Below are 71,080 nucleotides of genomic sequence, written 5' to 3'. Positions count from 1 at the left end.
CAGCTGCATACACACACATAAACATATCAGATTTAAAAAGTTTGTTTTATTGCCAGTACAAAACTGCCAGTGTGCCGTTGTAAAATACTTTTTTTTTTTTTCCACGTCCTTTACTGATTTCTACCTGTACTGTTGCTGATAGTTGCACTTTTATTTAATTTAAAATTTAAATAAATTCACACATTTTTGTTTTAAAAAGAAAATAAATTGTGACATCAGTTGTATTTCCGAGAAAAGAAATCTGCCGAGCTCGGACATTTAACAGTGACTTTGTTTTACTGTTTTCCAGTCCGTGCTCTAAATTCAGCTCTTTTTTTTTTTCCCCCAGAGCATCAGACCTCAACACAGAAGTTAGATTAATAAACAGATAAGCCATGACATTAAAACCACTGACAGGTGAAGCAGAAAGTACAATAAAACAGCCCAGAAATAAATCCTCCCTCCACGAGGATTAAAATGTTCAGTTGTTATTCATTCTACGACTTATTTAAACGGTCCTCGTCGGAGACTGTAATTTGCGTTGTTGTTGAACTGTACCGGATTATTACTAAAGGGGTGTCCTGAATATTTTGTCCCCAGATGCAACTTTGTCCATCAATAAGTGCGGCTTTTTAGCAGAAAAAAAAAAAAAATGCTGCTGCTAATGTTATAACAAAAAAAAACATGTTTGAGGAGCAGCAGGCCGTGTGTGTTCAACCGCCACCTATTTGTTTTGTTATGCAAATTATTGTCCTTTACATGCTTCAAGGTCAGATTTTGCATGAAACCTAGAGACAGTAGATTTGTGAGGAAATTATGGAAAAGTTCTGATGCAAATTCTACAAAAAGAAAACTTAAATTTTCCATTTGTGTGGAAGGGCTAGATTTGTCCCACCGCTGGATTTAGTGATTAATATTTTTTTTTTTAGAAATAAACTCTCCCTGAATAAGCAAAAAAAAAAAAAAATAACATTTACGGAAAATGTGCAAAAAAATTGCATAAAAAACCCACTTTGATATTCCGTTATTTTAATGTCAATATGTAACACTTAATATGCAGATCTTGCGCTGTTTTAAAATTACATTAAAGTTAAATTTAAATAATACACTTAAAATCAAGCAACTAAAATGAGTGTGAATTCTGTGTGAATTAGAACAACTTCTTTTCTTTTAGCGTTTAAGATATCTGGAGGACTTTAACAGTCCCACGTAGCGCTCAGGTCTTCTGCTTGAGGACGGTGTTGTATAAACGCAAACCTCCATCTTAAAAGTAAAAAAAAAAAAAAAAAAACTCTCCTGTATTTAACAGGATTTTATATTTTCGGTTCTTTATTTTTTATTTTTTTACCCCCTGCAGCCCACCAACACTACGACCAGAGCCACCCGGCTCCTCTGAGCTACGACTCCTACAGCGGCGGCGCCGACGGAGACCGACCGCCCTCCAGAACACCTTCCACTTCAGTCCATTCCTCGCCGGGCCGCCACCACCAAGGTAGTTTCAACAATTCCCACAGAAACCAGGAGGGAAAAATCCCTCTTAAACCCGACAGACGGGTTCATATTGATCGGAGCCGAGACCCAAAACACTTTGTTTTTTTGTAGTTGAAAAGTCAACAAGAACACATTTTCCTGGTGAAGTGAAACATGCATTAGTTTGAGACGGTGTCATTTTATTTGTGTCTTGAATTTTGGTTCAAAAAGGGTCCAAACTTGTTTTGAAGACTCTTTCTTTTTTTTTTAACTTTGTGTTTTAAAGTATTATGATGGTTAAACATTAAGTCTCTGTTTTCTGTCTTTTCTGGTGCAACTTGTTCAGTGAGTCCAGTCCTACATACTGTGTGTGTGTGTGTGTGTGTCACATGCCCACAGCTGCACTGGAAATGTAGCACATGTTATCTGTTGCAAACACACACACACACACACACACACACACACACACACACACACACACACACACACACACACACACACACACACACACACACACACATTAATTGCGACCTGCGGATTTTGACCACTGTTACCTTTTACTGGCAGGTCAGGTCAATCGGACTCTTTCACCAGCAGCATTTGCATTTAAAAGTTATTTGGGTTGAAAAAAACAAACAAACAAACAACAACCAAAACAGTTTGCGTCCAGAAATGAGACATTTCTTCAGTTTTGTGTCATTAAATTTCTGCAGTAAAATGTGTCCAAATCAGTTTCACTTCTCGGTAATGTTGGTCTGAGGCGAACCGAAAACATGTTGCACAACATCAGGAGAAGACGACAAAACAAATTTTAATATGATGTCAGCAATGATGATTTTTACAAAATACTACGTTAATGTTAAAACCTGCCTTAGCAACATGCCTTGTTGTGACTTTCGCTCTCAGAAAATGTTCTCGGTCTATTTCTGTTTTGCTGGAGGTGTTTACGAGCAACGAAAACAAAGATCAACGAGCACTTTTCTCCGCGTGACCTCAAATGTGTCGACGGAAACCGGCGGCTCATCGTCTCTTTTGATAAATTAAACACACACACACACACACACACACGGTATCTTCTTCCTGATTGCTGCGACCCCCCTCCTCCACCCACCCACAACCCTCCACCCGTTTCCTGACAGTCACTCAAGTTCTTCTTATGTACCCCTCCCCTCCCCTCCCCCCTCCCCCTTCCAACAGGCATGCAGTACGGATATGTTGCTAATAGTGGAGCTAGCTCTGCCTCTGCCGCCACCTCGGGCCCCCCCGCGGCCCCCTCGTCATCCAGCTCTGATGATGATGATGAGGAGGAGGAGGATGAGGATGAGGAAGCAGGTCTGCTTTATAGCTTTTTACCTCCCTAATCCCTTTTGTTTTGTTTTTTGTTGCCACCGTCTCTCATCTCCCCCCATGAACACAACGTAGTTCTCCATAAACTGTGCCATGCCCACGTTACTTTCTGCATTTCTTCAGACTCCTTCCTCCCCCCCCCACATCCCCTCCATCTGTCACTGCTGCTGCTCCATCTGCAAAAACACCCTCTCCGAATCAGTCCCACCCACTCATCATCTGTGTCGTCTCCTTTTCTAATAGGCTAATCAGATTTCTTTCGTCCGGCCGTCCTCGCAAAGTTCACCCGTTGTGTGGCATACCCCCCACCCCTCACCCCCACCCCCTCTCACACTCATTCACTGTTAATGTTGTAAAGTCTGTGTGCATAAAATATTTTTCCTTCTCTCAGAAAAGGTGACCGGTAAGTAGATCAGAGTTTTGTTTTTTTAAGGCTTCTGTTGAGTTTATTTGTGTTATTTCATTTCTTTCATGTCAGGATTGTATTTTAATGCAGATGCAACTTTGTCCATCAATAAGTGAGGCTTCTAGCAGGTTATTCATTATTGGTTGACGAGGAAAAACACGTTTGAGAAGCAGCAGCAGGCCGTATGTTTTCAACCGCTACCGATTTGTGTTTGTCAGGCAAATTATTGGCCTTTACATGCTTCAAGGTCAGATTTACATGAACTTTGAATATACAAGGTTACACAGATTTGTGAGGAAAGTATGGACAATTTCTGATGCAAATTCTAAAAAGTAAACCAGATTGGGGCAGATTTGTCCCACCACTGGATTTAGTGATTAATCATTTTGATTAAAAAGTAGAAATAAACTCCGCCTGAATGAGTAAAAAAAATTAAATAATATTTACGGAAAATTTGCCAAAAAATTTATAAAAAACAACAACTTTGATATGCCACTATTTTAATGTCAATATGTAACACTAATATGCCGATCTTGCGCTGTTTTAAAATGAAAGTCCAATTTAAATAATACGAATAGACTTCAAATCAAGCAACTAAAATGAGTCTATGAATTCTGTGTGAATTAGAACAACTTCTTTTACGTTTCTTTTAACATTTAAGATATCTTGAGGACTTTTAACGGTCCCCACGCAGCGCTTAGGTGCTCTGCTCGATGACGATCCCGGAGGAGCCGTGTCATCAGCCAGAGGTTAACGTGTGTTTAAATATAGCCGTTCCCCCGCCGACAGGCGTGTTCGCTGACTCTCCCGTGAGGGAGCATCGTCAGCGCTGCAAGCGGTCATTAGCACATCTGATAATAACACGAGAAGCAGGTTTTAGCTTCATCCCTCGTGATGTCTCCACCTCCCCCCCCCCCCCCGGTAATATTAGTTGTTGATTTTCTAGAAGCCGTACCAATCCGTAAAGTAATAATTAAAATGATTATTTTATTAGTAATTAATTAAATGATCTTTTGGTCTTAAAAATATTAAAAATTATCCTCACAATCTATTAAATCCAAAACAAAATCCCAAACCCAAAACATATTTCATTTTACCGTCCACAAATAGTCACTTTAAAATAAACACCAGCCGGTGAATTAGTTGCGGGTTAATCTTCCTCATCAGCTAATTGATTAAAAGTCTTATCTGCAGTTCAATCGACTCACTGGAGTCGACCTGCGCTCGTTTCCTTTTCCCTTCGCTGTGTCTTGTTGTGTCTTCTGCTGAGCCAGCATTACCACCGGTGGCAAAAAAACAAAACCGAACGCCATAAGATGTACTCGGTTGTCATGGCGAGGCTGAGTTGTTTACTCAAATACATGTTGCATCACGTACATGCGGACTCCACTCCCCCCCCCCCCATCCACCCGTCCCCATTGTCACACTTACTGTACATAAATCAGAAAGGAGGAACCTGTCAGCTTTAATTATCAGTAATCTGAGGAGGGCTTCAGCTTCGAGGGAAAACAAAGTGAATTTATGGAGGTGTCAGGAGAATCTTGGAGGAGGAAGAGGAGGAGGAGGAAGGCTTAGCTGTCCTGGTGTCCTCCTCTTCCCGAGCTCATAATCCAGGAGTCTGCTGGTCCGATTTAGTCGGAGATAATTGGATCCCGTTCTGACCAATGAGCTCTCCGCCTGTCACGCCTCACTTGGCTTGTTGTTGATCTTTTTTTAGGTTGTTTTTTAGTTGTTTTTTTTTATGGCCCACTTGGATTAATGGGTTCATTTAAATATTCTGCCCATGTAATCCTTTTGGAAAGCCTATTCATTATTTGACATGCAAGGACACAAAAAAACCAACCCAAAAAGCATTTCATTTCCAAGACTTATGGCTTGTTTTTGTGTCTTGTTGAGATTTATTTTTGGACATTTGTTACTTTCATTTCATTTGATACTGAGGCAAAGAAAAAGTGAACTAGTCGGCAAAACATGCAACAAAAGGTTGCAGCTGAACTGCTGTTACATTAAATATATCAATGTATCATAGGACTCGTTGAATATTTGATAAAACTAATTTAATACTAATACTAATTTAAAAAAAACAAAAACAAGTACCACTTGATCCAAGGTGTTGTTTGTTGTCTTCAAGAAACTCGTGCAAATCCAGTTACCTTATTTAAACTGAACATGACCAGGAAGACTGAGGTTTTTTACAACAAACTAGGCCTCATGTCCGTCTCACTAGACCGAGCTGCCTTCCCGTTCATGAAACGGTTAAAAACCAGCTGTACCTTGACCTTGAGCAAATTATGTATAAATGGAGTCAAATATTAACCATGGGGGGACTTGAAATACCTTCTGAGGATGATTCTTCTATTCGTTAACTCTGCTGAATCTTGAATATTTCCTCCACTATATGTTGTAAATAAAACCGTTAAGTTTCCTTCTAAAGTCGACAAATTATTCAGAAAAAACTTGAATGAAAGTAAATTAGAGACTGAAGAACGGAGGAGCCGTGATCTTAAACCTCCACAGGTAAGAGTTCGAGATGATTATAATGACTTCCTGTCACATCGTCTTTGCTTTTCTCATATTTCCATCCTCCATATTTCCTGTCCTCGGGGCCCTGAATCTCCCCCACAAAGCAAAGTATGTGCGTTCGCTCGTCCTTTTCTTGGTTTTCTTTGCAGCATTCATGGCTCCGCCTCCTCCCCTGCTCCCTCTGAGGCCCGAGGGAGTCCCGGCACGGCACACTTTTCACGGCCAAACAAAAAGAGCTACTTTTGGTTCTCTTTCATGTTGTTGTTGTTGTTTTTTACCTTAACCCTCCTTCCTTCCTTATTAACTTCATCTACAGCTGCTGTCCTTCATTCTCTTTTATTCTCTTATTTTACTGTTCTACATTTCTTGAACTGTTTTTGTCCTCTTTCTTCTTCTCTTCCCATTGGTCATCTCTTTGCCTCTCAAGCAATCTTCAGCTTTTAACTTCAGATATTTGAATCCTGTTTGTTTTTTATTTCCTTTTTTTTTTTTCTCTCAGGCGGTGACACGTCCTCTTCCACCACCGGCAGTGCTTCTCCGGTGCCCAACAGCTATGATTCCCTCGAAGGAGGCAGCTATCCAGGTATAATCTTCATCACTGACAAAAAACACCAACTAAATCTGCACTATAACACCTTAATAAACTGTTATAATGTTCTTTGTGGTAACAGTTAAAAAAGAAGAAGAAGAAAAAAAAATGCATCGTAGACTTTATAAAATAGTCATGCAGCTTTCACAAAAAAAACAAAAAAACATGAATGTCCAGTTCAGACTGCAATGAAAGATATTGTGCAGTCTGAAACCGGCATGACGGAAATAAAAGCTGGAAAATCAAAACTTTAAAAAACATCACCGACTGATTTCTACTTTAAAAAGAAACATTCGAAGCAGTTTTAAGAATAAAAAAATAAGTGCATTTTGCTACTTTTAATTATAGACATGATCAGCAAGTATCAAATATATATTTTATGCATTGATAGGGTGATGTGAAATTGTAAATTGCCGGAACGCACTGTGATCTTTTCATCTTTCATAATCATATTAAAACCTGTGAAAACCTTTTCCCCCGAGTCTTAACCTCCATCACATGACTCTCTAATGCTGAACAATGTGTTGTGCCCAGATTCCATGCCACCTTCCAACGATATGACCAACCAGCCTCCGCCCTACGGTAGCTACGGTTACCCCCCCAGCATGCAGCCGGCCTATCGGCAGGGGCCGCCCGCCCTCGCCGACGCCTCCCCCCTCCCACGACCCGTACGGCCAGGCGAGCTACCAGCAGTACTCCCAGGTGAGGAGCGTCATGTTTTTAAATTCTAGTGATGGATTTTATTGTGAAAAACCAACCTGGATTCAACATTTAATCACTGCTACTGATAGAAAATGAATTTTTAATTATTTTTTTAAGTTGACGAGACCAAACTTCGAGAATATTTATAATATCTTTTGCATGTTTTTCTACTTTCTCGTATTTTGTAGACATACTGATTAATCGACAGAATAATCAGCAGATAACTGATTTGGTCGACTCTAATAGATTTATACTTTCCATGTGTAAAATCTCACTCTTACACACCAGGTGTTTTTGTTTTCCTGGAGTTTGTTGGTGTGTTTTTTATTTGTTTCAGTGATTTTTTTAAAAAAAAAATTTTTATAAAGCTGATACACAAACGTAAAAAAACAAAAACAAGTCTTAACTGTTTTGTTTTAATAGTGAATTTGAGCTGCTGTTTAAATCTTCCGTCCTCATCCAGACGTTTTTCTCTCCTCTCCTCGAACTCACTTTTCTTTTTCCGACCCCTCCCTTCTCCTTCAGCCGTTCCCCAACCTCTCCCAGCTGTCCGCGGCCCTCGGGGGTCTCAGCGGGGTGCCGGAGCTGGAGGTGGAGGCCCTGATGCCGATCAACCTGCTGCACGAGAGGAACCTGCTGCCCCCCAGACCTCTGGAGGCCCCCGAACCCAACCTCAGCCCCGACCTGAAGAAGGTCAACTGCAGCCCACAGTAAGTCAAGCGGTTATAACGCAGAATCTTATGAACTTTAAATTAGGAAATGAACGTATACAAATATAGAAACGTACAGTTATAGACGGGACGTAAAAGCCTTCGCGTGTCGTCTCATCGTCTCTCCGTCCTCGTGTTCTTCCCGTCAGGACGTTCAGGTGCACCCTGAGCAGCATCCCCCAGACGCAGGCTTTACTCAACAAGGCCCGACTCCCTCTGGGCCTCCTCCTCCACCCTTTCAGAGATCTACAGGTACGAAACTCACCTCAGTAAAACACGCAGACACAGAACTTAGTTTTTTCTAAGATGGATGTTGCCGTCTTGGAGATAAATTAGCTGCAAATATTCAGATTTCTTTATTTTTTTTTTTTTTTTGGACTAAACCGAAGCCGTTACTACTTTGTGACTAAATGAAGAATCTTTAACTTTGACCGTTACTTTGCCCTTAAAATGAACGGTTTTGTTAAGAAATCTTTGTATTTATCACTTCTAAAAAACATTTCTTACACTATAGTTTGTTATAAAAACTCAGGACACTAAATACTAGTTACATAAATCATGTGCATTGTAGATTTGCTGTCAAAGAAGTTTCTTCATCCTTAGTCTTTTTTTTAATTTTTTTTTTAAATTTTTTTTTTTTTAACCTTGTTGCACTTTGATTTATTATTTAAAATTCAAAATATGCAGTGAAGAACAGGGGTTGCTTTTTTTTTTTTCTGCAAAAGAGGAACCAGTTTACAGATCTTGAGAGTATTTTACAGCAGACAGCTTTGCGATATAATTCGTCTTTATGAAAAGAAATTGGTGATTTTGACGCCATTTCCCAAACTGAACCCCGAGAGAAAGGAAACGATATTATTTAAAATGTCCCGGTCTTAACACCACTGAGGCAGTTACAGGTCTTTTGTGGACAGTTGGCAGCTGTTGTTACGGCAGCAGGAGGACGATGAGGTGAAAGATAAATACGCGTATTTATAGAAGTGTCAGGTGACGCGGTGTCGGTAGGGACGACCTGACGGACAGCAGGGATGCACTGATACCTCGTGGATGGCAGAGCAGGAAGTGAACACCAATACTTTGAATGCAGCTCAATGGCTCGGAAAAAAATGATGAAATGCTCCGGTGCGTTGCAAGGGGACGGGAAAAAAAAAAAGACATAGAGAAACACATAGATTCATATTAATGTAGTAAAACAGCTGCGCAATCACGTGTTCAGACTCTTCAGCAGCTGTCGGGCTGCACTGCTTTCATACGAGATAACTGTTAACGCAGCTTTCACACCACACAGCTCCTGCAGTTGTGATCATTTCTGTTTTGTAGTGTGAAACGAGACGTTCGTTCTCCTCCGTGGTTCGAGCGGTGAGTGTAGTACTTTCTGGGTGCTTCCTAAAAGTCTGAACATTTTTTTATTTTTCTTGGATCAGCCTGGTATCACATGTCAGATTATCCTCAGTAAATGGGACTTATGACTAACAAAAACAAACCAGGAGGAACATTTTTTTATTTGGTAGAACTGTACAATAACGGAGACAGAATATCCCGGGGACGAACGAGTCGGTGCCGTCGTGACTGATTGGTGGAAGACGTGGGGGGAAAAAAGTCAAAACATGTCTCAGGTGACTCTGCAGAAGTTCTCAGTTATACAAAAGAGGACAAAGGAAGGCAAAGATTCCTTCAATCCTCCGGGAAAGAGAAAACAAAGCCCTCTTCAGTCGTCTGCTGAGTCACAAGTAGAGGAATGTTTCCACACAAAAAAAAAAGTCACGGGATGAAAAGTTGAAAAGAGACTTGAAATGTAAAATGTTATGCTCACAAGATGCATTTTGTATTTTTTAGTTTTCTTTACTCTATCATTTTCGAACCTTTCTTTTCCCCTCCTCCTCCCTGCAGCAGTTACCGGTGATCACATCCAACACCATCGTGCGCTGCCGCTCCTGTCGCACCTACATCAACCCGTTCGTCACTTTCCTGGACCAGCGCCGGTGGAAGTGCAACCTCTGCTACCGGGTCAACGACGGTAAGAGTCCAGTCAGATGCTCTTTTTGTGCCCTTTTTGAGTGTTGGTTGCTGTTTTGTGTTTGTAATTACTTGAATTCTTCCATCATCTTTTTGTTCCACGTAGTCTTGCAAGATGTCAAACCTTATTTCATTTTTTTTCTCCTGCCTTGTTTCAGTACCAGATGAGTTCATGTATAATCCAGTCACGAGGTCGTACGGTGAACCACACAAGAGGCCAGAGGTCCAAAACGCCACCGTGGAGTTCATCGCCTCCTCCGACTACATGGTAAAAATGTCCACGTGCAGTGTGGTTGTTTGTCCACCAGAGGGCAAGCTTGCATTGTAGGAAAAAAAAAAATCACCCTATTAACCTTAAATTTGAAGAGGCTGCATGCATGAGAGTTGCCAATTAATGTAAATAATTCTGACATTCAGTCAGCTGATTTTTATCCTCTTCATCACGTCTCGTGCTCGGGTCCTTCAGTTGCGACCTCCTCAGCCGGCGGCCTACCTGTTTGTGCTCGACGTGTCTCACAACGCCGTGGAAGGAGGATACCTGAAGTACTTCTGTGAATCTCTTCTCGACAACCTGGAGAAGTAAGACGTCGATTATCGTAAAAGCCTTTAAAAGTAGCTGCTCCGTGAGGGAGAGCAGATGGTTTGCGAACACAATCCCAGCTCTTCGGTTGCTGACGGGATTGCGTTTTTTTTTTTGTTTTGTTGCTTGTTCAGGTTGCCGGGGGATACGCGCACCAGGGTGGGCTTCGTCACCTTCGACAGCACCATCCACTTTTACAACCTCCAGGAGGGACTGTCCCAGCCGCAGATGCTGGTGGTGTCGGACATCGACGGTAAGTTCGCTCCGTCAGCAAATTGGTGGAAGACGTATTGATCTGATAAGACCTTCAATTCACATTTAAAACTTTCAGAAATATAAAATGTCTTGAGACGTTATTTAGATTTCCCTTAGAAAACTGAATGCACTTTCTATGCGGTTTTATTTATGGATTAATAAACTGTGTTAGTATTATGTTTTTGTTTTGTTATAATGTCTCTTTCTTTTTTTTTCTTTTTTTGCAGATGTCTTCATACCATCCCACGACAGTCTGATAGTGAATCTAAAGGAGAGCGCCGAGGTAGACTTCTCTTTTCTGTGTCCTCTCTCCTCTTCTTCATCTTCACGCCCCTCGTCTCCTCTGCCTCTCTTTCTGTCTCGTTCTTTACTCGTTTCGTACGACGTGCGATTAAAATGCTTGGTTACCGTTCAGAGTAGATTTAACTCGGTAAAAAGGAAGCAAATATGAAAAAAAAAAAGAGTTCATCCAAAATGTCTGGTAACAACAAGTCCTTGATGGTTTTTGTTTGTTTGTTTCCCGTCATTACTCCCTCCCTCCCTCCCAGCTGGTGAAGGACCTGCTGACGTCGCTGCCGGCCATGTTCAGCCAGACCAGGGAGACCCACAGCGCCCTCGGTCCCACCTTACAGGCCGCCTTCAAGCTGATGTCTCCCACCGGCGGGCGCGTCACCGTGTTCCAGACTCAGCTGCCGACGCTCGGCGCCGGCAAGCTGCAGTCCAGAGAGGACCCCAATCAGCGCTCGAGCCCCAAGGTTGAGGATGTTTCTGTTAATCTCTTTGTTTTTTGTACATTTTGTCTTTTACCATTTTACTAAAATAGAAAATGGACTTCTGCTGTAAGAGTGATTTATTAAGCATAACCCCCCCCCCCCTCCCCAAAAAAAAAAAGCGTGACAAATGAAATAAGACCACAGACCTATGACTATGTGGATTTATTCCTTTCTGTCCTCGGTAGTGTCATATTTATATTCCCACTACGGACCTCTTTTATTACCAGCTGCAACATCACAACCGTATCTCTACAACCGTTTCAACTGAAGTTTCCCTTTTTTTTTTTGTGTGTCTTCCCGTTCCTGGAGATTTTTATCGACGTTCATCATCTCATTTTCCTCTTTGAAATAAACGGTCATGAAGTCACAGAAAAAGGGATTTCCAGAAGTCACAAATTCATCCCAATGAAGAACAGATGTGCTTCGTGCTCAGAGAATGTCACTTTCTGCTGGTTTTATATGCTTTTTGAGGAAGATTTAGAGGCTGAACAAAAACAAAAAACGTTGCACTCTTGTCAGCCAAACAATTTGCAGTCTGTTCATATCATACTTTAATCACCCCCCCCCCAAAAAAAAAACAACCCAGTAATTTCTTCAATATTGTGACCATCATATGGATCTGGCAGTAATAACTCTGTATGTTTTCCAGGGAGTTCAGCACCTCGGCCCCGCCACAGACTTCTATAAGAAGCTGGCTCTGGACTGCTCGGGGCAGCAGATCGGAGTGGATCTTTTCCTGCTCAGCTCCCAGTACGCCGACCTCGCCTCGCTGGGTGAGATACACCGACATTTCCACCTCACGGACTCTTTCATGACGAGCTACGTCAAAAACGAGGAAGAAACGATCGCTGTGGGGTTTGAATAGGTGGCCGTGTAACGTTTGTAGCTTCCACCTGTGCACAGATTGATTACTTTAGATCCTAAAATGCAAACCAGAAAAAAGATTTTTATGGGCAAATCGGAGGTCTTTGCTCCACAACTATACTCAGATTCTTCATCTTCTGGTTCCTGATCGTTGTTGTGCCAGCGTAACATTTAGTCCTGAAAGATTTGATCAAGACTCGGGTCTATTTTCAGGACTTATTTTTACACCTGTTTGCCTCTAGAAAATGTTCACCAACAGCTCACAGCTGTTTAAAAACAGATTTTGTCTCTCCTCCACCTGAATCTGATCTGAATCATAAACTACATCAATTCTGGAGACTTAAGAAACCTTAATAGTCTTTTTCTACACAGATTTTAAATTCGTCATCTGTATCTTGTTTGACTCCTTTGAGCTCTGTTTTGATCTCTACCAGCCTCTGATGTTAATATCTAGCCGTTTAGCTAATCAACTCTTATTTCCTCTTATATCCCTGTTCAGATTATATATATTTTAATTCATGTACGTTGCAGTGTTTGATGGTTAGTATGTTTTTTCTTTGATCTCATACGTTCAGTCGTCCCAACATTAACACACTTTAAAGACGACAGCGTTTAATACTCTTTAATAATTTGATTGAGTTGTAAATAAATGACCGTCCCGCTCCTCTTCCTCCGGCTCTTCATCAGCGTGCATGTCCAAGTATTCGGCGGGCAGCATCTTCTACTACCCCTCCTTCCATTACATCCACAACCCGACCCAGCTGGAGAAGTTCCAGAGGGATCTGGAGCGCTACCTCAGCAGAAAGATCGGCTTCGAGGCGGTCATGAGAATACGATGCACTAAAGGTGACCGGATCGGCCGTCGCTCCCGCCACATGTTGAGATATTTAATGCGTTGTGTGCTCTTTTGGAGCTTCTCTTACTTTGACTCCGCCTCCTCCACTTGCTCGCCCCTCAGGTTTATCCATCCACACGTTCCACGGTAACTTCTTCGTGCGCTCCACCGACCTGCTGTCTCTGGCCAACGTGAACCCCGACTCTGCCTTCGCCGTTCAGATGTCCATCGATGACTCCCTGGCCGACTCGTCTCTGGCCTGTTTCCAGGCCGCTCTGCTCTACACGTCGAGTAAAGGTAGACACACACACACACAAAAGAAAAGAAAAAAAAAAGATCCTCATCAGTCCTTTGTGGATGACGATTCTGTATTTTAACGTTCACAATAATATTGGTATGATTTTTTTTTTTGTGATAATGGGGCAGTATTCGGTCTTGTCGATGTGATGTGTTTTGCGGCGCAGCGGTGTGTCTTATGTTTCGTGCACAACTTGCACACAGCAGCAGCAGGATGTCGGCGTTAGTTCGTTAGAGGAGCAATGATTTCAATTGTGATCAGATGTCCAACAAACCACAGTAACGTGTACATTTTTTACAGAATATTCGAAGGTAAACTTTATGACATCCATATAAGTCTATAACGCTTATTATAAATGATCGAATATTTATTCCATATTTTAACTCTTTTATTTTATTTGATGTGTTTGTGTTTAATTTGATCTGTTGTTTTGCATTTTATTTCATTTTTAAATGACATTTTAACACGTTTTTTTATGATCTTTAATATCTGTTGTTGTGTGTGCGTGCAGCACAGCAATAGCATTGCTTGAATTATAAGCTGCTAAACGTATAAAGTTTATTATTATATTTTGTCACATCATCAAGCATATTATTGCCGAAATACGAAAGCATAGTGAGAAGAAATGTTCTTTTTTTAATTACTGTTCACGCGTCTCTCCCTTGTAGGGAAGCGGCGTATCCGGGTCCACACGATGTGTCTACCGGTGGTCAACCAGCTGAGCGACGTGTACGCCGGAGCTGACGTCCAAGCCATCACCTGTCTGTTAGCCAACATGGGTGAGTCCTTAACTATTTTGTAGCTTGTAAAACAAAGTGAATCACAATTTAGTAGCAGCGCTTGTTTGTTTTTTTTCAATGTGTCATAGTTATTTCAAGTATTGGATTGAATTTATCGGATTGTGCCAATAAAAACTTGGTCTGACATCCCTAATAAACAATTATATTTGAAATATGATTCTGGGCACTGAAATAAAATAAGCTTTTATTTTATGAAAACACTCCTTCAGTGTTTCGCTTGTTTTTACACAAATCGTACACAACTTAGACTTCCTGTTGACTATTTTTGCAAACTTGTCTTTTACTGTTTTTACTATTTTATTATAATCAACTCAACCTCAAATTTCTGTTCAGAGGAACGGAAGGAAGCAAAAATCCTCTTTAATTCATGTCTGCATCTTCCAGCCATCGACCGGTCGGTAACCTCCAGCCTGTCGGATGCCCGGGACGCCCTGGTGAACGCGGTGGTGGACTTGGCGAGCGCCTACAAGAGCAACGTGTCGAACCTGCAGCAGTCCGGGCTCGTCGTCCCGGCCGCCATGCGCCTCTTCCCGCTCTACATCCTCGCTCTGCTCAAACAGGTGCGGCGCAGAAAAAGACACACACACACACACACACACACACACACACACACACACACACACACACACACACACACACGCTTAAAACTCCCAAAAGAAAAAAAACCAAACACAATGAAACAGTCTGAATATCTGCAAAGGTGTGAGTTTGTGTACAAACACGTAATAAATCACTTTTAACAGGCTTCCTTAGGGATTTTTTTTTTTTCGATGCAGTTTGAGAGTCTAGAACATTTTACACACCTTGAAAACAACCTTTACCTGAACTACGAAATGTCTTCCACACACACACACACACACACACACACACACACACACACACACACACACACACACACACACACACACACACACTTACCCACTGTTAAATCCAGAGTTCACAGTCACAGACTCTGAATGACTGTATTCATCCACCCAGGACGTGTGCATTCATACACGCAGGGTGTGATCGCATTCAAACACCCACACACCTATTTTTTTTTTTAATTTGATTTCTCTGAGTCAAACGTCTGCAGCCGTTTACACCCTCGACCATTCATGAGTGTTAATGCGGCAAAGAACACAGAATAAAGAAGTACTTAGTAAATGACATCATCTGTGGCAGATTATTCCTGCTGATTTAAAAGGTTGAAATGTTTCTGAAACTTTATGTTCAGTTTATTAACATGTTTTTTTTTAAAGTGTGCACAGTGATTTTTTTTTTTTTTTTTTTTTTTTTTTTTTTTAGACTAAAGCAGCAAAAGACTTAAAGTTAAAGTCCTCTACACTCTCTACACATTCTCCATTTCAGTTCTGTTATGAGTTTGCTTTATAATGAACCCTGTTCTGTGACAGATCTCGAAAAAAAACTTCATTTCCCCATATTTTTTTTTTTTTTTTTTTTTTTTTATCTCATTGGGACTTCCTGGTAAAATAAAGGTAAAAGAAAATAAATGAATAAATGGTAGAAACAAAAGATTTGCCTTTCGTTCACAGAAAGCTCTGCGGACCGGCACCAGCACGCGGCTGGACGAGCGCGTCTTCGCCATGTGTGAGTTCAAGACGCAGCCGCTGCAGCAGCTGATGCGGATGGTTCATCCGGACCTGTACAGGCTGGACAACATGTCCGACCAGGTAGGACGCTGAACAAACACATTATGACACACTTACAAGTGAACAACTACACAGAATTTAATACCTTGAGAAGAAATCTGAGGCGCTCCAGAGAGTGATTAAAACCTGCCCTGACGTGTTGGCGTGAGTTTTAACTGTGACTGAATGGCAGTGAGTGATTAAAGGCTTTTTGATTAATTTAATTTGCTTGAGTGATTCAGATTTCAACTCAAAACCAGTTTGATCCCCAAACTGAAGAACAATTCACAACCCGAGCTGCACTCCACGCTGGCGGAATTTAATACGTATTTGTCATTTATTTAATAAATGATGAAATATTTATTCATTCAAATGTTAGTTTGTTAATCTGACCGGTCCCGTGTGACCTGCAGGGGGCGCTGCATCTGAACAACACGGTGGTTCCTCAGCCTCCTCTGCTCCACCTGTCCGCCGAGACGCTGAGCAGGGACGGAGCGTACCTCATGGACTGCGGCACCGTAAGATTTCAGGATGCTCCTCAAAATATGATTTTATATTCTTACTTCTTCTGCCGCTCCTTTCAAGTAAATTAAAGACAAGTTGTTTTGGTCCAAAAGAACAACAAGTGATAACTCCGGTATTGGTTCACCTTTTAAGTGTTTGGAAGATATGATTTCATTTAATTGGCATTTTTCCACCCCGACAAATAAAACACACAAAAAAAACTGAATAATTGCAGTTTTCTGAGAAGATGCTCGATATCTTTGCAAAGTATCTGTCAGAAATGGAAGATATTTGATGTTTTATGCTGTGATGCTGCTGAAGCTTAGTCATGACTCAGCAATTTTTTTTTTTTTTTTACTGAGCTGTTAACTTCAACGATCGTTGTGCTCTCCGCTCACCTTTCCAGGTGTTTTATCTGTGGATCGGTAAAAGCTGCAACGGCATGTTCATCCGGGACGTTCTGGGTTGCCCCGACTACGCGTCGATCCCCCCCAACATGGTGAGCACAACAAACAAACGAACACGAGGCGATTGTTCGTCTTTAGAAGAAAAAAAAAAGCACATTCATATTCAGTCCACATCCATCATATCAGGAAAAATACAGAGAATAAGTGTGATTTAGGGGAAATGGATATCTGTACTGACAGTCCACGTTACCGCCCAGCTGCTGGGTGAATGATGCAACGCAACCTTGCACACGTTTCCCTGAAAAATGACTTGCAGTTGTTCTGCACAATGAAGGAAGGAACTCTGTATTTCTATTATTCTCTCTGAAAAAACAAAACAAAACAAACATCTGATGCAGCAAAAACAGATTTGCTGGTTGAAGCGTTTGTGCAGCCACCTAGAACGTTCTGTCGTTACCGCACGCCGTGGGCGTCACGGCAACACCCAGAGCAAAAACAGCGAGTGTCAGCGCTCGTTTGTGCTGTTTATTTTTTATTTTTTTCTAGCGACGAGGTCGCCGCGTCCCAGAGTTACCTAGAAAACCCTCTCAGTCCCAAAAAAAACTCCCACAGGCATGTTTTTTTTTGTTGGTTTTTTTTTTTCTGGCAGCCGCAGCGTGCAGCCGCGATGAATCTGCATTGTTCTGAAAACACGACAGTGAAAACAGCATGTGTGATGTTTTGGTTTCTCTCTCTCTCTCTCTTTCTCTTTCTCTTTCTCTTTCTCTTTCCACGAATCCCAGAGTCACATTCCTGAGCTGCAGACTCGGCTGTCCGAGAGGCTGCGAGCGCTCCTCGACTGGCTGCAGGACAACCGGGCGTTCTGCTCCTCCGTACACGTCGTCAAGTGAGCGCCGCCGCACATCTGGATTCGCGTCGGACTTTTAGCTCGTGTTGTTTTCGAACGTGGGCGTCATCGTCTCGCATTCGGATGTTGTTGTGCCACAAAGTCGGACGGGGAACGTATAAGAGCGCAGTTTTTCTGTGACCTCGGCGAGTTTCACTTCATTTATCGTCATGCGGTACTTCCTGGGAAAAATAAAAAAATAAGGAGTTCATCTCATTGAAGTACAATTAAGAGCCTGAGAAGATTTCAAAAAGTTTTTTTTTTTAGAGCACTAGATATATTTATTAGACTCCTCTTGATGCCGTGATATCGGTGTGGAATCAGTAAAGTTTTAATATCGTAATCTAAACGAGCACGAAACACTGATGAGACGAACTTTAGTTTTTGCGGATGTTTTGGTCTTAAAGCAGAGTTTAAGTTTTGAACTGATGGTGGCGCTAGAGGGGGAAAAAACGTTTTTTTTTTTTTTACAGGTCAACCGATGAAAGAACACAAGTTTCCATCTGATCATAAACTGCGGTGGACAAAACTATTTTGTCTGAGACACCTTTCCCGCCTAAAAAACTTTAAATTACCTCATAAAAATCCTTAAAAATAACATCCACGGCTTCTCCCTCATTGAAGATGTCAAGAATCTACGAATATTCAAATATATTTCATTCGTAAAGTTTTAACCTTTGGACACGCGATGAGTTTCATTTCTTAGTGTTTGGACGCTTCAAGTTTTCCCGCATCATCGTTTTGCGCAAGTTGAAAACTGGACCAACATCGTTTGTGATTTTCCGAATCAAGCTTGTAGCCCCGCCCCTTTAAATCCGATTGTTTTTTTTTTAATGACCAGAGAAACTTTGCATTTTTAGCATATAAATGTAAAAAAAAAAAAAACAACAGCCTTCAAGTGTCAACAAACTTTTTTTTTTTTTTTTTTTTTTTTTGCACAATAAAGTTTAAAAGTTCAACCGTAGAAAGAAAAACCCGTTTTTGAAGTGGAAAACAGTAATTATCTGTTTCACCTGTGAAGCCTCTGGTTCAGAGTTTACATCCGTCCTGAAGGGGAAACGTGTTCTCATGTGACGTCTCTCCGGGAGAAAGAAAGAAAGAAAGAAAAACACAAAAAAAAAAAGCTGCTCTCGCCGGCTCTGAACACTAAACAGGGTGTGGACGGTTTCATGTTAAAGAAACCCGACCCGAGGTTGACACCAAACTATTTCCAACGTAAACAGCCAATCAAGCAGTGAGGTCACTGATTGACAGCGGCGGTATGAACGCATTGTTTCCGTATCCTCTCTCTCGTGTTAGATTTGACATGTTAAAGTTGCTGTAATTTAAAAGAGGAGCTAAAAAACAAAACAAAGCAGCGGTCGGGTCTCCATTCGACCCCCAAACAGGTTTTTCCAGCTGTAATCATTCACTCCAATGAGCTTCCAGTCGAAGTGGCACAAAGACAGAAAATACAGGAAGGTTTTTTAAAAAAAACCTCTTTAACTCTCTTCTTTGTTGTTGTTTTATTTGTTTGTTTGTTTGTTTGTTTCTCCTGCAGAGACGATCCTTCGGCGAACGCCACGTTGTTCCAGCACCTGGTGGAGGACCGGTCCGAGTCGGCGTCGTCCTACCACGAGTTCCTGCAGCACGTTCAACAGCAAATGTCCAAGTAGGCTCCCCATCACGCAGAGAGAGACAGAAAGAGAAAGAGAAAGAAAACCTCGGGCCGCTTAAGAATCCTGAAAACCAGAGCGAGAGAGGAAAAAAAACAACAACAAAAAAAAAAGGACTTTGGCCTCGTAGAGTGAGAAACTAGCGGGTTAGCCCGTCGCTGCCGTCGGACCGGTTCCAGCGAGGTGGGTTCCCTCCCCTTCTTTAAAAAAAAACAAAACAAAAACAAAAAAAACAAAATCGGAGCTCGACGGTTCAGTCGTGATCGGACCGAGGGGGAGGAGGGAAGTAGTTGTAGAAAAGAATAAAGATTTTACATAAATAAATAAGTGAATGAATGAAGGAACGGCGGCTTGATCGCCGCCTCTTAACCACTCGAATCCATCGCTCGAAGGGGGAAAGAAAGTCGAGCCAAGAAGACGCCACCTCAACACGTTTTAGTTCGGTTTTGTTTTCGTGAGCCTAACATGTAGCTAGTGCTGTTCATTATTATTATTATTATTTTATTTTTTATTTTTTTTTACATCATAATTTATTCCCTTCGGTTTAATTTGAAGACTTATATTTTTGAATACACTGGAGAAAAGGAAAAACAAGAAATCGGCATGTGCTTTGAAGACGCCGCTCGTCCGTAACCGGGGAAACGCGACTCAACGTCTTTTTGTTTTTTGGTTTTTTTTGGGCGGGGGGGGGGTTGGAAAAACCTCCGTCTTCTCTGCTCCGCCGTGTCAACTCCCGATATTTGTCGAGAATCAGACCCCCCCCCCCCTCCTCCCCCTCCCGTCGGCAAATCTTCTCATCGTTTTTATTTTTCCAGGCGCTAAACTGAAGTTGCTCTCCACTTTGTAACTACTGAAAAGAATCTTTTATGTGCGATAATTTATGAACCAGCTTATTAAATAAAATCAAAAACACAAAAAAATACAACTTGCTGATGTGATGTTGATTAATATGTGATGTTATCGTTATGGTGAGGCTACCTCACTTCCTGTTAGGTCTAAACCCCCCCCCCCCGGGCCTTTTACACCCCAATTTTTTGGTGACTTTTATAGCAGAAAAATCTCATAAAACAACAAAAATGGTTTGTCTAAACGTACAGCAGCATCAGAAAAGGAAATGATCAAACTCATCGTCCGGTTGTTTTCAGCCTCGTTCCAACCTTCAGACGACCCCCCCCCCCCCCCCTCCCCCCTCCGGTGTGAGAGTTAAGTTTGTTTTCTGTTTAGGAAGGAGCTGCGAAAAAATGCTCTGAAGGTAATCGACTGCAGTAAACACACAAACACGACTTGTTCTCCCAACGTATCTGGATCCCACATGTTCTCACTGCTGCTGTTCTCACGGGGAAAACAAATCTCAAATATTTCCTCTGTAGTCGGGCTTTCGGTTGCCAGCCAGCCGGGCGGGAGGCCGAAAACAACACGAAGCGATTCCAGTAGTTTGTATTAGTCACTTCAAAGCAGCAGCGGCCGTCGTTTACGGACTTTGTTCGCGAATGTAAAACTGTTCCGACGCCAGATGTTCATTGTTGTGCGGCATGAAAAAGTCAAACTCTTGAGGGTTTCTTTTCATGAGCCTCTGGCTTTTTTTTTTTTTTCACCCAACGAGTGAAGCGAGTGCCGCTCTGGCTCGGCTATATTTAAAGCTCCAGTTTTGACTGGTCCGGCCCGTCACACACCCACCTCCAACTGTCAACCCCCCCATGCCCCCCACCCCTTCCTCCTCCTCCTCCTCCTCCTCGCACCGCTCCGGTCCAGCTTCTTACTACAGAGCCTCTTTTGATATATTCGAGACCATGAAGTCACAGTTTCCCCACACAGCTACAGATCACATTCACGAGAGCAGCAACAGAATTTATGTTATTTTAATACATTCAGTGTAGATATTTTGTATGTTTAACGTTCATTAACTTAAAGTAGGATGGAAGTTTTTGACCTCACGTTGATGCCATTGGACATTTTTCAACGGTTGTGTGACGTCATAGTTGGTCGTGTCAGCGTTATTAAAGAACACCGTATCTGATCATCGCCCTTAATATCACAGTTTAAGCCCCCAGGAAGCTTATATTATATAAATATTACATTTATGTTTATGACTGGCGTTCAGAGAGCTGTCTGTCGTTATTATTGTTGAGTTAGAGACTCCAATAATCTCAGCTGATCAGCTTGAGGTTTTGATCAGGTCCGAGTCATCGTTTTGCTGGCTCCTGATTGGTGGATGGAAGCACATGATGTCATCTTTTTCCACCTGCTTTACGAGACTGAAACGGTTCATTGGGATACCTCACTCTCAAAGAGACGTTACCTGTTCATAACTCGAGAGTCTGCAGAGATTCCATGGCATCATATTTTTTAAACTTTTTTTTTGCGCAGGTTTTTTTTCTCTCGTGTTGATTTAGATTCTTTTTGTCTTTGATCTCTTTCTGATCTGCTGGATCAGCTCAACTTGTAAAAAAAAAAAAAAAAGAAGCTCTTTCGTGTTCGTTTTGTCCGACCAGTCGTCCAAAATCAAAAGTTAATCCATCTGCAGTGTTACGAAACGGAGAAAAGCAACGAATGTTTTGGCATTATTCCTTTAATTTCTCATGAAAACTGCTACGCTGCATTTCTCTGTTGACTGTTATTAAATTGAATAATTGGGTGTCGGCACTAAACGTTGGTGGTGGAATCACTGCAACTACTCATAGTGGATTATTAAGTGAACATGACTGCAGCTCCTCAAATGTGACAATTTGGTAACTTTTTTTTTTTAAAGTAAATTCAATATTTTGGGGATGTTTGTGCAAAAACAAAGACATTTGATGTCATAAGTTTGGGCTCCTTTTTTTCCCTAATATTGTATCAGTCATAATATAAATCAATAAGTAATTGTTATAGGCAGCCATATTAACAGTAGCGTCAGTAATTAGTCATTAAATGTGAGAAGCAGCAGAAAGTGGATGAGTTCAGATCTAAATCTGGAACAATTTCCATCCAATTTCTTTTTTCTTTTTTTTTTCTAAAAACATGTGGAACCATTTTATAAGATCAGATAAGTTGGTGCCTGCAGCAGAAAAAAAAAAAATACTGAAGAACTTAGGAGGACTGAGGAGGGAAGCACTGGAAGATAAATCTCTTTAAGGCTGCAGATGCTCTTTTAAAGTTGAACTGAAGTCTTGTAGAGACGTCCGACCAGTTGAAACGCACTTTATTCCTTCGCTTCGTCGGACGGATCCTCAACTCGAACCGCATGCAAAAATGCTCATCATAATAAACTCCTTTATTTAATTTTTTTTTTTTGTGCGGCGCGGCCGGCGTGTTGTCGCGTCAAGCTGCAGGAAAGCTGAACAAACAACACTGTTTGTCCGTCGCCGAGATCCCAAAACATTTAATGATGCTCTCGCGGACAGATGTTGATGAATCCGGGCTTCTTTTTTGTTCACGCGTGCTCGTGGAAAAAAAAAAAAAAAAAAAAACGTCGACCATGAGTAAATGAACTCTTTAAAATACAGTCAGAGAAAAAAAAAAAAAAAAAAGGCCACAGAGACAAAACACGCATCGGAGTAAACAACTTCCCAGCAGGAGAACCGCAGGGATGAAAAACAGGGACCACGAGGTTCCCCCCAAATATTTCCCCCCTTCGACTGCAACAAAGAACTTCTCTCTTTATTTTGACTATCTGAAGTCCATCCGCTGCGACAATACCCCATTGTTTGCTTACGGGGGAGGAGGGGGGGAGGGGAGAGAGGGAGGGGAGAGAACGAACATAGAAACTGCTTTTGAGTGAAGCCACAGACAGGACCGTCCCACGTATCGCTGACAGATGACCGGAGTTGCGCCTGCGTCCGACCGTCTCGCTTTAAAAATGTCCGAGGGGAGGCGGGGGGGGGGAGGCGGGGGCGTTTATCGTCTAACAGCCAGCTCAAATCAAATCTGAACAAATGTTCTAACTGCTGTTTTTCTAGGTGATTTATTTAATTTTTTTTGTATTTTTTATTATTGCTGATGCTCGGCTGCATCCTGCTGCACCGCGCAGCCGTTTAAAACAAATAACACATCGATGAATGTCACATTTTTCTGTCATCGCACAAAAGCAATGATTAATGTGATTCTCATTTGACCACTTTATGAAGTAATTCTTGTGCGTTTCAGACAAATTTGTTTGGCACGTCGACGCGGTGGCCAAGGTGCCTTTTCCCTGCCAACGGTTTGCCTCAAGTCGTTGGAAGAGAAAATAAGGCCATTCGGGTTTGTTTGGATTTTCTGTTTAATTCTGGCTTTGATTTGAAAAGTACGTCATGCAACTGACACCGAACCCGAAATGACGTGTCCGGTGAATCATACTGAAAAGCAAGAACTGCATTGTTGTGACTCATAAAGATTATTTCTTTAAATTAACTTTTGCATTAACTTTTTCTCTTCCAATCGCAGACTGTATATCAAAAATTTGAATTAATAGTCATTTAAACGTATATTACCCTTCGCAGGGAAATTCACTGTTTGAGTGCAGTGATGTCATTTTGGACACAAATGTTATTAAACTGTTAAATATCCACATACTGCATATCTTAGCCGAACTCCCGCCGATAGATCGATATTTCTTAATAATGGTATCGACCCGAAAATCCAGTAACGGTCAGGTTGTAATTTTCCTATATCCGTTTAATAAGGTCAGTATTTGGGCTAATCCGATCAAATCATTATTTAGCCATTTTTTTTTTAACACGATCAGCCTCGTGAGCGATAACAGAAGCGAGAAAGACGCAACAACTGTCAAATACATGCAGCAGAGTAAAAAAAGAAAAACGTTTTCCCATGAAACGAAGAGTTAACTCGTACTCAAAACAGTATTTTGAGTAAATGTACTTCTCACCACTGCTAGTTCTTGGGCTCGAGATTTTTTTTTTTTTTAGGATGGACTAAAATAACAAAACGATCACGTGACGGGTGTCAAATGTTTTCAGAGGATTTTCTCCTTTTTAAAGCTGCGTAAGCGGACAAAAGGCCGATTTAGCTGCTCCGAGTTCAGTTGAGCTCTCTTAATACTCGTCTATGATAAAAGGGTGGCGTTTCTTCAGCGCCGCTCCTGTTGTACTTGGCCGGCAGCGTCAGCACCTTCCCCAGAGAAGTTACCTACTCATGGGGTGGAGGTGGGGGGAGGAGGGGGAGGGTGGAGAGGTGTGTTTGACGTGGATGGTAGGAATCACCCCCTTTACATAAGAGATCCTGTCTTTCATGCACCTCCTCCACAGCTTTCTGCTGCCTCCCTATTGGTCGAATCTCCAGACCGACTCAGGAAGTCGTTTCCTGCCGTCGAGTCTCGGCTTCCCTTTCTGGGTGTTTGAAAACATTTTTAGCGCTTCCTCCTCGAGGGCCGGGCCGAGCGTCAAAGAGGAGACCGAACCGAAAATACCCAGATAGAAATCTCTCCGCGTTGCTCATATCGGCCTGGTTCAGCATCAAAGAGCTAAAAAAAAAATAAAAAAACGGGAGTCCACGCACGGTGCTGTAAGAAGAGCCTGGATATGAAAACAAGGTGGGATTTGTTGAACATTTGAAAGCGGCGCTGGTCGAGAGAAATCGAGCCAAAAAGCAACATTTGTCTGGTTTTACTGAAGATTTAAAAGCGCGATCCGTCATCAAAATGTGCACTGAAAGGTCAACCAACCAACAGCACGGTTACAGATCCCGACCGACCCTTTTCACCGCATTTTGCCTCCCTACGACTTTTTTATTTTGTTGTTTTTGGGGGTGAATTCCACGCGAGCTCTTTGGTTTCAGGTCCGCGGCGAAAATCGCTGTTCGTCACAAAAACAGGTGTAACGTCGGGCTCGTGTTGTTGGCCAACCTGGCGGCGCGGCTCTCGGTGAGCACGTGCTCAATTTAGCAAAACTCGAGTTTCGATTTAACTCTGCAGGTAAAATAAAGATTTTTTTTTTGCCTCGGAGAAAAGTTCGTATCCCCCCCCCACCCAAAAAAACAAAAACAAAAAAAAACAATCCCTCAAACTAGCGCTGCGTGTTATTTCCACCTCTTTCAGGTCGGTGTGAAGCAGACCCTTTCGTTCCCAGATGTTTTTTGTTTGATGAGGGAGCGCCGGTCTCACATCAGGACCGTGTGCCGACCGTGAACCTCGGCCAAGAAGGAACGCTCTCTTCCAGGCGTCGGTAAAATCTCGCAGCCTCTCTTTAATGAAAACAAGGCTCTGTGAATGACGAGGGGTTTCAACGGTGAGGACGGAGACCACCGCGGATCTGTTTTCCCCCACAAGGACCCGGAGATTTATTAATAGAAACCTACCGCGCGTATCTGATTCTCTGAGGATTTACCGTCTCGCGAGGAGGATGAGGCTCCTTTTCTCAACACAGATCCCCCCCCCGGTGTTTGTCTTGGATTTATTTCCCTTTTCCTTCCCTTCGCAGCGGTCGGACGAACCTTCCTCGCGTGGAGACGCGTTGATGCTGAAACGGAGACAAACCTATTATAAAGCCCGACTTTAGTAACCTATGACACAATTACTCTTCATTTAGAAAAACATTTCCAAAATGTCAAAAACACAGTTGCCAGTTAGAAATACCAAGTAGGTGAATGTTTTTACGATACAGAGTCAAACTCGAGGCTTCGTCTGCTGTCCAGTATCTCGTTGGCATTTCTTTCTTTCAGCTGCAGGTTCTTGGTTTTTACAGTTTTTACCATTAAGTATTGGAAACTTAAGGACTTGAACACATTCAGACAACACTTACTTTGTGAATGTCCCAAAAAAATACAGCTCGTACAGAAAATGTACAAGTGTGGCCTCTTGAGCACTTGTGTATATATACACATATATATACACATATACATATATATATAAAATCCCAACATGATTTCATCCACATCCATAAACTCCACCAACTCTCTTTTGAAGTCATTTTTCCAACTTTTTAGCGCTCGAATGTTTAGTCCTCTTTCTCTTTATGTCATTTATGAAGTTTAGACCAATATAACTTCTCAAAGAGCGACACCGTCCAAACCCGAATCACGGTCTTGGCTAAAATAAAAAGTCCATGTTGTGTCACTGTTTGCGTTTAACGTTGTTTTGTATTTTTGTTTTTGTTTCCTGATTATTTATGTGTACTTTAAATAAAGGAGCGTTTAGGGATAGATAGAAGAAAAAAAAGACGACCATTCGTAGACGAGCAGTCGACGGATAAATCGGATTCAAAAAAAAGTTCTGGTTCAAATGGTGTTTTGCCAAATAATTTTATTGAGGATTTTCAGCCTCTGAAAGATAAATTCTTGGTAAATGCCGTGCAGGAGTCGTTATGATGGTTTCCCAGTTTTGAAAGTCTTTTATTTATTTATTTTTTTTTAAATTTTAATCAGCCAACTCGTATCACGACATCAGCCGCTGACTCAGCAGTTAAACAGCTGTGAATCCGCCCGACCATCTGTACACAAGTGACAAACAACAGCGGCTCCGGTGAGGGGCGTTCGTGGAGGGAGTTGGACGTCTGAGCCTGTAATTAAGTGTAAAAAAACAAAACCCAAAAACAAACACTATATTCTACTGTGTGTCGCAACAAGCCGTCTCACCTCCGGACCGATCCCGTGGCTCGCTGCAGGAATGCCACACGGGATCACGATGATTCAGACTCTTGTCACGAGTACGATTACCTCAGGGTTGGGTTATTTGCTCTCGACTGTTCTCACACGGCCGCTTTCAAACCAGATGACGCCCGAGACTAATGTTAGGTTTAGTTATGCTAAGCTGATGTTGCGCTACATTTTTCAACATCCCGTTATGTGCGATAAAACTAAACGTGGCGCTGTTGCATGTTACAACGATGTAATTAATAATATCTCTCATCAGAAAATTGTATTCAATTTTTAAAAAAAACAAAAAAAGGTAGTACGTCCTACGTAAGAGCCAAACAAACCGGTCAATCCAGAAAATGACTGCGTGGCCTTTGTAGCTCATTATTCAGGTTCATTTAATTGTGTGCAGTTTATAAACGTACAAGATCCGTCATATCCAGACAATATAATTTCATAATAGGTTTAGTTTCGAGCACTTAGCACACAAAATGAAACATTTCTATCTTTCAAATGATTGAATTTTTTTTTTGTCCGCCTGTAATCGGTTGATCAATTTTCTTGAAGCAGTGCATTGTGGGAGAATAATACGAAATTTATCGGCTACAATGGCTTGAAATTAATATTTAGGTCACACACGAAAAATGAAGCAATAATGAATAATTGTAAATAAGTAGAATCCAGATTTGTTTTGTTTCTTGTGTTTAACAGCCGGGAAAAGATCCCGACGCACAACGAAGCAGAAAAAACCGATATGAAGAAGTCCGTTTCTTTATCTGCGGTCAGCGGGCGAGGACTGGGCTGTCGTAAACAGCACACAGTGTTTCGGTCTTATCTGGACCGTTAGGCGAAGAGGACACGTGGACAATCCGGAGACGCTTTTATCTGTGGGACAGTTTGCTCGAGTGCAGCGGCAGTTTGAAAGCAGCTTCGTAACAAAACGCACTCGGACGTCAATTTGGACCGACTGGAAAAAACATAAATAAAATAAAATGGTTGGGGTGAGTCCCTTTATCCCAACACGCACCTTATTTTTATTCACGTTTATCGTCAAAATAAACTCCTCCACGGTTCAACAACAAAAACGCTGCTTTTCTGTCATGTTTAGTCCTCCGACTGTCAGGAAGTTCATCTGAGCTTCTTGATATAAAAAAAAAAAACAGTATTAATTATAGAATTAATCTACATGATTGTTGAATAGAGTCACTGACACGGGATCTTTTTTTTAAATAACTTTCTCCTTTTCATTTTGTATTGCACAATAAGAATAACTGTTTAAATGTTTTATCTTTATTGGTGGAGTTGTACAGTTTATTACCTTTGGATTGTCCATAATAAAAGCATGATATGAATAGATTAAATTACATGTACAATTTATTTTAATGAGAGTAATTAAACAATTAGGCGATAAAAAGCTGCACAGTGAAAGTGCAATAAATATTAAACATTATTTTGAAAGGTTTTCAAAAGGAGAATAAAAAATAAAAATAAATCAATCCCCATTGAAACTGATCCCTCTAATTACTCTATTTTTTTTTTATATCTGGTCTTTTTTTTTAATTGTACTGAACATTTTCATTCTTCACTAAAATCTTTTAATAAATCCTCCATTTATCCTTTTTTTTAAACATCCTTCTCAAGTCAAATTCTCTATTTAAAGCAACTTTTGGATGATTTCAGTATGTTGTTGTGTCGTGTTGTACCTCTGATCTCGTTTACAGGTGAACTTTGGATCTTTCCTTCTTATCACTGAATACGACCTTCAGCACTTCAGTGCTGCTTTGTTGAACGTTAGTTTTTCACAGTGGAAGATTTTTAGCTCCTTGAATGGCAGTTTTGTTTATTTATTTATTTTTATTTTTTTAAGTATTTGTCTCCCGAAGCGAAGAAAAAAAAGAAACGAAGAAAAACGGTAAAAGCTCAATAAGCTAAATAAGCAAAAAAAAAATCAATAAATTCACCAGTGAAATTGTAAGAAGATGCAGGAAAATGAAATACCTCAGTTGTCTTCGTCCAGTCTGCTAAAACATCAAACATCTACCAGACATTTGTTGTTTTTCTGTCATATTTCCAGGACCTGCTGCATCTATGGTACTTTTAGTACTTTAGAAAAACAAGAACTGACTCATTTTCTGAATTGTAACCAGTTTTCTTTCTTTCTCTACGTCTCGTCGACAACATGGAAACATATTTTGAAGGTTTCCGTACGTCCTCCTTCAGTCATTGACCACAATCACCAGACAGATACCAGTTTGCACCTATATTTAAAGTCATGGTAGCATCGTGCTACGAGCTGTTTTGTTGTAAAAAGTCCACCGAGTGCGCTAGCGCCACCTTCCTGCCGAAGAAACAGCGGATGATTTAAAGTCCATTCACGAGCGAACAAAGCTGAAGTCAGTCTACGGAAATCCACCGACCTTTGACCTCCTCGGTGTCCATATCGCAGACACGACTTCGGACCTAATTTTGTTCTTATCGACTTTTAAAAGATGTCAACATCACTTTCCACGTTAAACTTTGCCCTTTTGGCTTCGTGTCCTCTTCTTGGTTTCAGATGATGTTTTCACAACAAAAAAAAACAATACATTTTCGGGGGCCTCATTTTACACCGATCTGAAAACACCTCGGAGTATGTTGAACGTGCCTCTAGATTCCTTTTTAAAGCCCGAGGCTTATGCATTTCATAGATGATTAATGCTCAAACTCGGCTCCATTAAAACGACTTCGTAAAATATGTGCTGTCTTGCACGGTTGGCTGGACTTGAGCAGAAAAATCAGCCGGCTGTGCGGTCACTTAAGTCGAGCTTTTCCGTGGGAGTACAACATAATTATGGGTCTAATCAAATTCCAAAGATAGCATCACAAAGTTCGTCTGTGTGTGTGTGTGTGTGTGTGTGTGTGTGTGTGTTTATCAGGCCTGTATTTACTGTTTCTGTCGTGTGAAATTCGGCTCGCTTGGTCAGGACGTTTCCTTTGCAGCCTTTAGTCGGTATCCGTCTGATCAAAGCGAGTCCACCAAATCTGAAGTTTTCACCCGTTACAGTACAACAGAGGAGAAAAAAAACAAAAAACAAACACGCCTAATAACGCTGAGTCAGCGGAAAAGCACGTCGCGTACTTGGGTGTGTGTTAAGGAAGTGGTTGGATTGATGATTTAAGGAAAGAAGCTTATTTTTGCAGTCGTGCTTGAACAGGTGTCCCGAACGCATTGTCTTCTTTTTCAGTCCGTCAACATGTTCAGTGCTGAGAGAGGGAAGGACTTGTGAAAACAAACAGGCAGATCAAGCTGAAAGGAAATTAGATCCTTTATCCTTTGTTTATTTATTTTTTTAAGGCCGAGGCTCTTAGTTTAGCAACATAAAAGAAATCAACGTAATATATATATTTTTTTTAAAAAGGTTCATAAACAGCAGTGAGCTGAACTGACCAAGCAGCAACCGACCGTGACGACGACGATTGTTTTGAGAACTCACGACCTTTTCGGCATTTCGGCCGTCGCCATCTTGCTGAGTGACCATATTTGGAAGAGTTGTGCAGAAGCTAGGGTGGATCTGACTTGATTAAGTCCCGCCCACCGATAGCGGAAACCCGACTGCCCCGCAGGCCTTTCAATCAAACCAAAAATGCCGCATTTTGAGGCCTAATATCCAAAAAACGATGGGATTATTTTCAGATGGACCAACAGAAAACTAAAAAGTAGGAACGACTCAAGCAAATGACACCACTATTATTCGTGGAAATTTTTTATTGAGAAGTTGAATGGGAGTCTACGGAGCCGGAGCCTCTTTTGGAGCCGACCTCTAGTGGCACTCGCTGGTATTGCAGTTTAAGGCACTTTCGGATTCCCTTCAGTTTTCTGAACCGGAAGCTACGTCCACTTTTATATCCAGTTTTATGGTCTTGTCCAGGTTTCATCGGGGATTGTTTCCAGTCATTACATCCTAATAGGCGTTGAGCTCAGGTTCATTTTGAAACAAAATGCCGAGCTCCTCCTTTAAATTTTGACTTTGACCTTCTAAAGTCTTGTAGCCATTTTAAATGTTATTTTTGCATTATTATTTTGTCTAAATGAATTGTTTTTACTTTGCCGCCCCCCAGTGGCAGCGTGAAAAACGTATTCCCTCCCGGACAAAAGATTAACTGCTCCAATTGTTTACAAATCAAAATTAATTTATAATTACATCATATTTTCAGGACTAAGATAATGTAATTTGACTCTTTACTTTCTATGTAATGTACATGGATTGATGACATTTCTTGACATGACATCACAAGCCATAACTGTCGACTTCCTCGTGATTATTTGTAGTAATTATCCGACCAAATTATTGCTGTGATTCACTCTATAATTCTCTCATTACGTTCCTCTGAGCGGAGCTGGAGTTGTGGCTTTGACGTTTGTTCCTCCTCCTCCTCCTCCTCCTCCAGTTGTGATGGGGGGGGGGAGGGCGCAGCGCTGGTGGGACTGGCCTCATGACGTGCCTCTGTTGACAATAGTAAAGCCTCCGCACACACACACACACACACAGACACACGCACACACACACACACAACATACCCCCGCAGTCAGTCACACAGCGCCTCCGCCGAGCTGTCAGTGAGCCGCCGCCGCCGCTCGCTGCTCCATCTCTGCGTCCTCCGCGCGTCCAGCTGCGCGCCAACATCTGCGCTCCAAACCAAGAGCTGCGAAGCGGAAACACTTCAGAAAGGAAAAAAAAACAAAACTTGTTTTATTTACGACTGGGGAGAATATGGCTTCTAAAGCGATGGAGTGTCTGAAGCTGTCGGAGGAGCAGGTCAAAGTGCTGGAGGAAAATTTCAACAGAGTCAGCAAGCATCCGGACGGGACGACGCTCATGCTGATCGCCGCGGAGTGCGGGCTGTCGGAGGAGGAAACGCAAGTGAGTCGAGAAACCTCGTGTTTATAATCACTCTTTCTCTCTCTCGTTCCTCTACTGTCTGTGTTTCAGCGGGAGTTTGGTCGAAAATGTGGCTTTAGGTTTTAGTGTTGAACAAATGTGCCGAATTTCTAGAAATAAGAACGTGTTTGAAACACCACTGTAATATATGTCGACTGATAGTGAAAATTATTGCGATTTAAGGACTCAATATTTGGACTTTAGTTTTCATTACAGGCCAACAAGCCTTTTATGTGCTTTATTATATAAAAAAAATAATAATAAAAATAAAAATAAAAAATATATATATATAGCTTAGTGGCACTTTAAAAACCTGAAAGATGTTTTTAAGAAGTTAAAAGTACCGAATGCCTCAATGTAAAACCTTCATCATACAGTAAGAGTAGTCTGTTCAATCTAAGGTGACACTTCATATTTTTATGTCTTTAATAATAATAATAAAAAAAGTACTGTATAATTATAACTGCAGGTTAATTGATTCTTCTGTGCAGTTTTCAGATGTTTAACCTGAAAAAACATCCTTATAGTCTGTAAAGGGACTTTATGGTGTCACAGCTTTACGAGAACACAAGTTCACGAGTCGTTGAGTGTTTAAAGAGGTTCAGTCAGGTGACCTCTCACCACAAAAGGGTTGAAGTCGACCCAGAGCAGGTTGGTTGGAGGGTGTCGATGAGCAACACTTCTGTTTACATCACAGTGATGAAATAAAGTCCAGCGACCCGTCCATCGTCACTGGAGCGGCTCCAGGTTGTTTTTCCTGATGAAGTCGCGTCAAAGAGTCGAGTTTCGCGCGGCCTTTTTATTTATTTTTTTCAGATCCGGGTGCAGCTATTGTTAAATTGTCTCACACGGTGATTCATCTGTGCAGGGTGACGTTAAGGAAAAGAGGAGCTGTCAATCACAGATGGGGCGGGACCGTTTCAGATGATCCTCTGTTGTTGAGGTTTCTGTAGTTTGTGCTGCATTCATACACGTTCAGATGTAGGAAATGCATATTTTCATAACGAGTGTAACGAGTCCACTGACAAGAAATGGATCGGATAGTCATTTCATAATCGGGTATTTTGTCATTTTCAAGCACAAATGTGAAACATTTGTTGGTTTGATCTTCTTAATTGTGAGAAATTGTGATAATAATGTGATACTAAACTTGGATTTTTGGACAAAACAGGTCATTTAAGGCGTTTTACACTCATTTCTGACACTTAATTGACAAAACAAGAAGCGATTTGTCATGTTAAATGTGAAGGAAAACATTTTTATGTAACAAAATGAATTCAAAACATACCAAAAGTATTTTTTTTTAAACGGGGCTTTTACCCACATCTTCATTAGAGGAGGGAGTTCGTTCATACCCCAAACTTAAAAAAAAGTGTTTTTTCTAAAGTATGCAACCACAAAGAACAGCGGCCGTGTTTATTTCACATCACGTCAGGGTTCGAGCTTAAACATCAGTTTTATTTAGTTTTTCCTCACAAAATGTGAATTCCCAAGTCAGAGCTTCAGTCAAGCTGCGTCTAACACGTATTTTGACCAAAAAAATGTCCATCACACTTTCATAGAGTCCCTTGCAGTGTCACTAAATCTCTTACGTCATCTGACAAAAGTCCAAAACCCCGAAACACTTTATGTCCTGTGACGTTAAGCCAAGAAAAAGCGGTCAGTTTTTCCAACTGTGAAGGTTAGACGACAGAATATTTAAAGTCTTAGACAAACATTGGCTAATTAATTTATAGACTTATTATTGCAGCTCTTGAGGATATAAATTATGATCATTAAAATAAAACAAAAGAACAAATACACAATCAGTCAGCATTTTTTTTTTTTTAAGCACAAAAAAATGGATTAAAATTGAAGCCTGTTGTTACTCATGAAGTGAAGTAGAAAAACAGACATTTAATGACATAAAACTTGACTTTATTTCTTCGGAAATTCAGTTTCCATCACCGCTCTCCCTCCCTCATGTGAACACCCCCGCCGCGCCCTTTATCTGAGGAATGTCTTCGGCCTACTGTAAAGTCTGGCCGTCTGTCACATCAGCAGCCAGATGTGAAGCGTCAAGAGCGCCGATAACGTCACGAAGCGCGCCGAAGTTACGCAGAAACCTTCGGCGGGCATTCCTCCGACAGACGGACGAACGGCGAAGGAGTAAACGGAGGACGTCTCCTCTCAGAAAAAGGTGAACTCGGACATGTAAATTCTGTCACTCGAGTCGACGCAGCGTCACGTGCGTTTCTTTAGGAAAATTTCTGTTGCTAGGTTACAAAACATTTCACCAACCCATACCTCGGCTCGTGTGCCTCTCATTGCTTTTTTAGCTCCGACCAAACAAACCGGTTCCACCAGATTTCTTTGAGCCGATACCTCAGAGGCGCGAGCAAACTCCAAACACAATTAAGACCGAAGTGCAAACAGGTGCAACGTGTCGTTTCGTATGAAAAACAGAATCACAGGAAGAATTTTCACACTGGACCAGAGATCGTATGTAAAAGTGGACGTAGCTCGAAAAGTGAGGCCGATGCAGGAGCGCCTCAAGCTGCAATACGGCCGAGTGCCACTAGAGGTCGGCTCCAAAAAAATGCCTCCATAGACTCCCATTCAACTAGACTCATAAAATTCTCAGTGCATAAAATTTCTCTCCAACTTATCTCGGCGTTGTTAGCTAAAGTCGCTTCTTCGTATTAGTTTTCTGGAGGTCCGTCTGAAAATAATCCCATCGCTAATTAGGAAATGAGCTTTAAAAAGCTGTGTTTTTTGGGGAGGGGCGTGTCTGTTTGATTGACAGGCCTGTGGCGCAGTCATGGCTATCGGTGGGCGGGACACTTGAATCCAAACAAAATCCGCTCAGAGTAAAGTGAGAGGAAGCAAACCGGGCCGACGAGGCCGTCGGCCGTCGGAGGAAAACCGGTGTCTTCGCTCAGGAAGTCGTTTGATTTACGACCTTTTACAAAAGGTCGTCATGCAAATATCTGAAAAGCTCCGGGGGGGTGGGGGAGGATTTTATACAAGAAAAGATACGCACTTGATTTGCCTGCTTCACTTCCTGCCAGGCCTCGTGTTCAGCCAGTCGGTACCGTGTCGGCGCTATCTGCCCGCCGAGCCGGCTCTGTTTCCATTCACCGTATCACAAAGGTGAAGTGAAGGTCTGGCCCCTCATCAAAAGACCCGACTTAATCTCCAGCTGATATTGGGTTTTTTTTCTCCTCTTTCTTCCTGCCACTCCTCCCGTCGAGTGTTTGCTATTTAACTCGAAGCTCTCATTGGTTGGAAGCCCTTTTTTTAATTTTTATTTTTAAAGCTTGCAGCGTCAGAGTCGAGTTTAAACGACTTCCCTTCATGCGAGCCAGAGCTGGTCGACGGGGAAAAAACACACGAGCACCGTTGTACATTGTACGGGTCGTAAATCTGGTTATTATTGTTCAGAAATGGCATGTGTGAAATGCTTTTACACTAGACCCTTTTTTTTTGTCCGGTGCGGAAAAAGCAACAACTTGGAAGAGAAAATTGCATTTTTTTTGTTTTGTTTTGTTTGTTTGTTTTTAAAGACAAACTTTGAAGTCCAAGTTCAGAGATCCGGTTCTGGATCTGATTTAGTCTCCGCATTTCTGAGTGAAAAGCCAGACGACTGCGAAATGGGAAATCCCACGTGTTTGGAAACCGTCCCGCCCGTCGGCCTCATGTCTTGTGTCAGAGGGCCCGAATCCCTCCCTCCTTCCTCCCTCCGGCGTTATCGAGGTTACGTCAGCGCCGTTTGTGAATCCCTTGACGACTCGACTTCTGGTCAGACTTTTTAGCGGTTATTGGCTGAAGCTGTCCAGACGCACCGGCCCAGTTAGTTGCAGCAATCTCTTGAAATTCGATGAAAACATTTAGTTTTTCCTGATAAAAAAAAATGTAGCTTCAGGGTCAGTGCTGTTTTCCTGTGAGTCAGCGATCACATTTACATGCGCCCAAGAAAACGTCACTTTGAAGATAAGAGAGAGTCTTTATTCAATCATAGTTTTAATCACTGTTTGTCGTGACGACTGTTTCTAACAAAACAAAAACCAGTGTTTTAAAGATTTCAAATGCCCCCCCCCCCCCCCCCCCTTAAAAAAAATAAATAAATAAAAAAAAAATAACTCCCTTACCATCCTAGGGTTTTTATCTTTTGGTAACATACTAAACACAAAATGTAAAATGCTAAATATCAATGTATGATTAGTTGTACAGCTTTTAAAACGTACTAACATACTAACGTTACGTTAACGAACAGATTATGTGAAGAAAAGCTAGAAATATTTTGCTCCAAAATGTTGTCTCGACGGTCCTGATTGTGTAAAGATATCGTAGATATATGTTCGGCTTTCCGGGTGAAGCTATTTTTTTTTTAAGCTGAGTTTAACCACATCCACACTGAGAGCTTCGAGTAGCAAAGAAACACAAAAATAGGCCTATTTTTTCTCAATGTTAAACTCCTTTTGAACAAGGTGTCATATAGCAGCTTTTCATCGTCTTTAAGTTTCACGTGGACACAATATTGTGTAACTCTTGAATACTCACAATAACAATAAGACGCACAAAGCGGGCGATAAGGTTTCTCCTTTGAGAGTAATGTTTGCGCTCCAGCTGCTATTGGCGGTAAAATGATTGTCCGCATGTAAACGTAGTCGCCGTGGCCTGAGGATGAAACGCGTTCAGAGAAAACACTGCCTGTGTTTAGTTCCTGGAAACACCAGACGTCCACCTGCTGAGTCTTCTCGGGATCATTCATGTCGCGACTGTAGTTTGTGTCGGAAGAAGTCGGGTTACGTCGGCGCCGATCGCGTTTCAGTGGATTTCCGACATCTGTTTTTAACCTCTTTCTTTCTTTCTTTCTTTTTTTTTTTTTTTTTTCAGAAATGGTTCAAGCTACGTAACGCACAGTGGAGGAGGTCGGAGGGTCTTCCAGACAAACTGGGATCGGTGTTGGATTGACGGGACTACCCCCCCCCCCCACCTTCTGGACGCCCCCGAAGCTCCTCGCTGACCTTCATCTTCCTCATTCACTTCCCCCTCTACCATCTCTCTTTTTTTTCTTTTTGTATCTATGAAGCTATTTTATCTTGCAGAATGTGAAGGTGTTAGTGTTGTTGTTGCCATTATAACCGCCATGTTTACAGAAATAAATTGTTATTGTAAATTAAAGCGACGTGAGTGGTGCTTGGGGGGCTGAGGGGGGTGGTGGGAGGGGGGGGGCGTACAATAGTTGGGTTGAGGTTTTGGAAAAAGGGACATGGCTTTTTGTTTTCACTGCTTTGTTTACATGTCAGCAGGGAGCAGAGCTGGATGCCGTTCACTCGTGACTATAAAAGATATGAGGAAGCGCCGCGGTTACAATAGACGCTGCTGGACTCGCTGGAACTCCTGAATCTGGAACATTTCCAGTAGTAGAGAGAGAGAGAGAGAGGAGGAGGAGGAGGAGGAGGAGGAGGAAGAGGAGGGGAGGACATGACCGAACTGAATGGCATTGTGGGCTAAACAAATGGCAGGTGATGTCATTTCATTGTGTCCTTTTTTTCCCCATGACCGAGCGCCGTGAAAAGGACGTGATCTCACCAGAAAGTTGGAGCTTTATCCCTCCAGCGGGGGTCCGCTTTAAATAGATGAGGCGACCGATTGTCACACGTATTTTGTTAATGTCAACAAATCCCATGAAAAGGCCCCAAAAAAAAACCACCCACCAACTGCTGTTTGTGTTTATGAAGCTCGATATATCGCCTTCCTGTTATCGTCCAGAGAAACACATCAATAAGCCAAACATTTGTTGGTTTTAGCTTCTCAAATGGCAGAATTAGTATCGTAATGTGATAATAAATTTGGACTTTGGACCAAACAAATTGAATTTCAAATTTGACATTTATTTGGGCCAAACAAATGGCGAATCGGCAATTAACACAGACACACACTCCAAAATGTAAACAAATATAGCCTAAAATGGAGCTCATGTTATCATGTATCCATAGCAACATCTACATACATCCAGTACCTTCACAACTATTTACTCAAATGAGAGCTTTTTATGTGACATTTTTCAAAATCCCATGTTAAAAAAACCACCAGTTAAATTGCTATTAAAGCTCATATTCTTCACGTTAAGTGCCGTCGAAGCTGTCCTCTTTAGTATAGTAAAGCCTTATTATGAGTTATGACTACAAGATAAGGCCTCCAGATTATTTCTTTCTTTCTTTTGGTGCATGTAATGTTATTCTGTAAAAAAAAAACCGTAAAGAAAACTAGTTTCCACACCTGTAGATCCACAGGTGACCATACTAAAGAAATGAGGCACAGCCGCAGGAAACTGGATGAACTCCATGAGCTTCAGGCCGATTGAACCGCAAGTTTGAGATATTTGTGTTGCTGAGCAATGAAAAATTTGTTCGGGCTAAAAAAATTTTTTTTTTAAAAAGTGTAGCAAGACGACAGTTTTGTATTTTACAGGACAAAAAAAATAAATCCTGTGTGTGTGTGTGTGTGTGTGTGTGTGTGTGTGTGTGTGTGTGTGTGTGATTGAGGTTTCCTGCCAAACAAGCCGGTGGTGAAAAACGCTCTGATCGTGGGAACCACCTGCACAAAACGACCTCGACAGAAACCGACGGCGACCCAACAGGTAGTTCAACCGCTCGTGAAAAAAAGAAACGACCCAACAACACGCTGCTGCTCCTCTCCGCGGGTCCCGTTCACCGATTATAAGCACATTATATTCATATTCACATCTTCAGTGTTTTTTGTTTTTTCTTTACTCTGATTTCTTACCTAAATGTTAAAGCTCCCTCTGTGAGGCTACGTTTACAGACGCAGCGTGTTGTTGTGTGTTTCCTGAGGCTGTTTTTTCTCTGTTCAGCTCAGTGTGAAGAAAAAACAAGTCACACCCACTAAAGAAAAACAAGACCTTTTTTTTTCTTTCTTTTTTTTTATAAAATTTATAGTCCCTGCTGAAAACAGGCATTATATCTGAGACGCTGCCCCTCTTTACTGCTCGCTCGTAAATCAACGCTTCACAGCTGGGATTTCACAACACTGAGAATCGGTTTCAGGAGTTTAAACGCTACTGTTTGGTTTTTTTTTTTAGCTTTTTTCTTTTGCTAATACATCAAAAGTGATCACAGTGCAGCAGCTTAAACGTCTATAAACCAGAAGATAATTAAATTTTTTTAATACAGTAAAGCTTTGCTTTTGGAACTTTCATTTGCATAACCTAATCTAAATGACAAATCACATGTATTATTGTGACATAATTGTGTAACGGATACGGTTGCAGTCCCATAAACCCCCCCCGACCCCTTTTTCACTATAGAGGCTAAAAAGCCTGGAACAATTGTTTTTGTTGGACTCTTACGGTGAAAGTAACGAGCTTTCACGTTGTTTTCGACGTTAACGCAGAAAATCCTTCTTTAATTGAGGCTCATCGCTCTAAAAACGCCACTTTACTTGAGACTAGAGAAGCCAAAACACATTTAAAGTCATCCTGGAATTAAAAAACAAAACCAATAAGACCCTCAATATTTATGGTAATTATTTGGGCTGTGCTTTAAAAAAAAAAGAGCTGCAGGGAGCTCGGATATTCGCCGTCTTTGTGTCCAGAGGTGGAGATGAACTCCGATGTTTGCTGTTGGTGATGTCAAGGAGGTCAAAGGTCACCGAGCCGTGATGTGTTTACTGCTCTGGTCGTGCACGACGGAGAAAGCGTTGCCGCCCGTCCCGGCGTCGCCGCGGTGAAGAGGACGACGCGGCGGCCGGATGAGAGCGTGCGCAGAATTTAAATGGACTCCGGTTTTTGTTCGTTGCCAAGAGGAACCCGGCGGAGCTGCGAGGAATCTGACAGCCTCCGTCTGCGTTCGCTTTCTGCAATCCGACTTTTTTGTTCCACTAAATGTGAAACGGATCTGATCGTTTCAAACCACCGGGGCTGAATTCCATCTCTTTCTAACACCTGATTTCTCGTTCAGTCTGCAGCCGGTTGACGTTTTTAGTTTCTGCACCTGAGACTGTTTTTCACTTCAAATGTTTTTTTGTTTTTTTTAATATTATAAAATCAGCACCGCTCAAGTATTAAAGACACTTTTTCACTTACTGGCTTGAAAGTCAACACAGTTGAAAGTATGAACATGTGGGAGAGGAAACTTCTGGCCTCCGATCTGCGGCACCGATCGATGCGACACGTATTCCAAAAATTTATTAGGCATCTGAGAGAACAGCAAAAACTAGCTCCAAGACAGGAAACGGCACCTCGTCTGTCCTCTGAACTCACTTCAAGCTCAGACTTCACCGTCCCTCCACTTGTAAACAGCCAACATCAGGATGAACTCTAACATCCAGAATCTTTCACTCTCTTCTTCTGGATCGTTTCCCTCAACGTAAAAAGTAAAACCATGTGGGTTTTCTGGTTTTTACCTGATCTTATATAAATGGTGGTTAATTAAGAAAAATCCAGCAAATTGATTTAGTCCCAAAAACCACAGCAGCATCATCTGCTGCCAGCTTCTCGCTGCCCGGGGGAATATTTACCAGAGAGGGTTTATGTTTGGAGAGAGTTCCTGTAACTCCACCCTGACTTGGTTGTTTGCAGAGTTATGCAATGCAAACAGAAATGTAACCAGAAATCTTTTTTTTGTTTTTTTAAATGTGGAGCTTCTGGATAATTACAGAGGTAGATATTAGTTTTGCACTGCGGTGTGAAGCAGGAAGGATTCAAACCAATGAAAAAAAAACAAACCTAATAATACGCAGCTATACGGCAGACTGAGTGATTGCATCATTATCGGAGAACGTCTTGTTTTTAACAGCTTCCTGTGTTTAGCAGAAGGTGGCTGTACTCAACACGACATCCTGCGCGAGGCCGTTGGCACAAACCACGTGACGGAAAGAAAAAAAAAAAAAACATGAAGGCGGCAAAGAGGGACGTCGCACTCACGCTGTAAAGTTTGAAATCACGTTTTACTTTTTAAAAACATTAGAAAGCGGTGAAAGTAGTTGTTTTTGAATTTCTTTCTTTTGACCGACCAACGCTTCAACGCCCAAAGATCTTTCATTTACAGCGACATGAAACAGAAGAAAAGCAGCAGATCTTCATGTTTGTGAGGCTGCAAGGAGCAAATGTTTGAAATTTAATTTGATAGAAAAAAAAAAAAGCCACAAAATGTTGTTCTTTCTGATGTCGAGTCAATTTTCGGGAACATTTGGAAGCAGTTATTAGTGTCGTACAGTGAACGACAACATTTTGCCGGGCTTTTTTCTTCTGAGGTGAATGAAATAATATAAGGTGGCCAAAATAATAGGAACACCTTTGTATGGCTCCGTCCTGCGAAGTGAAGCGGTGTGGAGGAAAGTTTGATGAGTTAGTCAGTCTGTTTCTTTTTCAGATTCTGTGCCGGCTCACGCAAAAGGACACATGCAAGGATGCCGCAGATCCGGATAGAAACCGGATACTAAAAAAAAAAGTAAAACAAAGCAAAGTGCTAAATTAAAATTTTGCCTTGAGAGAATAAAGGTTTTAGAAATCTTAAAAACTTTGTTTTAAGAAGTCGTCGCTTTCTGGATTATAATCTTTTTCTGGTCTGATATGGTGCAAAAGTGAGGCCTTCTTTGTTTATCCCACAGTTTCAGATTCAGATTTCGGAAACCAGTTTTTCATTTTTATTTTTTATTGAAAAACCTCCTTGTTAATTGAGTCCAGATTTGACTAATAATGGTTTCAGATCGGCTCAGATGCGGTTTTGATTTTGAGAAAAAGTCTCCAAATTGATTGCATTTTTAGAAAGAGAGTAAAGGTTTAACAAATCTGAAACTGTGTTAATCAGATCCAGGTTTGATTCAAACAGGGTTCAAGCTTTAACAATAATGTCTAATCCCATTAACAACAAATAGTGTAAAAAAAATAAACTTACTAGTGTAACTTAATTTTCTTTTCAACTGACAAATTAAAGTTAACGTCAGTGTCGTCTGTAAACATAAAGATTCTTCAGTTCCACCTGTTCAGGTTAGTTTTGATCCAATCTCTTAGAGACGTTTGTTCGGCTACAACAGCAGTCTTTCTTTTTATTTTTTTATTTCTTTCTTTTTGATTCTGTCGCAGTATCCCCTCCTCCTCCTCCTCCACCTCCTCCTCTTCCTTTTCCTCTCTAACTCACAGTCACAGGTCATGATCACTGCGGGTTAATCCCAGATTAGCCTCCCCGTCTAGGTTCAATCTCCTTTGGTGTCTGGTTTGCCTTGCGCCTCGAGTCGGGCCGCAGACCTTCTCTGATGTCAGAACCACGCTGGCGTCCACCTCTGAACCGCGAGCTGTGATCTCTTTCTGCGTAACGTTCACTAACAGGCAGTGTAAATGGGATTACGGTGGGTGACTAAAACTAAAACTTGCCGAGTCGTGATTTTTTTTCAAAAGGGCTGTGAGCGTTTTTTTCTGATACTCTGCTGAGTGGAAGAAAGAAAAAAGACTCTTTAAAGTCTAGAATAGATTCTGTAATAAAAGTCTGTGACGTGGAAATGTCACCGTGCACAGATTCGAACACACATGGTTGTAATAAAAAATGCAGCTCGGCTTCAAAAAGCAAAACTCCATCACGCCGAGACTCAGACGTGTTTTTATTCCCAACATTATTCTCTGCTTCTGCCAAAAAGATCAGTAGATTCAAACCGGCTATATTTCAGGAGTCGTTATATGACAACGCTAACTCATTTATAGTTTCATATAGATGCTAATGCGGCACAGAAACAGACGCATCAGCGTTTTCCCCCTCCAGAGCACTCAAAATAATATTTTAAAGCTGTAGAGTTCATACAGAAGCTGAGCAAACCTTCCAGTCAGATTAATCTCTGTATGGATTTTACAGCTGTGGTTTGTGGCTAACTTCCAGTTTAGCCCGATGCTAACTTAAATTTGGATAATATATTTAAAACTTGTAGACTTTCCAAATGTTATTGGATCAAATTCGGACACGAAACGAGTCGTTTGGTGGAAGTTTTATTTCATTTATCCTCTTTATGTCGACAGTGTTTCTGTAATTCCTTGAACTGACAGAAGGGGGAGACAAAGTCCTGCACTGCAGGTTTGAATATAATTAACAGTTTCGAAATCCAAAGTTCTGATTTTATTACCATATTTTCACATCTTATAATAATTCACTTTAGTTCACTTTAGTTTTATTAATATAAAGAATTCTGGCACCGTCTTGATTTTTTTTTTCCATTTGTTTGGAGTTCTTCAGATAGATTTAACGTTGGGCTTCTCTGTTTGTGTTTACTCCGTAGCAAAGGATATAAACTAGAAGACACTGACTTGATCGTGGAGTTGACGGACGCTCACATGGTCCGGACTTTCTCCCGCTGCCACTCTGGTTTTCGTGGAGGGATGTAGTCTTTGGAAAGCTGCTTCGGTTCTGCGAGCATCTCAACGCGAACGCTTGCTGTTGCTTTTTTGGCTGCTCTGGAAACCTGAAATTCAGACGTCGTTTTAGATTTCTGTCCTTCATGATGGTTTACCACAAACTGTAAGAGAGCTTCAGGGTCTAAAAAGTGAGGCCAAGGAGAAAGTGCCTTAAACTGCGATACCGCCGAGGGCCACTGGGGGGGTTGGCTCCAAAAAGGCTCTGCCTCCATAGACTTCTATTCAAAAGTCATTTTGGTGTCATTCGTTGAAGTCACTCCTTCTTATTAGTTTTCTGGCGGTGCATCTGAAAAAAGTCTCGTCATTAATAAGATATTAGACCTGAAAAAGCAGTATGTTTGGGGGGGGAAAGGGGGGGGGGGGCGTGTCTGTTTGATTGACAGGTCTGGGGTGGAGCCAGGTTACAGCTAGCGGTGGGCGGGACGTTATTATCCTCGACTGATTAATTTGCTATCGGATCGAGTCCGATCCACCGCTTGTCCAAATATGGTCACTTCTGGCCCCCAAAAATATCAAGACGGCGACGGCCAAAATCCAAACTTTCAGAACGGCAGATCACAAACCGATGGGTGACGTCATTGGTTGCCATTTAAATAGTTTTTCCTCACAAGTAAAGTACGAAAATGCTGAACTTTGAGGCTCCTTAATGGTATTGATCTTGCATTATTGAACGCTTCAGAGTTAGCGAGTGCTCTTACGGGCCAGATAGACTCCTCTGGGCGTCCGAGTTCGTAGCAGATGCTGCTCTCCTTCAGTCTGGGCAGCGACAGCTGGACGAGTCTCGCCGAGATTCGCGACGTTCTCGAGGCGAAGGAGACGACGGAAGCGACGCTCTGTGGACGAACAGATTTGAGAAAGTTCAGATTTTGTTTATTTTTGTCGTCACAATGAATCTCAACGGTGTCTTGATTGTCAGAGAAGTTCAGAGGATTTCAAGTCATTAACAGCCATTTAAAAGCATTTTGAATTTTTCCTAACACCACCAAAAAAAAATTGTTTCTATCATAACAAGACAAAACATATTTTCACCCTGATTATATGACCAGAAAAATATTTAATTAAGTCATATTTTTTTTCTTTTTCAGACTATTAATCATGGTTCTGTGTTGATTACACGAGAAATCTGGAATTAGGTCTCCAGACTTTACCTCTCTGTTGCTCTGGTAGTCCCGATGGGTCCGTTTGGGTTCGGAGAGCTGCTGCAGTCGAGGAGTGATTGCAAAGGTTTTCACTTTGGGGTCGATGTGCCAGATTGGACAGTTTTTCTCACACTGAGGCGTGTGAGGAGGCCTGTGGGACGAGCAGACAGCACTTTAAGAGGTAAACAATTACTGTATTTTTCTGACATGCCTCTAAAATTATTACTATTTTATTACATTAAAACTAAAAATCATGCTTTTATTTTCAAAATATTACAACTTAATTCTGAAAATCTCTGTTTGCTTCATAAACTAATTGTCGATGCGACCATTTGTTGCCGATCGTTCCCGACCAACATTTTTTTGATCCACTTATATCACAAAAACACGCAATGTGTTCATGCACTGTTAAAAACCTAGAATAAACAAAAATAAGTGCAACAAAAATGAAACTAGATCTAAAAACAATGAAATTGCAGCATCAGAAATTCTGCCGACTTCAAAGTAAAAGTTTGACCTTCTTTTGCCTCAACTTTTTCTTTCATGCACAAATCTGTCACTCGCTCAAAAATGACCCCACGGCCCGCATCAGTGTCATGAACCAACAGTTGAGAACCACCGCCTTGCTTGTTATTACTCCATTTAGGTCGTATAATCTGCATTGAGTAAGCGATGTTCTTTGGTATCTCTCTGGTTCTGTATCGTCTCCACCACAACTATTTCTGGAAGCCTCAAAGGAACTTTCTCTGATGATTTGGTCGAGGCGGGTGTTTTTTTTTTTTTTCGTGAGTCTAATTTCCAAAGGAGGATGGTTTGATTTCCATCTGTCGTGTTTGTTGCATTAAAACAGCAAATCAGTGTGATGTCTTGTGACGCACAGATTCAGGCATCTACTTGTCGTATTGAATTCAAAACAAACTCCAGATGAATCCCTCTCTCTCTCTCTCCGCGCCCAACATGTTCAGCTGCTGCCGTGTTCAGGATTTATAAAAAGACTTCCGCGGCTGTCTACGGGCATCCCGAGGGTCCTGAACTTTGGACAATAGGCTCTATTGTCTGCGGTCTTCTCACCGCCACAGTCTGACACTGAAATAACAGATGTCCCAGCGTTGGCTTCCTCACGCAGCGCCGGAGACGTTAGTGTTGGATCTGAGCCTCTGCTCGGCCATGATATGTTTCATTCTGCTGCGATTAAACTCGAGACTTCGGTTTGCATGTGGGCCTCCTCCCGCACACTGGCAAAGTGTCAATAAGATGCCAAAAAAAGGTTTTAGGCCTTTTTGTGCTTGTGAAACAACTGAATAATTGGCGAAACGTTTACGCAAATGAAGTAAATAAGCTTTACTTCTGCTTCAACATAAACATAAATCACATTTTCGATTAAAGTATTGAGAGTTTTAAAACAATATTTGTGCGTAGCATTTTACAGTATAAAAACAGCTGCTCAGCGCCCTCTAGTGGACGTGCCACATCACTGCTTCTAAATGACCCTCGACACCTGTACAGCGACGTGATCTAATATTACTGAACGTGCCGCTGTGTTCGCTTCCAGTTTATCAACTTACGTCACGAGGAAAACTATCGATGGCAATGCGGCATTGAAAGCAACATTTTCAAAATGACGTTGATGTTCAAAGCCTGTGTTGTACAAAACCTCTAGACTTCGAATAGGGAAACCAAAAGGTGCATTACGTAACAACAACATTGGGTTTTGGCGATTTTTAAGTCTAAACTTCAGTTTAGTTTCATTGCAAGATGATTGATTGTTAAAATGTTTAGGTGAAGTGTAAAGTTAGTTTCACGCACGTATAGTCAGGGCACGATTCATTTCTAAATATGATCGTGAAAGAAGTCCGAAAGATGCTTGTGATTTAAACCCGATTAAACTAATTTGGCTCTAAAAGCTGCAAACTAGACAAAAGCGCTCGTTCGATTCGTGATTGGTGCAGTTTTAACGTCTAACCCTCGTTTACCGTGCTTCCTGGGAGCGACGGCTTCGAGCTTTAGGCGTCGACAGGCGAACTGTGTTTTCGTACTGGGACGTCTTAGAGGAAAGACGCTGGGTCTTCCTGGAGAAGCTCGCCTCCTCCTCCTTCCTGCAGGAAAATGGAGAGCTATTACCACGTCCATTACAAAGTGTGTTGTGTGGGACAAAAGATTGTTTCGAGCCAGAAGGAAAGCAGGATGGGGGGGAGATACAGAACAATGGTTTAGTGTCAGTCCCCAGTTATTGACGGAGGTACGAGTGGAAAATCGTCTGCACCCGCAAAAACATTTCAATTTTGTTAAACACTCAGTCGGGACTGTGGGATGACCCGCCAGGTCGCGTTAGGCTTCCCGCTGACAATCTAATTTAGACTCATTGTTTTGGTCTCAAAAATTCACGTCGGGAATGTGTCGTCTCTGCAAAATCCTTTCAGATGGATTAGAAGTAAAAGATGTGGTCGTATTGGATTTTTTTTTTTTTTTTTTGTGGTCAAGAAATCCGACAAGAAGACTGATGCCACCGAAGAACTTGATCCCACTGACAAATATATTAGTTTTTAACTAATTATTTAGCTGACAATAAAATGTTGACTAAACATTGTGGCGCAGCCCACGAGTTCCCAAAGTCGACCTCTTTAAACATCTTGTTTTGTCCAAGAACCCAAAAAGTCCAAAAGATATTTGATTTAATACGATAAAAACAGTGAAAAGCGTAAAATGATCACATTTGTAAAGCAGAATTATAATTCGATTGTTTTCTAAGTAATTTAATCCATAAAATAACCAGCAGAATAAACAAGAATGCAAAAAAGACATCAGCAGAACAACTAAATTAAAAGTAAAGTTGAAAACTACCAGATACCAAGACTATTGATATCAAGGTATTACAACAATAGTGTATAAAAAAAAAATAAAAAAAAAATTATAGTGTAGCCAAACCCGAGCCAAATAATTCAATTTCAAATAAACAAAACAGACTTCTCGACTGCAGACTGATGTGATTATATCGAACAACGGGCTAATCATCAGGCATAATAGATGAAGATAAATGTAGTCATTAACAAACCAGTGGGGGGGAAAAAAAAAATCCAGTGTATCTATACACATATATTCAGCATCCTCAACATCAGTGTGACTGATGCTTCCAACCAAACCAGCAGGTTGATTGCCGTCATCTTCAATAACAGTGAATCCTTATTATCAGCTGCACTTCCTGCGTGTGGGCTTCTGATTGAATTACGCTGCATGTAATCTGACAGCTGAGCCAGGAAAACAACAACAAGCAACATCAAAATAAAAAAAAAAAGGCCCCTGCAGCTGTAGAACTGCCATCGCATCTTCTCGCCCGCTAATTGAACCCAACGTCTCTCTGGTGGGGGGGGGGGGGGGGGAGTGTGGAGGGGGGGGGGGGGCACCTGGCATCAGTCCTAAACATCACTTTGCAGTTTCCAGAATTGACTCTCCTGCAAAACATTTCCACAGAAATGTGTTGACGCAGCACGACTTTAAAAAGCTTGTGTACACTCTCTTCAGAGCTCACAAACAACCTTCCCTCTCATGCCTTTTTGATGGAGTCATCAATAATGTTCGACGGGTGCCGACGGGCTACAGTTACCTCCGGTGGTCCTCCCTTGCTGAGAAGTCTCTTTTGTGCCTGGCGAGGTGTTGGGTTCTCGCACTTGGAGCGGCTCCGAGCGCTGCGGCAGAGATCGGCCACACCGGCTCCTGGTTGCCCCAGTTCAGCCTTTCACTGATCAATAACAGAAAATAAATACATAAAAAAAAAAAATGAAAAGCTTCCTAAAGAGGAGCCGCGATGATGAAAACGTATAAAAAATGTTTTCCAAACGGGCAATTACCAAATGAACAAAAGAAAATGACAGTTTCAATCGACTATGACCTCTGTTCATTCTTCCATTGTTTCCCCGTCTTTCAAACACACACGCAGAGCAGACATCTGCCTTTCATTATGCAGTTCGGAGAAATTGCTCCTCAAAGAGGGAAACACTGACCACATCGGCTCCTGGATTCTTGGGAGTCAATTTCACGCTGGATCAATGAGCAAACATACAATCTGGTATGATGTAGCAGCTGGAACGGACCAGTCCTGCAAAATGCTCAACGTTTAGTTTTACAAACATTTTGTGATGAATAGAGGCCATTAATCAGAAAAATAAGAAATGTTTTTCAAGGGAGAATCTGATTTTAATCAGGAGGAAGAAGTTTGCATGACTCACCAAGGAGTCGTGGCCCAAACTGTTTTTGAGGTTTTGTGCTGCGCCAGTTCCACGATTCTGCCAAATAACACAACGTTCACAAAACGGCACAAAACCGGCGTTAAATGTGAGCGTACTCCGCGGGAGGAAACGTGAAATCACTCGGTTGGGTTTCCTGTCTCTGTTGAGGCTTTCGTACTTCTTTACCGCTTCCAAAAAAAACGCTCTCACGGTTCAAAGTTTGGTTTTGAACTCCAAACCTCAACGTGGCCGCTGATCAAACTCAAAGACCAGAAACCGTCTGAGTTCATCTGTGAGTCATTCTTTCTGTTACAGTCATTTTTGGTTTTTAATTCTGTGACTCCGTCTGAAAAACTACAGTTTGGTGTCTTTGACTGAGACTTTTCCATTCGGCTGCTGCATGGTGACCCTTCACCCTGCATGGACACAAACATGCTGCATAAATATTACTGTTCGATGAACTAGTTATTCCTGACTATTAGTTAACTATTTCCACCAGTTATTCCGTACTTTTAACTAATTGAAGTAGTTATTCCTATTTTGACTGATTATTTCTTTGTTTTAGCGAGCAATTATTATTGATGACTTTTAGTGACCTATTTCAACTAGTTATTATTGATTTTAAGATAACTATTTTAACCATTTATTCTTGACAATCACAACAGATTATTTATCACTCTTAGCTGTAACAGGTTATTCCTAATTTTTTGCAAACTTTTTCAACCCTGTATTCTTGACTTTTCGCTGATTGTTTTAAGAAGTTATATTTCTTAGTTTTATTTAACTATTTCAACTATTTATTCCTTACTTTTAGTTAACTGTTTCGACATCTTATTCTTTAGCTCTAGCAACTGTTTGTTTATTGCTTTCAGCTGTTTCAACAGGTTATTCCTTAGTTTTAGCTCCTATATAACTACCTATTTTAACTTATTTTTGACTTTTCGGTAACAAGTTACTCTCAACTTTTAGCTGACGACCTAAACTGTTAATTGCTTTAAGTTAACTGTTTCAACGGGTTATTCTTGGCTTTAAGATTTCGCTAATTTTACGAAACACTATACATTAATAATAGCACATTACTAATGAATATTTAATTGAAAATGTAAGTCGATAAACAAATACACAAATAAAGTTTCAGTTGGTAAAGATCCTTCAGGGAAGTCATTGTAATAACAAAGGTTAAACTTTTTGATGTAAGTCAAGGAAATTCATAAAATGTCTTCACCTGTTTGACGGACCAAATCTGGACTGAATTCCTGAAAGAACTGAGAATTAAAAAAAAAAAAAACATTTTTAAAGATGGCTTGAAAACATTAGACCAGCATTGTTTGCACATAGATGTTGATAAATGCACCTTGTTTTCCAGACACCATCTCAGCTTGCGGCTGCAGTAGGGTCGGATGCGTCGGCTCGCCGCCCGTCGATGGCGTCGCAGTAATCTCCTGCTGTTGCTGTGGAGCCGTGAGTCCTTAGCAACCAACTTCACACCTGAGGACTCCTTGAAACTGGAGTCAGTGCGGTTAACCCATCCAGCTGACTGACTCAAGACCTCCGACACGGGACGTTCAAAGGAAAAGTGATACGTTGAGGTCAGCTGAGGGGGAGGAGGGCAAACTGCTGCTGTATTTCTGGAAGAGCTGGAATCAAAATATCTTTGATGTCGCGACGCGGTTAAAATGTCAGGAGAAGTCGAGAGAAGTCGGTCTGCATTCCCAGAAAAAGTTCCATAAAATTCATAAAATAACCATGAAAACACGAGAGAAATTTAGTGGAAACTTTTTTTTTTATTGAATATGAAAAAACAACATTTAAGACAATATCAAACAACACTGTATGTTGACCATGATTTGGTTTTGAAAATGACAATTTTATTAAAATGTGCTCTTTAAAGCCTTTTACATTCATCAAAAATTTTACATATGAAGGCTTTGCACATGTCGACTGTATGTAGTTCATCTTTATCTTGCAGCTTACAGAAAATAAATCCGACAAATTTTACCAAATAAAACAGCACTTAAGACAAAAACAATTACGATCAAGTCATCTCTCCAAACGGGGAAAAAAACCAACACAAAAGCTCATCCAAAAATAAAAAATATAGCCGGTGTATATTCTATTTTTAAGATAAAGCAAATTCCCTTTTAAACGATTAAGATGAAACACACGTCAAATGCGGTAATGATGAACTTGTTAGATAAAAGTGTGTTTTTAAAGCTGTAATCCAACACTTTAACTTGTAGTGTTGAGTTTTGGTAACTCGGTGTCTTATCAATAAAGCAGCTCATTATTGGAGCAAAGAGTCCAAACTTTCTGCTCTGCCTGGCTCAATAAAGAACTGTTTTAAATTCCTGTTTTGTATTTAAAAAAAGGTTTTGATATTAACTACAAAGAGCTTGTTAACGTCTGATCCTTAAAGCTGCACTTGGAAAGTTTGCACGTTGGCGGCCCCAAATGGCAGAAAGATGCGCACATCGAAACGTGCAGAAATCATGTCGCGTCCCGACACTCAACTGAGTTGAATGTGTTTTGTGGTTTACTTTAAAATTTCCATCACTGAAATTACTGTGGAAAAGAGAGAAGAGCATCACTTTGTAATCTGACATCATCTGAAATGATGGATTTATTCCTCTTTTCTTTACCCAGTAAAGTTTTAAATCTTCTATGTCAAAGTATTAAATATTCTGTAGATCACGACATGATAAACATTATAATTCATCTGAAAACTGCTTCTACAAAACATTAAGAGAGGCTTTTTTAAAGCTTTGAAACACACAGTAACAGTCTTGTATATTTATGGCTCTATCCATCAGCTGCTGGGACATAAAGACATTTCTTGTTTTTTTATGGAGATAATGTTTGAGTTGTTAGGAGGGTCAGCCTCCCCGCTCATTCATAACATCTGTCCCTTTTTTTAAATTTTTTTTTAAACATGCAATATGTAAAAAGTTTTATTGAAACCTTTCAAAAACTACAATTAACAACAGAATTTGAAGACTAAGACTCTTCTAGATGTCTTCTAGCGTGAACAGGCAGATAGTGAGTCACCGTCTGAACTCAGTCCAACATGACAGGACGTCGTGTTATAATTAATGGAATGGTAAACAAGGTATTAATTTACTCAATTAGCTCTTAATCTAGCTGGAGCGCATTTATGATGCGAACAAACCAGGCGTACCGACCTTGTTTGCTTAAAAGGGATTTTTTTTTTTTTTGTGAAAGTAGTTTGAAAACACAAACAGGGCTGGAAAACATTACAAAAACTGTGGACACATGGTTTTGCTGTACAAACACTACTGGGTCCATCCAAATCAAATTTACAGTCATCAGTTGTAATAAAAAGAAAAGAAAAAAGGACCCAGATAATAACTAATAGAAAGGGAAAAAAAATATATAAAAATATGACCAAACTGCCGAAACTGGGCCGGACTGAGGGCAGACGCTAGAATGACTCACTCTCGCCTCCTAATGTACGAAGTGGTATTACAAGACGAGACTTTGAATCTTACATGATGAACAAGGACACAAAGACGGTGGATTTTTTTTTTTTTTTTAACTTTAACGTACCAACAGAAATAAATAAATTTCAACACATAGTGAAAACAATAAAGTGGGAAAACCAAAAAAAATTCAAAACTCCTGCAGAGCGTTTCATCTGCTGTCACAAACCATCTGGAAGATCAGGTCGCGAGCGTCCTGGACGCCCGAGCTCAGCTCCACCTCGCTCTTCTTCACGTAGGTACCGATGAGGAACAAGCGCCGGTCCCCGAGCTCGGACAGAGACAGAGCGTCGTGGAGGTCCGTGATGCTGCAGGAACCCGGAAGGTCCTGGAAACCAGAAGATGAGGTAATGATATCCTTTAATACTAAAAACACATCCGAGTTTATCTTTCTACATCCTGAAGGTCCAGATTAAAAAAAAAAAAAAAAAAAGTCTGAAAACGGCTGTGGAACAAAATACTGTGTATTAATAGTTTAATGTAAGAAAAAGTACTCCAAAATAACAAAAATCAAGGTTCCTCTTTGGTCTTTTGATTTCAAATTAATCTTTTTATTTTTCTAAATACCTTCGGAGGGCACCGAAAATGTTGTCTAAAATCTCTTCATAATTTCCAAAAGACTTTCTGATATTTAGCATCTGACTTTTTTTTTTTTTTGTCATCCCAAGTTTTATTTATTTATTTTTAAATCTTATCTTATTTTATTGTATATTATTTTTGTCTTCTTGTGTGCACCTTTTTATTTTCCTAACTGAGTTTCTAGTCTATTTATCACCAGGAGATGTCATAGAAGGTTCAGTGCTAAGTCACACCAACTATTAAGGATGGCGTTTTTCCAAATTCGCTGATAACTACCCGGCTATTGTTCAAACATCTCTTCTCCCCATGCTGCATTAGAAGGATCTAATTTTAACCTCTTTTGTTGAAAACCCATGTGAAGTGTTTTTTGTCTGTCACGCTCACCTGTTTGTTGGCCAGCACCATTAAAGGCAGGCTGGGGCGAGAGATCAGCAGCTCCTGTAAATGCCTCTTAGCGACTGGAAAGAGCTGCGGGTTGGAGGAGTCGACCACGAACACCAGCAGCAGAGCTTTGGACATGTACTTCTGCCAGTACGCCCGCAGATCCTCTTTACCTCCGACTGACAGACAGACAGACAGACTGACTGATTAACACTTTTATCTGCAGGTTGTTTTGTTTTTTTAAGACCTTTAATTACCACATAGGATGCAAATTAAATACGTGTTTCAACATCACTAAGCGTGTAGGGATGAGAGGAAATAAACATTACAATTACGGTTTTATATACAGCGGCACCAGGGTCCATTGATAATTCATCAGTTTTAATGCCGAGTAGGTCCCGAAAAGCAGAAGGAAATAAAACTTTAATAGCTTCCCGAATGATTTACTCCCTTTTACTGACTTACTTTCCAGGAACTCGACGTACAGGTCGTCTCTGTTGATGGAGACGGCGTTGAAGCCCTGCGTCGGCTGCATGTCCTGCTCCGGGCTGCCGGTGGCCAAACAGTGCAGCAGGCTGGTCTTCCCGGCTCCGTCCAGACCCAGAACCAGAACCTGCGTGCCCGCTGCCTCCACGGGCCGGGACTGGAGGTATCAGATTAAAGGTTATGGGTATTCATACCAATACTTAAAAGGATGCTTTTCTTAATGCTCTCAACACTTTAAAAAAAAAAAATAAAAAAAAAAAAATATATATATATATATAAACATAAATACTTTTTATTGAAATATCCCCATTTCATCTTGATTTTCTGTCAACATTCAAAATTAAAGCAAATTAATTAGGTAATTGCAGATAAATAAAGTTGATTATTTCTGTTATTACAAAGCAAAAAAGTAAAATATTGGCTGTTTTAAATGAAATCTAAAGAATTGGGTGTAAGTTGAATAGCAGAACTGTTATAGCCTACATTTCCCAGAATGCCACAGTATAAACCCCAGAGTGGTGCACTCAAATATATATATCTTTAATATCAGCATAAATATTAGATTAGATTTTTTTATTATTATTATTATTGTTTCAGCACATTTTGAGGTAAAAACAAGATTTCTTATCTTTTTATTTATTTTTTATTTATAGAAATCATTAATAATTTCCAGGTGTTTACCTCTGTTTTCGGAGCTTCAGCAGGAACCACAGTTTCCTCAGCCGGAGCTTCTTCCTTCCTCCTCTCCTCCTCCTCCTTTACACTTTTGCCTTCTCCTCTGGGCCCCGGCCTTGTCTCGGGCTTCTCCTTCCCGGAGGAAGACGCGAAGCTCCAGATAAGATACGCGACTCCTCCTGCCAGAGCGACGGAGGCGCCGAAGACGCCGGCTTCCCTCAAGCCGAACATGGTGCTCTGTCGCCGGCTTCGCTGCTGTGCTCCGGGCGCCGTTTACCCGTCTGTTTCCGCCATGTTAGCGAGTTTTAGTGACGGTTTGAAGTTGTTGTCCGCCTCCTCCTCTTCCTCTCATCAACAAGTGGATTTAGAGACAGGAAGCTCCGGAGGAACTTCTTCAACCGATATTTCCGGCTGAAGTGCGCCGTCGTGTTTCTGCAGTTTCACAGTCTGACCGCAAGATGGCGCCATTATCCCTACAACGTTTTAAGGATATTGAACACGTTGTTTATTAACTGTATATAAATAAAAGCTATTTTATTTAAAATAATAGATCTAATAAAGTCCAATAAAAGCCAAGTTATCACTTACTTCTGCTGCACTGTAATTGTGTAAAAGTAATGACACAAAATTATTAGGTAAAAGAAATATCAGACAAAAGTTTAGGACTACAAGTTAATCACAAGATAGGATAAAACGTATTTTTTTCTTACGTAGTAACTCAAAATTAAACGTTTAAAAAGTTACATGTCCGAATCGTGAAATAAAACAAACAAAAATTAGATAAAAAAAATAAAAAAAAAGTCTAAAATCTCAGGTTTTGATGAGATGAAGAGACCAGGCTCCAGAAACATAAATATTTATTGATCAATTTAACAACAAAAGATTTCAGTTAAAAACAGAAACTGAGGAAACCGCGATGAACAAAAACAAACTCAAATCAGTTCACTGAAAAACAACAAAACTTCAGGCCTGGTTGGTCCACCTCGCCGTCCCTCTCCCCTGAGACTCGGGAGCGCTCAAGATCCAGACCTGGAGGTCGTCCTCCTTGGGCACCCCGAGGCTCTCCCAGGTCCGGGCCCTCAGAGAAGGCCTCTTCTTCCTCAGACCTTCCCCCCAGCTGGACGCGTCCACCGCCTCGGCCCGCCGGGTCCTCCTGGACCCGGACGCCTCCTGGAACCGGCCGTAGCTCTTCCGCTTGATGGAGGACAGGAGAGCGGCTCTTCTGCTGCAGGACTCCTGCTCTTCCTCCATCTCCTCCTCCTCATCACCACCACCATCTCCAGCCGTCTTGTCTTTGTTGACCTTTGAGGGGAAAGTCTCCTGCTGCCACGTGAGGAACTCCGACATGCAGTTTCTCAGGCGGGAGGCGAAGTCTCGGTGGATCGCGTCGACCTGGGAGCTCACCTCCTTCGTGGCCTCCTTCATCTTCTCGTAGTGACCCTGGATGTTGGCCACCTCCTCCAGGAGGTCTCCGCACGCGAGCTCCCGCACTGACGTCGCCCCGCCCAGAAACTCCGCGCGCACGGAGCCCTCCCTCGGCCTCCTGCGCTTCTGGAAGGAGAGGAGGTGCGGCATGGCCGTGAAGTGGAAGGCTTTGGCTTCGGCGAGCTTCTGGTAAACGTAGGCCGCGTCATGGTGCCCGCTGTCTGCGGTGTCCGCGAGGAAGGCCCGCACGTGGACCCAGTCCCTCAGGGCGACCCTGATCTTCACGGGCGGCGCGGCGAGCTGCGCGTGGTAAAACGCGAACATCAGGTACAGACCTCCCACTCGGATCTGGTAGCTGTGCGGCGGCAGGAAGTACTTCAAAGCGGTGGCCATGGCGACTCTGCAGAATCTCTTCAGCTCGCAGGTGTGGCCGGTGCCCCTGAAGACGTCCGGGAAGCTCATCTCCCTCCAGATGGCCGAGAAGACCTCGTACCTCACCGAGTCCGCCCGCTGGAAGCGGGCCAGCAGCTCCTGCACGTCCTCCGTCAGAGGCTGGTAGAAGAAGTCCGAGTAAAGAGGCACCCGATGCCTTGACTGTCCGCGGGACATCGCGAGCAACTTGTCAAGGTGTTAAGTGGCCGAGCGCAAAAAGCAGGTGTGTCTCGTCGTTGGTCAATTACCGAAAAGCAGCGCCGACAAGCGGCAGGAGGAGTTAACTAATGTCCGACTTTTTGGGGGGAGTTTTTGGAAGACAAACTATAGTATGACTTTTTTTTATGCCATTTTTGACGATATTCTATAGTATGACTTTTTATAGTATGACTTTCTATTGTATGACTTTTTATAGTGTGACTTTCTATAGTATGACTTTCTCTATAGTATGACTTTTTATAGTATGACTTTTTATAGTATGACATTCTATAGTATGACTTTCTATAGTATGACTTTCTATAGTATGACTTAGTATAGTATGACTGAGTGAGAAGCTGCGGGTGGTGGACGCGCCCACCGTCTCCTGGATCAATGACTGGATCAGTTACTTTGCGTTACTCGTTACTTTTCGTTACTTTTCGATACTTTTCGTTACTTTGCGTTACTCGTTACTTTGCATTACTCGTTACTTTTCGTTACTTTTCGTTACTTTGCGTTTCTTGTTAATTTTCGTTACTTTTCGTTACTTTGCATTACTCGTTAATTTGCGTTACTTTGCGTTACTTGTTACTTTTCGTTACTCGTTACTTTTCGATACTTTTCGTTACTTTGCGTTACTTGTTACTTTTCGTTACTTTTCGTTACTTTGCATTACTCGTTACTTTTCGCTACTTTTCGTTACTTTGCGTTACTTTGCGTTACTTTGCGTTACTTGTTACTTTTCGTAAGGAGTTTCGTTACTTTTCGTTACTCGTTACTTTTCGTTACTTTGCGTTACTCGTTACTTTTCGTTACTTTTCGTTACTTTGCGTTTCTCGTTACTTTTTGTTACTTTGCGTTACTTGTTACTTTTCGTTACTTTTTGTTACTTTGCATTACTCGTTACTTTTCATTACTTTTCGTTACTTTTCATTACTTTGCGTTACTTGTTACTTTTCGTTACTTTTTGTTACTTTGCATTACTCGTTACTTTTCATTACTTTTCGTTACTTTTCGTTACTTGTTACTTTGCGTTACTTGTTACTTTTCGTTACCCTGCATTACTCGTTACTTTTCGTTACTTTTCGTTACTTTGCGTTACTTGTTACTTTTAGTTACTTTGCGTTACTTTTTACTTTTTGTTACTTTTCGTTACTTTGCGTTACTCGTTACTTTTCGTTACTTTGCGTTACTCGTTACTTTTCGTTACTTTGCGTTTCTCGTTACTTTTTGTTACTTTGCGTTACTTGTTACTTTTCGTTACTCGTTACTTTTCGTTACTTTGCGTTACTCGTTACTTTTCGTTGCTTTGCGTTTCTCGTTACTTTTTGTTACTTTGCGTTACTTTGCGTTACTTGTTACTTTTCGTTACTTCTCTTTACTTTGCATTACTCGTTACTTTGCGTTACTTGTTACTTTTCGTTACTTTTCGTTACTTTGCATTACTCGTTACTTTTCGCTACTTTTCGTTACTTTGCATTACTCGTTACTTTGCGTTACTTGTTACTTTTCGTTACTTTTCGTTACTTTGCATTTCTCGTTACTTTTTGTTACTTTGCGTTACTTTGCGTTACTTCTCTTTACTTTGCATTACTCGTTACTTTGCGTTACTTGTTACTTTTCGTTACTTCTCTTTACTTTGCATTACTCGTTACTTTGCGTTACTTGTTACTTTTCGTTACTTTTCGTTACTTTGCATTACTCGTTACTTTTCGCTACTTTTCGTTACTTTGCGTTACTTGCTACTTTTCGTTACTTTGCGTTACTCGTTGCTTTTTGTTACTTTGTGTTACTTGTTACTTTTCGTTACCCTGCATTACTCGTTACTTTGCGTTACTTGTTACTTTTCGTTACTTTGCGTTACTCGTTACTTTTAGTTACTTTGCGTTACTTGTTACTTTTCGTTACTTTGCGTTACTCGTTACTTTGCGTTACTTTGCGTTACTTGTTACTTTTCGTTACTCGTTACTTTTCTTTACTTTGCGTTACTCGTTACTTTTCGTTACTTTGCGTTACTTTGCGTTACTTGTTACTTTTCGTTACTTTGCGTTACTTGTTACTTTTCGTTACTTTTCGTTACTCGTTACTTTTAGTTACTTTTCGTTACTTGTTACTTTTCGTTACTTGTTACTTTTCGTTACTTTGTGTTACTTTGCGTTACTTTTCGTTACTTTGCGTTACTTTGCGTTACTTGTTACTTTTCGTTACTTTGCGTTACTTGTTACTTTTCGTTACTTTTCGTTACTCGTTACTTTTAGTTACTTTTCGTTACTTGTTACTTTTCGTTACTTGTTACTTTTCGTTACTTTGCGTTACTTGTTACTTTTCGTTACTTTGTGTTACTTTGCGTTACTTTGCGCTACTTTGCGTTACTCGTTACTTTTCGCTACTTTTCGTTACTTTGATTTACTTTGCGTTACTCGTTACTCGTTACTTTTCGTTACTTTGCGTTTGTGGAATATAGATCTGATTAAAGCATATGTGGGCTCATAAGATGTACGTTCAAAATACATACTGACTGTAATCATTGTAAAACACATTGTTTATGCAGAAACATATCACGTGTATGAAATATGGCCAAATGTAGGATGCAACTAGTGCATCATATTAGGAAATGAAATGTGTTCGAGGGAACTGAATGTGTTGATTGTTTGTATTAACATAGACAACAGGAATCTGTGTGGGCGGAACACGTGGGGTGCAACTCCCTATCAGGTAAGAGGAGGTGTGGCTTAAACGGAGGACAGTGGAAAACCACTGAGACAAACATACTATGCAAATGTTCCCGCCACAGTATAGGTCACGCCTCTTCCAATAGTATAAGTGTATGTGCCGGAAAGCGGGACGTTAGAGTCCAACAAAGAGACGTTTGTTGATGTTGGGCTCTCCAAGATATCTTGTAAACTACGCTTAATAAAAAAATCAACTAAGACTGGTAACTGCCTAAAGACTGCTTCTATCAACGGACTCGGGGAAAACAATTGGGGATACAACAATTTGGGGGCTTCGTCCGGGATTAGAAGCATATTCGGACCGGATTCAGCGACGCACAGGCACTCAGAGACCAGGTCGACCGCACGAAGGTAAGCAGAAAACCGAGTTTAAACTGAATTTCTGCGATTGACTACTACTAAAAACGTCTCTGTGAATCTGTGTAAATTGAATCGCTACAAAGGCAAAATAGAGTTGTGGAGAGCGGCGTCTCTCGGAAACAGAAGCGAGTAAAGTCCAGGTCGTGGCGGACCAAACCAGGGTCTGACGGGGCACTGGTAAAAGCTGGGTGAAAGGCCCAGGGGAATTAAGGAAGCCCCCGAATTAAGTCCTGGTTGTGGCGGACCCCACCAGGGTCTGACGAGGCCCTGGCAAACGCTGGGTTAGAGGCCCGGGGGGAATTTCAGGAAACCCCCGAATTCTGTTGTGGGTTGGAATGCCCGGGGAGCGGCGTCTCTCAGAAATAGAGTTAAATAGAGTTATAGCTATAATGCTAGGAGAGCGCTGACTCCCAGAAATAGAGGGGTTGAAATGCCCGGAGAGCGGTGAATCTCAGAAATACAGTTAAATAGAGCTGTAGCTATAATGCTAGGAGAGCGGTGTCTCTCAGTAATAAAAGTGAGTAAGTGGAGCACACGCCAGGAAAGGCGTGGGGGGAAGGGTAGCAATAAAAAGACAAAGGAAGTACAAAATGGAGGGAGAATTTGAGGGAGAGATTGACAACAGTGGCTGGGGACCCTATGAGTACCAAATGCAGCTGGTGCTGGCAGGAATGGGTACTGCAGCAGGCGATAAAAAGGAAAAGAAAAGACAGAAGAAGTTGGAAGACATGTTAAAAGATGCGGTAAAAGGAAAAGAGGAATTGACTCTGCCATTAGGTAGACTGTTGTGGGAGAATGTAAAATTTAATAAAAAGAGAAAGGAGGAGGTGGAAGCCGAGATAAAATCTGAGTTGGATTTATAAATCGGAATGGAAAAAACAAACAAAAAAATTCGACAAAGCTAGCAGTAAATGGCATCAATTGGCGGTAATATGGCAGGGTGTAAAGCACGCGTGCAAGGCAGGAAGTAAAGCTAAAACAGACATGCCAGAATTAAAAAAAGGAGGAGTAGAGGCCGCACTCAGTGCGCCGAGCGCCCCTCTCCTCCCCATACAGTGATCAGACCAAGCCAGCAACGGGAAATAGAGCGAGGCTATACCCAGTGCTGAATATAACCAAAGGCAGACTGGATGTGGACTTTGACCCATCCACAGAGGTAACAACCAGTTCACCAGGCCCCAAATACACGTCCACAACGAAAAAGAAACCCAAGCAGGTAAGACAAAGAGCTCCACTCCCAGAACTTAGTAGCATACACTCAGAAGGGGAAGACGAAGAAGAACCACCGCCCCTGACGGACGAGGAAAAGGAGGAGCCACCGCCCAAGAGCGATACGGAAGAAGAAGAAGAAGAAGAAGTGCGGTACTATGCAGATGAAAGGGAGAGGGCTACGCTGGAACAGGTAAGTAACAGCTGCCGGACACCAGGAGAACGAAGGGACCCCATACATAAGTGCAAAGCTGTTATCGCACTGTCAGGGGATTGGGATCCAAACCCCACAGTAGCAAGCAGAGCTCAAGGGGCAAGTGAAGCTATTAGGACATCACACGAAGGGGTACGAGGCGCCATTCAGGTAAGTATGAGAGAAATGGAAGAACGTGAGCGTATGTTATCAACGCCTGACGAACAACAAATAGAGGAAGAATTACAAAGGACGAGGGAAGAGTTTAATGACCCACCTAATGGGCAGACACAGAGACACACAGGACCTGCACACAATACACGCTCACACGACAACAACGCAGGCGAAAGGTATAACTACCCTCTGCTGCAAACAGCACACGGAACGGTTTACAAACCCCTCAATCTGACTGACGTGACCGGACTAGCGAACCAACTTCCTCCCATCACAGAAGGGGGTATTATGTGGATGAATAAGTTGGAAAAACTTACCACTGGACAAAACATGGCACTAGGTGACTGGAGAGCCATCATAGCAACACCGGCAGAGCGCCGTCAAATAGAATTAGAGGCAAACACGCAACTCAAAGCAAATGACACACCCCTACATCAGGTATTTGCTGCCTTAGCGGTACAAATCAGAGGCACATTCCCATTACCCAGAGGGCAGCCATCCCTAAACTAGTGAGGGACCCCAAAACAACACCTAGACAATACTTGACACAATCAAAAGAAGATTGGACCAAATGCACTGGCGTACACCCAAGTAAAAATTCACAAGAAGTATGGTTTAGACAGGCGGTCATGGAAGGGTTACCAAAGACTGTTCAACAGATGATGATGGATAATCCTGACCTGCAGGGCTGTGATAGTCAGACCTGGGAAAGACATTTAGTACATCACTTACAACGTGCCAAAGATGTGGCTGACAAAGAAGGTGAGGATGTGAAAGAGTTAGAAAGACAACTGTTAAAACTCCAGTTGGGACAAGCCCGAAAAGAAGTGAATAATGATAAAAAGCCGAAAAAAGAACAAGTAAAGATTCTGTTAACAGAAGCTGACCACACCCCTGATTTGTATCCCATTCCCACATGGGAGGAGCCTCGTGCTCCTCCCTACAGGTCTCCTGCATCGTACGACAGGGGAAGGCTCCAGGAGGAGAGGGGGCGAGGCAGAGGACAAGGACGGGGTGGAAACGGAGGATCTGGATACGACAGAGGGGACCAAGGAGGTTATTACTGTGATCAAAGAGGACACTTCGCACATTCATGCCCGGAGAAATACCACTACATGAGAGGGAGAGGACGAGGACCACGTGGAAGAGGTGGCCCCAGAGGACGAGGCGCACCCTCCTACGGTCAGTATCCAGTCTGGGAATTTGAAGATCACAGGATGGCTGAGGAGGAATTCCAGATGCCACAATGACACGCCCCACGGAGAAACCCCGACCAACGGACCACGGCCGAACCCATGCTGTCCATACAAGTGGGGAAAGAAGTGCCGTTCCTGGTGGACACAGGTGCGACATGTTCCACCATTAATCAGCCACTGGGACCATTGTCTAATCAAACCATCAACGTTGTGGGATTCTCCGGGGTGAGTCAGACACTTTCTTTTACAACACCCCTCCCTACACAAGTAGCAGATCAACAACATCTCCACCGATTTTTGATGTCACCGGGAGTTCCAGTCAACTTGCTGGGACATGACCTGCTTATCAAACTAGGTGCCACCATTTTATGTGGACCAGAAGGACTACTTATACAGTTTCCCAATGGCACCGAAATACCCTGCACACCAAATGCCACAATGAACGGACAATATCTGATTCGCTCGGATGAGCTAGAATACGCGGACATTTACTGGGGACTGATACAACCCAGTAATCTACCATACAAGGGTATTATGTCAAAATACAATGAGTGGCGGCCCTGGATAGCACAAGTACACCCTTACGTCCCTCCCCCTGACCCTCCTCACCTGACCCTGTTCTACGATCGAGACGGAGATGAATGCTACCTTGAAGCATTCCAGGAGGAAGTCCAAGGTAAGAATTGGCACCTGCAGACTGGGGACATATTGGTGGGACAAGAAGGAGTGGCAGCTATTGGTGAGTTATCGCCAGAACAAGATATGTGGTATAAAATGTCGTCTAATGTGTATCCACATGTTTACCTTGCACTACACCCCCAACTTGGAGCTAGGGAATTAGGACCAATGGTCAAAAAGGGGGTGGAGTGTTGTGACTGGGAAGACACACATATCCCACATGTGACTCGATCTGTATCTCTCAGAATGTTTCGTATCCACAACCACACAGAGGACCACATCATTCTGGAACATCTATTGATACCCCGTGATCATGGCCGAGATAAATCGGATCATACACAGACACAGCATCTCCTAGACTCATTACCACAAACATTATGGGCAACAGGACCTACGGACGTAGGGCAGGTACACTGCACCCCTGTCACCTTCGCCATTGATACACAGACACCTGTCTGGGTACCACAGTACCCACACAAGCCCGCTGCTGCGGAAGGCATAGAGGAAACAGTACATGGTTTACTCGCATCTGGTGTATTAGAATCATCTACATCAGCATGGAACACGCCCATTCTCCCAGTGGAGAAAAAGGGTACAGGAAAGTTTCGAATGGCCCATGATTTACGAGCCATCAATAAAGTCCTTGCTACTAACACAGTGCCTGTGCCCAATCCATATGTAGCACTGAATAACTTAACACCACAACACAAATATTTCTCATGCATTGATCTGGCCAACGCTTTCTTTTGCCTCCCATTGGAAGAAGCATTACGCGATGTATTCTCATTTACGTTCCAAGGAACGCAGTTGCGATACACACGGTTACCACAAGGGTTCGCACTCTCTCCAGGAATTTTTAATCAAATTCTTAAACAGTGCCTTGCAGATCTCGTGCTACCCCCATGCACCATACTCATACAGTACGTGGACGACCTACTACTGGCCTCTGACACAGCGGAGGATTGCCTCACTGCCACACGGACACTCCCGTTGCATCTCTCTACACACGGGTTTAAGGTTAGTAAAAACAAACTACAAGTTGCACGACAGCAGGTGTCATTTTTGGGTCGATTAATATCACAAAAGGGGGCCTCAATGTCGCCTGCACACCGATCATCGATCCTACACCACACAAAGCCACTGACAGTCAAAACCATGCTCTCGTTTCTGGGCCTGGTCGGATATAGTAGACACTATATACCCGAGTTCACATGCCTCACCCAGAGCTTACGTAACATGGTGAGAGAGGTGGGCATGCATAATCTCACTGGGCCGCTGAAATGGACTATCACAGCCGAACAGGCATTCATTAAACTTAAACAATTATTAGCCAATTTGTCCGAGCTGGCATTGGCGGACTACACTCTACCCTTTTATCTGGATGTTTCTGAAACAAACACAGTTGTAAATGGTGTGTTGTTTCAGAAAAAAGGGGGTGATAGGACAATATTGACATATTTAAGTGTCATGCTGGATCCAATGGAAAAAAGGCATCCATCATGCACAAGACATGCAGCAGGAGTAGTCAAACTCATCACAAAATGCGCGCACATAGTCATGAGACACCCACTACACGTCCTAACATCACACAGCATAGTGGCATATGTGAACTCACAGACTTTTACCATGACATCACTGAGACAACAGTGACTCTCCAAAGTTCTGGAAGCACCAAATCTGGTGTTCACACACGAAGGAATTAACATGGCAGATAGAATAGGAGAAGGACTGGTACATGAATGCGCACGACGAGTAGAAGTAGAGGACAAAGCCAGACCAGACCTGAAGACGGAACCCATAGCGGAGGCTTGGGACGTCTACACGGACGGCTGTTGCTACAGGGACGATAGAGAAGGACTGAAAGCCGGATATGCGGTGGTTCAAAGACAAGGTGACACATTCCAAACACTGAAGGCGAAAAAACTAGATGGAGCACAGTCAGCACAACGAGCAGAAGTGGTAGCACTGGTAGAAGCCCTGAAGCTAGCTGCAGGAAAAAAGGTAAACATTTACACAGATTCAGCTTATGCAGTACATGCTGCACAAGTAGATCTAGGACAGTGGATCAGAGCAGGGTTCCGCACAGCAGGACAGACACCAATCAAACACGAGACAGAGATGAGACAACTGGCGGAGGCAATGCAGCTACCCGAAGAAGTGGCCATCCTCAAATGCAGAGGACACGACAGTAGCAACACACGAACGGCTAGGGGCAACCAAGAAGCAGATGCAGCGGCCAAGAAGGTGACCGGATATCAGGCCCGGCTGTTCATGGTAAGTCCTGAAACAGAAAACAAAGGTCCTCTTAACCTAACAGATATAGGGAAGGAGCAGGAGAAAACATCCCCCCAGGTAAAGAAGGTCTGGAAGCAGAAGGGAGCGACGAACCACGAAGGAATCTGGAGAGCATCGGATGGCCGGCTGGTCATGCCGCCAGGACTTCGCATACCACTGATGAAAGAAGCACATGGCGTGGGACACAACGAAGTGACCCAGATGAAGAGAACCTTGGAGGGTGGCATCCCTATCTGGCAGATATCATATCAAATTGGGTAAAGTGTTGTCGCATCTGCATGTTATACAATGCCAAGCCGACATATAAGCCAGACCCAGGTAAATATATGTTGAAAACAGTGCCAGGGAAAGAAGTGATTATAGACTACACAGATATGATCAGGCCAATAAGGGGAAACAGGTATGTTTTAATGTGCGTGGATGCATACACCGGATAGCCAGAAGCATGGCCGGTCCGGAAAGAGGATAGCAAGTCAGTGGTCAAATGTTTGATTAATCACTATATCCCGCAGCATGGATTTCCAGAAAAAAATCAGGTCTGACAATGGCTCCCACTTTAAGAACCAGGACCTCCAGAAGGTAGAGGCCATGTTGGGGCTGAAACATTCGTTTGGAACCATGTATCATCCCCAGTCGCAAGGTAGAAAGGATGAACCAGACGGTGAAAGCTAAGCTGGCTAAGGTATGTGCACAAACAGGCCTGAATTGGGTGGATGCGCTCCCACTCGCACTCATGTCTATAAGATCTTCTGTACACAGAAGCACTGGACACACTCCCTTCGAGCTCGAACACGGTAGACCTTTTCCAGGGCTGAATAGGGGTCTGCAAAATACTAACCCATTAACTGGCATGACACGCAAAGACTATTATAAACAATTGCAATCACTCATATCTGAATTTGCAAAACAGGTTGGAACCTCCCCACAGTCGGACCACGAAGAGCTTCTCCTCACTGACTGGGTGCTCCTGCGAGTCATCAAACGAAAGTGGGATGAGCCACGGTGGACCGGACCGTTCCTGGTGACAGAGAGGACCTCCCATGCAGTGAGGCTCAAAGGAAAAGGAGACACGTGGTATCACTTGACCCAGTGCGCGCCAGCACTGGAACCGCAGCGGACACTGGAAGAGGCGAGCACCGACGTCGCCACAAACACCTCGAGCCCGGCTGGGCCAGAGGACATCGCATCAAAAGGGGCAGAATAATTCCCTCAACGATTAGATACCGAAACAGTCTACTCTCGGTATCCGAAACAAGAAGACAGCCGACTCGAACGAGGGAGGGCTCGTTTGCATCAAGTGTCTGCCACGTCACTAGAAGATCGCAAGTTGAAGATCCACATAAATAAATTTTAAGTTTTGTTTGGCTATTGATACCTGTCAAAATGGTGATCTCTTAAAAGAGATCAAAAGGGGGAATTGTGGAATATAGATCTGATTAAAGCATATGTGGGCTCATTAGATGTACGTTCAAAATACATACTGACTGTAATCATTGTAAAACACATTGTTTATGCAGAAACATATCACGTGTATGAAATATGGCCAAATGTAGGATGCAACTAGTGCATCATATTAGGAAATGAAATGTGTTCGAGGGAACTGAATGTGTTGATTGTTTGTATTAACATAGACAACAGGAATCTGTGTGGGCGGAACACGTGGGGTGCAACTCCCTATCAGGCAAGAGGAGGTGTGGCTTAAACGGAGGACAGTGGAAAACCACTGAGACAAACATACTATGCAAATGTTCCCGCCACAGTATAGGTCACGCCTCTTCCAACAGTATAACTGTATGTGCCGGAAAGCGGGACGTTAGAGTCCAACAAAGAGACGTTTGTTGATGTTGGGCTCTCCAAGATATCTTGTAAACTACGCTTAATAAAAATCAACTAAGACCGGTAACTGCTTCTATCAACGGACTCGGGGAAAACAATTGGGGATACAACACGTTACTCGTTACTTTTCATTACTCGTTACTTTTCGTGACTTTGCGTTACTCGTTACTTTTCGTTACTTTGCGTTACTTTGCGTTGCTTTTCGATACTTTTCGTTACTTTGCGTTACTCGTTACTCTTCGTTACTTTTCGTTACTTTGCTTTTCTCGTTACTTTTCGTTACTTTGCGTTTCTCGTTACTTTTCGTTACTTCGCGTTACTCGTTACTTTTCGTTACTTGTTACTTTTCGTTACTCGTTACTTTGCGTTACTTTGCGTTTCTCGTTACTTTGCATTACTCGTTACTTTGCGTTACTTTTCGTTACTCGTTACTTTGCGTTACTTTGCGTTTCTCGTTACTTTGCGTTACTTGTTACTTTTCATTACCCTGCATTACTCATTACTTTTCTTTACTTTGCGTTACTCGTTACTTTTCGTTAATTTGCGTTACTCATTACTTTTTGTTACTTTGCGTTACTGGTTGCTTTTCATTACTTTGCGTTACTCATTACTTTTTGTTACTTTGCGTTATTTGTTACTTTGCATTACTCGTTACTTTTCGATACTTTTCGTTACTCGTTACTTTTCGTTACTTTGCTTTACTCGTTACTTTGCTTTCCTTGTTAATTTTCGTTAATTTTCATTACTTTGCATTACTCGTTACTTTGCGTTACTTTGCATTACTCGTTACTTTTCGTTACTTTGCGTTACTCGTTACTTTTCAATACTTTGCGTTACTCATTACTTTTCGATACTTTGCATTACTCATTACTTTTCTTTGCTGCGTTTCTCGTTACTTTTCGTTATTTTGCATTACTCGTTACTTTTCGTTACTTTTCGTTACTTTGCATTACTCATTACTTTTCGTTACTTTGCGTTTCTCGTTACTTTTCGTTACTTTGCATTACTCGTTACTTTTCGTTAATTTGCGTTATTTGTTACTTTTCATTACTTTGCATTACTCGTTACTTTTCGTTACTTTTCGTTACTCGTTAATTTTCGTTACTTTGCGTTTCTCGTTACTTTGTGTTACTTGTTACTTTTCGTTACCCTGCATTACTCGTTACTTTTCGTTACTTTTCATTACTTTGCATTACTCGTTACTTTTCGTTACTTTGCGTTACTCGTTACTTTGCGTTACTTTGCATTACTCGTTACTTTTCGTTACTTTGCATTACTCTTTACTTTTCATGACATTGCGTTACTTGTTACTTTTCATTACTTTGCATTAGTCGTTACTTTGCGTTACTTTTCGTTACTTTGCGTTTCTCGTTACTTTTCGTTACTTTGCATTACTCGTTACTTTTCGTTACTTTGCATTACTCTTTACTTTTCATGACATTGCGTTACTTGTTACTTTTCATTACTTTGCATTAGTCGTTACTTTGCGTTACTTTTCGTTACTTGTTACTTTTCGTTACTTTTCGTTACTCGTTACTTTTCGTTACTCGTTACTTTTCGTGACTTTTCGTTACTTTGCGTTTCTCGTTACTTTGCGTTACTTGTTACTTTTCGTTACTTTGCATTACTCTTTACTTTTCGTTACTTTGTGTTACTTGTTACTTTTCGTTACCCTGCATTACTCGTTACTTTTCGTTACTTCGCATTACTCGTTACTTTTCGTTACTTTTCGTTACTTGGCATTACTCTTTACTTTTCGTTACTTTGTGTTACTTGTTACTTTTCGTTACCCTGCATTACTCGTTACTTTTCGTTACTTTTCGTTACTTTGCATTACTCGTTACTTTGCGTTACTTTGCATTTCTTTGCATTACTCGTTACTTTTCGTAAGGAGTTTCGTTACTTTTCGTTAGTTTCGTTACTCGTTACTTTTCGTTACTTTGCGTTACTCGTTACTTTGCGTTACTTTGCATTACTCGTTACTTTTCGTTACTTTGCATTACTCTTTACTTTTCATGACATTGCGTTACTTGTTACTTTTCATTACTTTGCATTAGTCGCTACTTTGCGTTACTTTGCGTTTCTCGTTACTTTTCGTTACTTTGCGTTGCTCGTTACTTTTCGTTACTTTGCGTTGCTCGTTACTTTTCGTTACTTTGCGTTACACGTTACTTTTCGTTACTTTGCGTTGCTCGTTACTTTTCGATACTTTTCGTTACTTTGCGTGACTCGTTACTTTTCGTTGCTTTTCGGGACTCGTTACTTTTCGTTACTTTGCGTTACTCGTTACTTTTCGATACTTTTCGTTACATTGCAATACTCGTTACTTTTCGTTACTTTTCGTTGCTTGTTACTTTTCATTAATCGTTACTTTGCGTTACTTGTTACTTTTCGTTACTTTTCGTTACTTTGCATTACTCGTTACTTTGCGTTACTTTTCGATACTCTTTGTTACTTTGCTTTTCTCGTTACTTTTCGTTACTTTGCATTACTCGTTACTTTTCGTTACTTTGCGTTATTTGTTACTTTTCGTTACTTTGCATTACTCGTTACTTTTCGTTACTTTGCGTTACTCGTTACTTTTCGTTACTTTTCATTACTTTGCATTACTCGTTACTTTTCGCTACTTTTCGTTACTTTGCTTTACTTGTTAATTTTCGTTACTTTTCATTACTTTGCATTACTCGTTACTTTTCGTTACTTTGCGTTGCTTTGCATTACTCGTTACTTTTAGCTACTTTTCGTTACTTTGCTTTACTTGTTAATTTTCGTTACTTTTCATTACTGTGCATTACTCGTTACTTTGCGTTACTTGTTACTTTTCGTTACTTTGCATTACTCGTTACTTTGCATTACCTGTTACTTTTCGTTACAGTGCGTTACTTGTTACTTTTCGTTACTTTTCATTACTTTGCATTACTCGTTACTTTGCGTTACTTTGCGTTACTCGTTACTTTTCGTTAATTTGCGTTACTCATTACTTTTTGTTACTTTGCGTTATTTGTTACTTTGCGTTACTCGTTACTTTTCGTTACTTTGCGTTACTCATTACTTTTTGTGACTTTGCGTTATTTGTTACTTTTCGTTACCCTGCATTACTCGTTACTTTTCGCTACTTTTCGTTACTTTGCTTTACTTGTTAATTTTCGTTACTTTGCATTACTTTGCATTACTCGTTACTTTACGTTACTTTGCGTTACTCGTTACTTTTCGTTACTTTGCGTTATTTGTTACTTTTCGTTACTTTGCATTACTCGTTACTTTTCGCTACTTTTCGTTACTTTGCTTTACTTGTTAATTTTCGTTACTTTTCATTACTTTGCATTACTCGTTACTTTTCGTTACTTTGCGTTGCTTTGCATTACTCGTTACTTTTAGCTACTTTTCGTTACTTTGCTTTACTTGTTAATTTTCGTTACTTTTCATTACTGTGCATTACTCGTTACTTTGCGTTACTTGTTACTTTTCGTTACTTTGCATTACTCGTTACTTTGCATTACCTGTTACTTTTCGTTACAGTGCGTTACTTGTTACTTTTCGTTACTTTTCATTACTTTGCATTACTCGTTACTTTGCGTTACTTTGCGTTACTCGTTACTTTTCGTTAATTTGCGTTACTCATTACTTTTTGTTACTTTGCGTTACTTGTTACTTTGCGTTACTCGTTACTTTTCGTTACTTTGCGTTACTCATTACTTTTTGTTACTTTGCGTTATTTGTTACTTTTCATTACTTTGCATTACTCGTTACTTTTCGTTACTCGTTACTTTTCGATACTTTTCGTTACATTGCTTTACTTGTTAATTTTCGTTAATTTTCATTACTTTGCATTACTCGTTACTTTGCGTTACTATGCGTTACTCGTTACTTTGCGTTACTCTACTATTCGTTACTTTGTGTTACTTGTTACTTTTCGTTACCCTGCATTACTCGTTACTTTTCGCTACTTTTCGTTACTTTGCTTTACTTGTTAATTTTCGTTACTTTGCATTACTTTGCATTACTCGTTACTTTACGTTACTTTGCGTTACTCGTTACTTTTCGTTAATTTGCGTGACTCATTACTTTTTGTTACTTTGCGTTATTTGTTACTTTTCGTTACTTTGCATTACTCGTTACTTTTCGTTACTCGTTACTTTTCGTTACTTTGCGTTACTCTACTATTCGTTACTTTGTGTTACTTGTTACTTTTCGATACCCTGCATTACTCGTTACTTTGCGTTACTTGTTACTTTTCGTTACTTTGCATTACTCTCTACTTTTCGTTA

The 71,080-nt window shown here is 41.5% G+C and overlaps 4 protein-coding genes across 4 annotated transcripts in view; 2 read left to right on the top strand and 2 right to left on the bottom strand.

Annotated features, from left to right (window-relative positions):
- The window catches only part of sec24b (SEC24 homolog B, COPII coat complex component), a 21,970-nt gene extending 1,562 nt beyond the window's left edge, over positions 1–20,408 (top strand). Inside the window, 23 exon segments of the mRNA XM_069169439.1 lie at positions 1,337–1,471; positions 2,647–2,781; positions 6,225–6,308; positions 6,849–6,967; positions 6,969–7,016; positions 7,542–7,726; positions 7,876–7,978; positions 9,617–9,743; positions 9,901–10,010; positions 10,209–10,321; positions 10,457–10,575; positions 10,805–10,860; positions 11,126–11,332; positions 12,000–12,123; positions 12,902–13,060; positions 13,173–13,346; positions 14,016–14,126; positions 14,532–14,707; positions 15,683–15,820; positions 16,192–16,296; positions 16,689–16,781; positions 17,472–17,575; positions 19,116–20,408. Of these exon segments, the coding sequence (XP_069025540.1) occupies positions 1,337–1,471; positions 2,647–2,781; positions 6,225–6,308; positions 6,849–6,967; positions 6,969–7,016; positions 7,542–7,726; positions 7,876–7,978; positions 9,617–9,743; positions 9,901–10,010; positions 10,209–10,321; positions 10,457–10,575; positions 10,805–10,860; positions 11,126–11,332; positions 12,000–12,123; positions 12,902–13,060; positions 13,173–13,346; positions 14,016–14,126; positions 14,532–14,707; positions 15,683–15,820; positions 16,192–16,296; positions 16,689–16,781; positions 17,472–17,575; positions 19,116–19,230 (2,840 nt within the window). The 3' untranslated portion in view covers positions 19,231–20,408.
- Positions 20,409–31,299: 10,891 nt separating this feature from the next.
- Positions 31,300–36,863, top strand: hopx (HOP homeobox). The gene is made up of 2 exons (XM_069169491.1): positions 31,300–31,679; positions 36,576–36,863. The coding sequence occupies exons 1-2, from the start codon at positions 31,530–31,532 to the stop codon at positions 36,651–36,653; spliced, it is 228 nt and encodes a 75-aa protein (XP_069025592.1). The 5' UTR covers positions 31,300–31,529; the 3' UTR covers positions 36,654–36,863.
- Positions 36,864–50,312: 13,449 nt separating this feature from the next.
- On the bottom strand, positions 50,313–54,472 carry arl9 (ADP-ribosylation factor-like 9). The gene is made up of 4 exons (XM_069169476.1): positions 54,091–54,472; positions 53,389–53,566; positions 52,927–53,102; positions 50,313–52,291 (listed from the first exon to the last, which is right to left on the bottom strand). Exons 1-4 carry the CDS (start codon positions 54,313–54,315, stop codon positions 52,115–52,117), a joined length of 756 nt encoding a protein of 251 aa, XP_069025577.1. The 5' UTR covers positions 54,316–54,472; the 3' UTR covers positions 50,313–52,114.
- Positions 54,473–55,047: 575 nt separating this feature from the next.
- LOC138210348 (snRNA-activating protein complex subunit 1-like) lies at positions 55,048–56,118 on the bottom strand. Its single transcript, XM_069169442.1, has one exon. It carries the CDS (start codon positions 56,116–56,118, stop codon positions 55,048–55,050), a length of 1,071 nt encoding a protein of 356 aa, XP_069025543.1.
- Between the last annotated feature and the right edge of the window lie 14,962 nt (positions 56,119–71,080).

This window comes from Embiotoca jacksoni, unplaced genomic scaffold, assembly GCF_022577435.1.
Source record: "Embiotoca jacksoni isolate LCO1_2020_lvr unplaced genomic scaffold, fEmbJac1.0.p SCAF_45, whole genome shotgun sequence".
Lineage (NCBI taxonomy): Eukaryota > Metazoa > Chordata > Actinopteri > Embiotocidae > Embiotoca > Embiotoca jacksoni.
This window is presented reverse-complemented; position numbering and strand designations above follow the sequence as displayed.

Excerpts from the sequence above, each read along its gene's own strand:
- hopx (XM_069169491.1), top strand. The coding sequence starts at position 31,530 with ATGGCTTCTAAAGCGATGGAGTGTCTGAAGCTGTCGGAGGAGCAGGTC. Across the intron at positions 31,680-36,575 it reads TGTCGGAGGAGGAAACGCAA|AAATGGTTCAAGCTACGTAA; the intron begins GTGAGTCGAGAA and ends TTTTTTTTTCAG.
- arl9 (XM_069169476.1), bottom strand. The coding sequence starts at position 54,315 with ATGTTCGGCTTGAGGGAAGCCGGCGTCTTCGGCGCCTCCGTCGCTCTG. Across the intron at positions 53,103-53,388 it reads GTACGTCGAGTTCCTGGAAA|TCGGAGGTAAAGAGGATCTG; the intron begins GTAAGTCAGTAA and ends TCTGTCTGTCAG. Across the intron at positions 52,292-52,926 it reads TGGTGCTGGCCAACAAACAG|GACCTTCCGGGTTCCTGCAG; the intron begins GTGAGCGTGACA and ends TCTGGTTTCCAG.
- LOC138210348 (XM_069169442.1), bottom strand. The coding sequence starts at position 56,118 with ATGTCCCGCGGACAGTCAAGGCATCGGGTGCCTCTTTACTCGGACTTC.